The 72,089-nt window shown below is 36.2% G+C and overlaps 2 protein-coding genes across 2 annotated transcripts; both read left to right on the forward strand.

The window, feature by feature from the left end:
* Positions 1-18,265: 18,265 nt before the first annotated feature.
* Positions 18,266-20,873, forward strand: LOC139852822 (large ribosomal subunit protein bL19cy-like). Its single transcript, XM_071842160.1, has 5 exons — positions 18,266-18,388; positions 18,486-18,803; positions 19,232-19,318; positions 19,401-19,534; positions 20,524-20,873. Exons 1-5 carry the CDS (start codon positions 18,365-18,367, stop codon positions 20,630-20,632), a joined length of 672 nt encoding a protein of 223 aa, XP_071698261.1. The 5' UTR covers positions 18,266-18,364; the 3' UTR covers positions 20,633-20,873.
* A 1,639-nt stretch (positions 20,874-22,512) lies between these two features.
* On the forward strand, positions 22,513-24,896 carry LOC139853109 (bax inhibitor 1-like). The gene is made up of 6 exons (XM_071842482.1): positions 22,513-22,683; positions 22,766-22,906; positions 22,998-23,098; positions 24,104-24,287; positions 24,364-24,519; positions 24,603-24,896. Exons 1-6 carry the CDS (start codon positions 22,555-22,557, stop codon positions 24,657-24,659), a joined length of 768 nt encoding a protein of 255 aa, XP_071698583.1. The 5' UTR covers positions 22,513-22,554; the 3' UTR covers positions 24,660-24,896.
* Positions 24,897-72,089: the final 47,193 nt, after the last annotated feature.

Here is a 72,089-nt window from a genome sequence, read left to right on the forward strand (position 1 = left end):
ACCGATATACGTATCCGTTCACCGCATAATAACCCTTTTCATTCAATTTCATATTTGGATTTTGACTTATCAAAATCTAACAAGTGGCATAATGAAGGAAACATTGGACAAAATAAAATTTGTTAGAAACAAACGAATTAACTAATTGAAATTTTGTTAAGAATCCACGCTAACTGTTCCAGCTAACTGTTCCTAGCTAACTGATTACATTTTATTTATCGCAATTTAATTATCTCAATTTTATTTATCGTCATTTAAATTCTGTTATTTACTTTACGCATTTAAGTTATCGTTATTTAATTTATGTTATTTACTTTACGCACTTTATTTATCGTTATTTAATTTCTGTTATTTATTTATACACTTTAAATAACGGGACACGTATACAAGGTTTCGACATATCATATTGACCCATCTATATATCTATCTTGGAACAACCATAGACACTCTATATGCAAATGACGGAGTTAGCTATACAGGGTTGAGGTTGATTCCAAAATATATATATAGTTTGAGTTGTGATCAATACTGAGACCGGTACACGGGTCACGATGCGTATTAATTAATTCGAATATTATATATTAAACTATATATATGAACTATTGGACTATTGGACTATTGGACTACTAACTTTGGACAATTAAAATGAATTAAAATATCGATTATAACATATGCAACTAAACAATTCTTCAAGTTTGCCACTTGATTTCATCTTAAACCTCGTTTGTATCTTGACGATTACAATCTGCGTTCAAACCTTTCAAAATTCTTGAAAACACCTCGATCGAGAGGATGAACCAGCCGCACTTTATCTACGAAAGAAAAGATTGATGCATATAGTTATGCATCTGAAAAACTTTCGGAAACTGAGTAAACGTTTAACACGTAGATGTGCTAATTCCTTTAGTGTTATTATTACCCAAAATAATTCGGTAATCCCTTTCAAAGTAGCAAATTTTGTCACAGCTCCAGCAAGTCAACTCCGACTTTTCATACGAAATAACCTTATTATAACCTTGATATATATGCGTACTCTTTATTGTTACTGGAGAATCTTTTATATTCCACCATATTACCATCAGCGTTTAATCATCTAAAAATACAATTCTCCTGAAACCACCTCAGTTTGATAACCGATGACCCAGATCCGTTAACTTTGAAAATGCTGATGAAGTAGCATGTTGTAGATGGTCTTAATGGCCAATAGTTGATGATAAAGAAGGAAGTGTTAGGAACGCTCGATAGAAAATTTGGTACTGAAAATCGGATTGAGCACACCGTGAAGGAAACAAAGAACGAATACAAGGACCAAACCCTATATTCAAAGAATCCAGGTAATTCTGGATCCGATGAAATCTTTAGAGAATATCATGCTCCGAAGTCACGTTAAAATCTTGCGAAATTTTTTTTTTCTTCATCAACCTTTGAACTTAGAAATTCCAAAATATCATCATAAATATCTTCGATATTTCTGAAGACATTTTTATAAATATTCTCATCCGAAATTATATACCTTTTTTTATGCTATCTGTATTCCATTATATTGGAAGCTTCTGTAAAATTTAAGTATAAATTATGAATGAATTGTGGACAAGTGTTGGGAACTGATGTATGAGTTAGTATAATATAATGCGCTTGGCCAACGTGATTATATTACAGTAAGTCATGCTGAGTTTCTAATGAAACGCGATGATTCTCAGTACCATCATCATGTGTCATGTTACATAACTCTTTCATTCTACATAACCTCCGAACATATCAAGAAGAATATATTCTTGATAGTTCTATCCTCAATAATTTTGATAAATTTGAAAATCAAAACATGCTATCACATTCCTTCCTACTTAGAACATTATAATCATTCGAAATTCTATATCTACGAATTCTGGACCATTATTCGCTTGACTTGAAGTCGGGAAGAGAAAACAGAAGCATAGAGCTTCAAAATATAAGGGAGAATATAAAGCCCGATAACAACACATAAATTACAAACCATGTATATCAATACGTATCATAATGTAAAGACATGGGAGAATTAAAAACATTAAAACCCCAAAGGCGAAGTAGAAGAAAGTAGATTCCTCTGGTGGAAGTTGGAAAAGGAGAATGAATGTTGCGATAGTAAGGATGAGGACAAGAATTAGAACTGGATTAAGCATTTTCACAATCGTTTGAAAGTATGGATCGAGAAAGAAAGAATTGGAGTGGTGAAAATAATGGAACGAAAGAAGTTCATTTATAGAGAAGATACCAGACAAAGCAATCAAGACAGATAATCGCAATAAATTAAAGAGATCCTAATCTTCCATGAATCCCGAAGAATCAAATCCTATAGATTTCAAGATTTTCTTTTAAATCCCTTAAATTCCGGAAATTCACTGTGACTACGTCAAAAGTTAAATCTCTATCTCCATCTCTTGTGATAGCTTCACTCGTACGCTTCACATAATCGAACTGTTTTACCACTATTACTAAATGGTGATAAAACTCTAGTTATCAATTCATATTCGTCATAAAAACATTTTATTGTTAGTCATGACGATCTCGATCAAATTTCGGGGACGCAATTTCTTTAACGAGTGGGTACTGTAACGACCCGGAAATTCCCGACCAAATTTAAACTTTAATCTTTATATGTTTCCGACACAATAAGCAAAATTTGTAATATTGAGTCTCGAAAGTTTTAAAATCTATATTCATGTGATTAATTACCCTTTGACCATGCCTGACGATTTACGAACTATTATGTACATTAGATATATAATACTTTATATGGATGTATTTTATTTTAATTAACGAGATTAAATGATAATATAATCAGATATTTTGATTACGAGTCATTATTATGAGGTCCACTTTGAATTAGGAAACCCTTACTTTTAACGATATCCGGAATATTTGGTAAAGTGATTCTGTGTAAGAACAAAAGTGTTATTATTGAGGATTAGACAGAGGTTAGCGGAGAGTCTCGTTTAAATTTCAAAAGCGTACCTTGCAATGATTGACTTGTGTCACTTGATAGGCTAATTATTTAGTTTTCTTAATATTGAAAAGATTTTACGATGTATATGAAACCTTTTAAAGAATGATTTTGAATATAACTAATCCTGGAAAACTAAATTATATTTATTCAATTTAGTACGAACACATTTTTCGATATAATAGAATTTGATTATAAAATATTTTTATGGATTTTCAATGATATAAAAATAAAAATAAAGATAAAATAAAGATTTCTAATAAGCACCAAAAGACTACAACATTTCATCACAAGATTGTAAGTTAAAATGTTGGAAATCATTAAACCTGCGCACTTGCACGAGAAAAATCATAACTAATTCATACTGACTCGAAAAAGGGTGATTCTGGTGTCCGAACGACCGTAACTCAAAAATCTACAACTTTCGTGAAGACACCTTACGCGGATCGCGTACCTATCTATGCGAAACGCGTAATGTTTTGCCGATATAAAAAAGGTGATGGCAACTTGGACGACAAAATTTCTTTAAATATCGAATTCTGGTTCCATTTTTTTTATTCTTTCACTCATATTACTCCGTAACATATTATTAATTATAATTATTATTATTATTATTATTAAAATTATTATTATTTAGATTAATATTATTATTAATCTTAGGATTAGGAGTATTATTAGTACTAAATATACATAAAATACTATGACGAGGTTCTGCCCAAATGTTTTCAAAACAAGTTTCATGAGTGAGATAGAATTATTGAGATTATGGGTTATAGCTATGAAGGTTATGGGTAATGTTCGGGGGTTTTGCTCGTGAGATAAACTAGTGTTTATCATCTCCGTTGCGCCTATGTACTTTCCTGCAATATTGAATCTCAATATTGATACGTGAGCACTTATAACTTAACTTTTATTTATTAATAATGTATCACTGACTAGTGCTCGAGAATTTAGGATTATACATGCTGGTATGTTTAATTTTGTCAAAATATATTTTAGGATAGAATCTGAATTAGTTACTCATGCGGTTGAGATAAGATATATGATATGCATGTTTTTGGAAAGGTGGCGAAAAACTATAAACTTTTCATTTAGATATCGAATGGATTCGACGGACGGATTAAAAGTTATAGTCAATTGAATTTTTGTATTAATTATTAAAAATGATTAATTTTATTATTACGTCGTCGTTAAAATCATCGTTATAATATTTGATTATTATCAGTAATATTAAAATTATCATTTTTATTAAAAGTATTATTTTTAATGGAAATATTATTATTATAAAATATTAACTTATCATTTTAGTATATTTTTATATAAAGTTTTATTTATTAATAAATGAATTATATTATTATTTACTCTAATAAATTTTGTAAAAATATTTGAAAATATAAAATGACGATATTTAATCATGTGTAAATTTTGGAAATCATTTTGAGTCAAATTCATTTTTGTTAACTGTCGCATATTAGTCTCGAGCATTAGGATTGTGGTACACTACGACTTGACCTTAATTGTTAAACAGATATTAACCAATATATAAATATATATAATTAATTTAGGTTCGTGAATCCGAGACCAACCCCACATTTGTTCAATGACGTCTTGAGTATTTTTACTACAAAATACAGTATGGTGAGTTTCATTTGCTCCCTTTTTAATTGCTTTTGCAATATATATTTTTGGGCTGAGAATACATGCGCTGCTTTTATAAATGTTTACAAAATAGACACAAGTACTTAAAAATATATTCTACGTTGAGTTGTACCACTGGCATATTTCCCTGTAGCTTGGTAACTATTATTTACATGGGTATTGTAAACGCGAATCCTGTTGATAGATCTATCGGGCCTGACAACCCCAACCGGACTGGACGACCAGTATTCAACGGTTGCACAGTACTTCGTTTCGGTGACTACACTTGGTACGGTGTAGTGAGATTTCATAATAAAGGGAATATGCGACGTGATTAAATGTTAAGTATAGTTACCAGGTGCTCAACCACTTAGAATGCTTTACATACACTTGCGAGTGTATTATATTTATGATTATGAAATCTTGTGGTCTATTAAAAATATTGAAATGATTGTTATGATAAACCTATGAACTCACCAACCTTTTGGTTGACACTTTAAAGCATGTTTATTCTCAGGTACGAATTAAGTCTTCCGCTGTGCATTTGCTCAATTTAAGGACATTACTTGGAGTCGATCATCGCAATGGGACCAAATGTTGATGACTTCGTCCAGGTGGACAAGGACGGGTCGTCACAATTCAGGTTGTGTATCGACTACCGAGAGTTGAACAAACTTACCATCAAGAACCGCTACCCACTACCGAGAATCGACGACTTATTTGATCAACTACAAGGCTCGTCTGTTTATTCAAAGATTGACTTACGTTCCGGGTATCATCAAATGCGGGTGAAAGAAGATGATATTCCAAAGACTGCTTTCAGAACACGTTACGGTCATTTCGAGTTTATGGTCATGCCGTTTGGTTTAACTAATGCACCAGCTGTGTTCATGGACCTTATGAACCGAGTGTGTGGACCATACCTTGACAAGTTTGTCATTGTTTTCATTGATGACATACTTATTTACTCAAAGAATGACCAAGAACACGGTGAACATTTGAGAAAGGTGTTAGAAGTATTGAGGAAGGAAGAATTGTACGCTAAGTTTTCAAGGTGTGCATTTTGGTTGGAAGAAGTTCAATTCCTCGGTCACATAGTAAACAAAGAAGGTATTAAGGTGGATTCGGCAAAGATAGAAACTGTTGAAAAGTGGGAAACCCCGAAAACTCCGAAACACATACACCAGTTTTTAGGACTAGCCGGTTACTACAGAAGGTTCATCCATGACTTTTCCAGAATAGCAAAACCCTTGACTGCATTAACGCATAAAGGGAAGAAATTTGAATGGAATGATGAACAAGAGAAAGCGTTTCAGTTATTGAAGAAAAAGCTAACTACGGCACCTATATTGTCATTGCCTGAAGGGAATGATGATTTTGTGATTTATTGTGACGCATCAAAGCAAGGTCTCGGTTGTGTATTAATGCAACGAACTAAGGTGATTGCTTATGCGTCTAGACAATTGAAGATTCACGAACAAAATTATACGACGCATGATTTGGAATTAGGCGCGGTTGTTTTTGCATTAAAGACTTGGAGGCACTACTTATATGGGGTCAAAAGTATTATATATACCGACCACAAAAGTCTTCAACACATATTTAATCAGAAACAACTGAATATGAGGCAGCGTAGGTGGATTGAATTATTGAATGATTACGACTTTGAGATTCGTTACCACCCGGGGAAGGCAAATGTGGTAGCCGATGCCTTGAGCAGGAAGGACAGAGAACCCATTCGAGTAAACTCTATGAATATAATGATTCATAATAACCTTACTACTCAAATAAAGGAGGCGCAACAAGGAGTTTTAAAAGAGGGAAATTTAAAGGATGAAATACCCAAAGGATCGGAGAAGCATCTTAATATTCAGGAAGACGGAACCCGGTATAGGGCTGAAAGGATTTGGGTACCAAAATTTGGAGATATGAGAGAAATGGTACTTAGAGAAGCTCATAAAACCAGATACTCAATACATCCTGGAACGGGGAAGATGTACAAGGATCTCAAGAAACATTTTTGGTGGCCGGGTATGAAAGCCGATGTTGCTAAATACGTAGGAGAATGTTTGACATGTTCTAAGGTCAAAGCTGAGCATCAGAAACCATCAGGTCTACTTCAACAACCCGAAATCCCGGAATGGAAATGGGAAAACATTACCATGGATTTCATCACTAAATTGCCAAGGACTGCAAGTGGTTTTGATACTATTTGGGTAATAGTTGATCGTCTCACCAAATCAGCACACTTCCTGCCAATAAGAGAAGATGACAAGATGGAGAAGTTAGCACGACTGTATTTGAAGGAAGTCGTCTCCAGACATGGAATACCAATCTCTATTATCTCTGATAGGGATGGCAGATTTATTTCAAGATTCTGGCAGACATTACAGCAAGCATTAGGAACTTGTCTAGACATGAGTACTGCCTATCATCCACAAACTGATGGGCAGAGCGAAAGGACGATGCAAACGCTTGAAGACATGCTACGAGCATGTGTTATTGATTTCGGAAACAGTTGGGATCGACATCTACCGTTAGCAAAATTTTCCTACAACAACAGCTACCATTCAAGCATTGAGATGGCGCCGTTTGAAGCACTTTATGGTAGAAAGTGCAGGTCTCCGATTTGTTGGAGTGAAGTGGGGGATAGACAGATTACGGGTCCAGAGATTATACAAGAAACTACCGAGAAGATCATCCAAATTCAACAACGGTTGAAAACCGCCCAAAGTCGACAAAAGAGCTACGCTGACATTAAAAGAAAAGATATAGAATTTGAAATTGGAGAGATGGTCATGCTTAAAGTGGCACCTTGGAAAGGCGTTGTTCGATTTGGTAAACGAGGGAAATTAAATGCAAGGTATATTGGACCATTCAAGATTATTGATCGTGTCGGACCAGTAGCTTACCGACTTGAGTTACCTCAACAACTCGTGGCTGTACATAACACTTTCCACGTCTCGAATTTGAAGAAATGTTTTGCTAAAGAAGATCTCACTATTCCGTTAGATGAAATCCAAATCAACGAAAAACTCCAATTCATCGAAGAACCCGTCGAAATAATGGATCGTGAGGTTAAAAGACTTAAGCAAAACAAGATACCAATTGTTAAGGTTCGATGGAATGCTCGTAGAGGACCCGAGTTCACCTGGGAGCATGAAGATCAGATGAAGAAGAAATACCCGCATCTATTTCCAGAAGATTCGTCAACACCTTCAACAGCTTAAAATTTCGGGACGAAATTTATTTAACGGGTAGGTACTGTAGTGACCCGAACTTTTCCATGTTTATATATATTAATTGAGATTGATATTTACATGATTAAATGTTTCCAACATGTTAAGCAATCAAACTTTTTAAGACTTGATTAATTAAAATATGTTTCATATAGACAATTGACCACCCAAGTTGACCGGTGATTCACGAACGTTAAAACTTGTAAAAACTATATGATGACATATATATGGATATATATATAGTTAACATGATACTATGATAAGTAAACATATCATTAAGTATATTAACAATGAACTACATATGTAAAAACAAGACTACTAACTTAATGATTTTTAAACGAGACATATATGTAACGATTATCGTTGTAAAGACATTTAATGTATATATATATATCATATTGATGTGTGAAATCTAGTATATAAATTATCTCTGGAAATATGCCTGGTTAAAGATTACTACACACTTACGGGCAGTGTACCCGATCGTGTAATAGTATAAAAATGGTAATTCCAAGTATCGTTCCAAGGACAGTATTAACGTGAGAATTAAGTTTGAAACTAATAAAAGTAAACTAAGTTAAACTATGAAAATTGAAATTACGAGATAGTTTGTTTTGCGGCTATTTAACGATTAGCCAAATCAAGGAAGCTTTGAAAATAAAAGACAATATTTTTGGTTTTTAAGTTTAAATAAAATAAATGCAGACTCGACAGAAAAATAAAGATATTTGAATTCAATGGATAAAAGAATGTTCGCCTAGATATCCTATTCGCAGTGTTGGATGATTTGTTATTAAGCACTAGTTCTATTAATCAATGCACGCAATTACAGAGTCGGTTTACCCAGAGTTCTCTTTTAGCAAACACATCAAACTAGGACTTATTGGCTTAGGGGTCCCTTTCACCAAAAACTATCTTTCGTTTGTGACTTAGTAACTAACTAATTACAAGATTAAGATTCAATTGGTTACGCGTTCGCTCCACACAATTCACCCCTGTTTTATTTAATTACCATACCCGGTTTACCCCCTTGGTCCAGTAAGCACCCAATCGGTTAAGACAAATCAATTGGAAATTAGATCACTAAATTGAAACAGGGTTCCCTTTGTTCAAACAAGATTCACTAATCAACCTAGTATCAATAATTAACACCCACAAGAATGGCTCTTAATCAAAACTCATAATTATCATGCATCAATTAATAAAACCTCAAAGTAACATCCAAACACTTGCAAATATTCAATCTAGACAAACATTAAGAGTTTAGCCTACAATCATGGCTGAAATCAAAATAACAATCAAAGACATAGAATAATTCATTGTTGATAACAAAAGAATAAAACTAATTAAAGATTGAAATCTGAAAGATACACGAATCGAGACTTGTTCCCGGAATGATTAATACCTTAGAATGACCTTGAAGATCTCCAAAAATCACCTAAGTTCGTCAAAAAGTGGCTGGAATTCGTCAGGATACGATTATGATAAGTTAGGGTATAATTCGGGCTTTTATAGGAGGGAATTCTGAACCCGGGCACAACCCCGCGCGGCGCGCCAATATACCGCGCGGCGCGCCGATTGTCTGTGAGCTGACATTTTGTTTTCTGATATGCTCGAACTGTTTTTGTAGTTAAATGGCGCGGCGCGCGCCCTTTTGGAGCGGCGCTCCATGTAACAAATGCTGAATCGAAGCTGAAAACTCAATATTAACACCCAAACTCGAACCGAATCAAACCTTTTCACTTGTAAACAACGAAACACGTCCAAAACCATCAAATAACATCAAATTTAACCTTCTTGGTCTTGGAACTCAAACTTTCACAACTTTAACCGAAATAACTCCAAATCGTATCCATAAGGACCAAAATGTAACCGATATCGCTAAGGAAAATGCATATGAAATATGCGATATCAAACAACCCCACACTAGAGTTTTGCTTGTCCTCAAGCAATGAACTCGATAATAATCTTCTATAATAAAATAACGTCTTCAAGCAAATATGTAGAATCAAACGAACAAGAACCAAACAAGCAACTAGCGTGGGCACGATTTGGAGTAAATAACAACTATGGTTCCCACTTGCATCCCCCCGATGTAACTTCCCAAACCGCAATCAAAATGAATCATTATAATAACCAAAAGTAATCTCGATAACGTACCATAATGATGAAGTAGAGAATCTCGAATATAATCTTCAATGGAACCGGGAATCAAGTGGGAACCTAGCACCAAGGAATAAGCAATCGAACATATGTGCTAAGAGAACACACGGGCTACCCCGCAATTGGTCAAGCCAAGCCTCCCACAGTACCTAACATCGCGAGATGTCGGTAGAAAATAATGTGCTTAGGAGGATACACATTACGTCCAGATATCATCGATAGTCATGAGGTAACCATCTAATCTGTTAAATCAATCATGAAGATTGAGGTTCATCAGGCTTAAAAGCTGATATCTTACCTTTCCGGAGGTTATCCACTGGGAATCTGATCAATCACTGACATTTTGTGTATCATGGTGCGCTTCCCATTAAGCTAGCAAATCTCCCTCATTGAGATAAGCTTCGACTACCAGTTTCCCTGTTTGATGTTGAGGCCTGGTAGATTTCCAGTCGATTTTAGCAATGACTTTTCAAGGTTTTTCGTCACCCTACGACTGGTCTGGACTACAACTTCTGAAATAAATCAGCAAGTGTGTCGTTCGGGAGACTTGACTCCCTTTAGGATGGAGTGGATACATCCTGTATGGTCATAAAAGGTGGTCGAGCGCATACATTGTCCTTGTTAGGAGAAACAATGAAGACCGCCCTATAAAGTTTTCGATCTAGCGTGTGGCCCGGCTTCGACCACACGATCCAATCACCGTTCATACGGTTGACACCCGTTTTTGTACAAGTGACCTACGTATGAACTGAATGTTCATGTAGGATTTCACATTCAAAATAATGAACGTGTTTTGAAAGTTCAAGACTTTCTCCTCTAACAGTACCTCATCGTGAAATGATGGGTAATGAAATGGCACGCTTAAGAGGTATACGAACCAAGTAGGACGATCGGAAGACTTTACTTCCTTATGAGTGGATCTGAATCACTCGGAAGTGCCAATCTGTTTCAATTGACACCGGTTTTGAAAAATCCCGAAAACCTTCGGGTTCCATAGCTTTTGGCTATGGGTTGTGTTGTCTAAGCAAACACAAGCACGTAGCTATTGCTCCTGAAAAGGACAGCACTGGTGAAGCTCAAGGCTCCTCTTCCCACAGTATCACATCATTAAATGATGCAATAATAAAATGATATAGTTTCGGAAGTATGCTATACCAAGTAACCAAAAGTTTTTGATCTGGCACGTGATTCGGTCACAATCACGCTATGCAATCACCGCTCTCTCACGGTTTACACCCGTTTTGGTACAGGTGACCTACTATTGAGTTCTTCGAACTCGTAGGATTTCATGTTCAATGGTAATGAACATGTAAAACAACTTTGGCTTCTTTAAACATCATGAAATATAAATTCCAAGCCATACTTAAACAAAGGTTTTGGTCGAATTTTTAACTACTTTTATATATATTTTTTTTTCTTTTTAACTAACTAATTTTTTTATTTTTTTTTATTTTCCCCTAAATTTTTCAATTTTTTTTTTTACGACCAAAACCCCGTGAAACGTCATTTAAATATCAAAACCAAAATAATGATGATTCTATTAATAACCAACCCGAGAGATTTTACATCCCCCACCCCACACTTGAGATCAAGTAATGTCCCCATCACTTGAGATCAAAAATGGATTAAAATCAAAAGGGTAAGAAAAATAAAAACTTATCGAGCTTAACCACAGATCGTGGAATGACAGTGACAGATGGCGCTGAACTGACTGCCAGCATAAGAACATCGTCCATTCCCGATCCTCACACCAATACCATCATTAAAGTAGTTTTGCTGAACTTAATGCCAGACTTGAAAAACCGTTTCACCAACACACCTAACAAAAAAAAAAAAAAAAACACACCAAATACATAAATGGGCAAGGTGGTACCACCCGGTACCGAAACGCCTTGCCCCAAATAGGTCTCAAAGTACATCATACGAAAAATAAAAATAATCCCCGGCAGCGGCGCCAAAAACTTGATGTGTGAAATCTAGTATATAAATTATCTCTGGAAATATGCCTGGTTAAAGATTACTACACACTTACGGGCAGTGTACCCGATCGTGTAATAGTATAAAAATGGTAATTCCAAGTATCGTTCCAAGGACAGTATTAACGTGAGAATTAAGTTTGAAACTAATAAAAGTAAACTAAGTTAAACTATGAAAATTGAAATTACGAGATAGTTTGTTTTGCGGCTATTTAACGATTAGCCAAATCAAGGAAGCTTTGAAAATAAAAGACAATATTTTTGGTTTTTAAGTTTAAATAAAATAAATGCAGACTCGACAGAAAAATAAAGATATTTGAATTCAATGGATAAAAGAATGTTCGCCTAGATATCCTATTCGCAGTGTTGGATGATTTGTTATTAAGCACTAGTTCTATTAATCAATGCACGCAATTACAGAGTCGGTTTACCCAGAGTTCTCTTTTAGCAAACACATCAAACTAGGACTTATTGGCTTAGGGGTCCCTTTCACCAAAAACTATCTTTCGTTTGTGACTTAGTAACTAACTAATTACAAGATTAAGATTCAATTGGTTACGCGTTCACTCCACACAATTCACCCCTGTTTTATTTAATTACCATACCCGGTTTACCCCCTTGGTCCAGTAAGCACCCAATCGGTTAAGACAAATCAATTGGAAATTAGATCACTAAATTGAAACAGGGTTCCCTTTGTTCAAACAAGATTCACTAATCAACCTAGTATCAATAATTAACACCCACAAGAATGGCTCTTAATCAAAACTCATAATTATCATGCATCAATTAATAAAACCTCAAAGTAACATCCAAACACTTGCAAATATTCAATCTAGACAAACATTAAGAGTTTAGCCTACAATCATGGCTGAAATCAAAATAACAATCAAAGACATAGAATAATTCATTGTTGATAACAAAAGAATAAAACTAATTAAAGATTGAAATCTGAAAGATACACGAATCGAGACTTGTTCCCGGAATGATTAATACCTTAGAATGACCTTGAAGATCTCCAAAAATCACCTAAGTTCGTCAAAAAGTGGCTGGAATTCGTCAGGATACGATTATGATAAGTTAGGGTATAATTCGGGCTTTTATAGGAGGGAATTCTGAACCCGGGCACAACCCCGCGCGGCGCGCCAATATACCGCGCGGCGCGCCGATTGTCTGTGAGCTGACATTTTGTTTTCTGATATGCTCGAACTGTTTTTGTAGTTAAATGGCACGGCGCGCGCCCTTTTGGAGCGGCGCTCCATGTAACAAATGCTGAAACGAAGCTGAAAACTCAATATTAACACCCAAACTCGAACCGAATCAAACCTTTTCACTTGTAAACAACGAAACACGTCCAAAACCATCAAATAACATCAAATTTAACCTTCTTGGTCTTGGAACTCAAACTTTCACAACTTTAACCGAAATAACTCCAAATCGTATCCATAAGGACCAAAATGTAACCGATATCGCTAAGGAAAATGCATATGAAATATGCGATATCACATATAAAGAGATATTCATACATGATAATATCATGATAATATAATAATTTAAAATCTCATTTGATATTATAAACATTGGGTTAACAACATTTAACAAGATCGTTAACCTAAAGGTTTCAAAACAACACTTACATGTAACGACTAACGATGACTTAACGACTCAGTTAAAATGTATATACATGTAGTGTTTTAATATGTATTTATACACTTTTGAAAGACTTAAATACACTTATCAAAATACTTCTACTTAACAAAAATGCTTACAATTACATCCTCGTTCAGTTTCATCAACAATTCTACCCGTATGCACCCGTATTCGTACTCGTACAATACACAGCTTTTAGATGTATGTACTATTGGTATATAAACTCCAATGATCAGCTCTTAGCAGCCCATGTGAGTCACCTAACACATGTGGGAACCATCATTTGGCAACTAGCATGAAATATCTCATAAAATTACAAAAATATGAGTAATCATTCATGACTTATTTACATGAAAACAAAATTACATATCCTTTATATCTAATCCATACACCAACGACCAAAAACACCTACAAACACTTTCATTCTTCAATTTTATTCATCTAATTTATCTATCTCAAGTTCTATCTTCAAGTTCTAAGTGTTCTTCATAAATTCTACAAGTTCTAGTTACATAAAATCAAGAATACTTTCAAGTTTGCTAGCTCACTTCCAATCTTGTAAGGTGATCATCCAACCTCAAGAAATCTTTGTTTCTTACAGTAAGTTATCATTCTAATACAAGGTAATAATCATATTCAAACTTTGGTTCAATTTCTATAACTATAACAATCTTATTTCAAGTGATGATCTTACTTGAACTTGTTTTCGTGTCATGATTCTGCTTCAAGAACTTCGAGCCATCCAAGGATCCGTTGAAGCTAGATCCATTTTTTATCTTTTCTAGTAGGTTTATCCAAGGAACTTAAGGTAGTAATGATGTTCATAATATCATTCGATTCATACATATAAAGCTATCTTATTCGAAGGTTTAAACTTGTAATCACTAGAACATAGTTTAGTTAATTCTAAACTTGTTCGCAAACAAAAGTTAATCCTTCTAACTTGACTTTTAAAATCAACTAAACACATGTTCTATATCTATATGATATGCTAACTTAATGATTTAAAACCTGGAAACACGAAAAACACCGTAAAACCGGATTTACGCCGTCGTAGTAACACCGCGGGCTGTTTTGGGTTAGTTAATTAAAAACTATGATAAACTTTGATTTAAAAGTTGTTATTCTGAGAAAATGAGTTTTATTATGAACATGAAACTATATCCAAAAATTATGATTAAACTCAAAGTGAAAGTATGTTTTCTAAAATGGTCATCTAGACGTCGTTCTTTCGACTGAAATGACTACCTTTACAAAAACGACTTGTAACTTATTTTTACGACTATAAACCTATACTTTTTCTGTTTAGATTCATAAAATAGAGTTCAATATGAAACCATAGCAATTTGATTCACTCAAAACGGATTTAAAATGAAGAAGTTATGGGTAAAACAAGATTGGATAATTTTTCTCATTTTAGCTACGTGAAAATTGGTAACAAATCTATTCCAACCATAACTTAATCAACTTGTATTGTATATTATGTAATCTTGAGATACCATAGACACGTATACAATGTTTCGACCTATCATGTTGACACATCTATATATATTTTGGAACAACCATAGACACTCTATATGTGAATGTTGGAGTTAGCTATACAGGGTTGAGGTTGATTCCAAAATATATATAGTTTGAGTTGTGATCAATACTGAGATACGTATACACTGGGTCGTGGATTGATTCAAGATAATATTTATCGATTTATTTCTGTACATCTAACTGTGGACAACTAGCTGTAGGTTACTAACGAGGACAGCTAACTTAATAAACTTAAAACATCAAAATATATTAAAAGTGTTGTAAATATATTTTGAACATACTTTGATATATATGTATATATTTTTATAGGTTCGTGAATCAATCAGTGGCCAAGTCTTACTTCCCGACGAAGTAAAAATCTGTGAAAGTGAGTTATAGTCCCACTTTTAAAATCTAATATTTTTGGGATGAGAATACATGCAAGTTTTATAAATGATTTACAAAATAGACACAAGTACGTGAAACTACATTCTATGGTTGAATTATCGAAATCGAATATGCCCCTTTTTATTAAGTCTGGTAATCTAAGAATTAGGGAACAGACACTCTAATTGACGCGAATCCTAAAGATAGATCTATTGGGCCTAACAAACCCCATCCAAAGTACCGGATGCTTTAGTACTTCGAAATTTATATCATATCCGAAGGGTGTCCCGGAATGATGGGGATATTCTTATATATGCATCTTGTTAATGTCGGTTACCAGGTGTTCACCATATGAATGATTTTTATCTCTATGTATGGGATGTGTATTGAAATATGAAATCTTGTGGTCTATTATTATGATTTGATATATATAGGTTAAACCTATAACTCACCAACATTTTTGTTGACGTTTTAAGCATGTTTATTCTCAGGTGATTATTAAGAGCTTCCGCTGTCGCATACTTAAATAAGGACGAGATTTGGAGTCCATGCTTGTATGATATTGTGTAAAAACTGCATTCAAGAAACTTATTTTGTTGTAACATATTTGTATTGTAAACTATTATGTAATGGTCGTGTGTAAACAGGATATTTTAGATTATCATTATTTGATAATCTACGTAGAGCTTTTTAAACCTTTATTGATGAAATAAAGGTTATGGTTTGTTTTAAAATGAATGCAGTCTTTGAAAAATGTCTCATATAGAGGTCAAAACCTCGCAACGAAATCAATTAATATGGAACGTTTTTAATCAATAAAAACGGGACATTTCAGTAAAGGCGTATTGTACTAATGAGATGATGAAGTCGTGGGCGTTTAAAGATGCTTGGAAATTTTTAAAGGACAAACCAAAGTGAATTGCGCCTGCTCCGGTTGGTGGAGCAGTTTATGGAGGTTTGCGTGATCAGGATGACGAGGAGGTCGCGGTCCACACGATTGATATCGCGGATGATCGTCCTAATAACGTGCTTTTATGTGATGATCCGATTGAAAGGCCCATGGGAAGGAATCAAGCAAAGAAGGCGGCTAGGACTTCTGCATCTTCCGACGCGACGCAAAGCTCTCGGTCAAAAAACGGCTCAAAGTTTGAAGAGTTATGTGAACAACTTAACTAGTACAAGTCCGAAGTTGCACAGAAAAAGCTTCAACAAATGGATGCAATCACCAAAGCGAAATGTATGAAAGCCGCACTCGAAGCCACAAAATTTCTGTCGAACTTGGACATTAATAACATCGCGAACTCGAAAGAGAGAAAGCGTTTCATGAAGATGAAGAAGAACTTGCTCCAAGAGTACGACGACTTAATTCAGTTGTCGGATGAAGACGACGAGTAGTAGTTTAAATTTTTAGGACTTTTTAAAAAAAATAAAGTAAGTTTAGTTCGTCTTTTTATTTATTGTAATTTTCTATTTTTAGGAATTTTTTAATGTAATCGTATTTTTATTATTAATTTTAGTGTGTTTTATTAAATTAATTTGTTATTATAATTTCAAAATAATAATATAACTAATTAAACAAATTAAAATAAATACATGAAAAATGAAAAAGAAATAAAAAAATATCCCACTCCTACTCAGCAACACGCCACTCAGCACGCTGTCTAACAGCAAGCACTCTACCCCCACAGGCCAACACGCCCCACAGAGTTAAATATGGTCTTAAAGTCGGAAAAAAACCGGTGTTAGGTTTCCCGGTGTTTGACTTAGGAAGGCTGCTGCTGGTGGCAGCCGGTCGATAGGTGGAGGTTGGTTATGGCCCCTTTGTCTGTGTGCGGTTGTCGGGAGCGAATTTTTGAAGCTTAGCAGGTTGTGTTTCAGAAATTTCGGCTAAGTCGGTTTTTCTCTATTTTGCAAAAATGGCGATTTTTACCTTTCCGGATTGACTGGTTATTGTTGACTGGGCCGTTCTCCTTTGTTGAGTGTTTGGTCTGTTTCGCTCGTCTTTCCTCGTCACCGGTTTCGGTTCGGAGCGTTCCGGTGTTGTTGCCGCCTTGGCGGCTTTAGGGTCGTGAGAGGTGTTCTCTAGAGTCGTTGAGTGCCAAAAGGGTGGTTTTTCGGGTTGTTTTCTCGGTTGGTGTCCCTTCCTCCGTTTGGCCTGGGCTTTGACTGGTTAGGGTTTCTGGGCTGGCTGCTTCAGGGGTCTGCTTGGAGGTGTTGATCATCGAGGATTTAATCCGGGTTTCTGGTCGATGCGGCCTCGAGGGAGGTTTTCTTGGGTTTCTAGGCGGGTGTTTGGATTCGGATATTCGTACGGAGGTTGATGCGGTTGGTGTGTGACGTGTGGGCTCTGGCTCGCGGTTGCAGGCTTAAATTCAGGTGAGGAACTTTATTTTGGGTCAGGCTTTCTTGTTGGTGGTTACGTCAAGATGCAGCGGGCACAGTTTTAGTTTGTTTGTTAGTTTGGTTCTTGGGGATTGTTTTTCCCGGTTTGTGCCGTTGCCTTCAATTTTGTAGTTTGTTTGTAAGATCGCCTCTCTTTTGGCGAGTTCAATAGTTGTCAAACAGATTGTATAATCTGTCAATTGTAACACCAGAAGATCGTCTGATCTTCTCTTTATTTATTTATATAATATGTTTTTTCGGAAAAAAAAAAAAAAAAAAAAAAACTAGTCAAGCTACAAAAGATTTAAGAAAACTTTCGGATCTAACCCGACCCGAATATCACCCGTATAAACTCCCAAATAAGAATACTATCCAGTAATTCAGATAAGACTCTGCAACCCCTTGCTCAGTTGAGTTCCTAACTTTCGACCATGGCTTCTATTGTTCTTCCTCAGGTAAACCCTTTTCCCCATTTCATCTTGTTTCATACATTCAATTCTTAATATAATCGTTAATCTTTTAATTTTTATGGTTAAAATTTGAAACTTGCAGGCACTATATATGAAACCAACAACAAATGCAGCAAACTTTCATCTAAAAAAACTTGGGGTTTCATCTTTTTTACCCCCATTCAACTCAGCTACAATATCCACTGTTTCTTCAAGGTTTCAACAAAAGAATCGTAATTGGATTTCATCATTTGTTGTAAGAGCAGAGGCAGAGAGTGAGGCTGATAATGTTGCAGCTGAATCTACAGATGATGTTAAAGAAGAAGAAGTTAAAGAAGAAGAAGAAGAAGGAGAAGTGGTGGTGGCAGTTGCAGAAAAAGTACCTAAGAAACCTATTATTAAGCTTGGAGATATAATGGGGGTAAAATTGTTACATTTTATTTTATTAAGTTTTTATTTATTGATATGTGAATATTAGGGTTTTCTGATTTCGTATAAATTTTTGTCATTTAGGGTTTAATAATTTCATTCATTTCAAGTTTTGTCTTTAATGACAATTGGGGTGATAGTTGAACATTCAGGGTCTTTGGGTAAGTTTAGTTTTTATGGTTAATTAGGCCGTAAGTTTATGGGGTTACCAACTTGAGTTAGTTGGCTTAATCAGGCCGTAAGTTGAATCTTATAAGGTCGTAACTTTAAAAAGTTCTGATTTTGTCCAGTTTTCAATAAGCCCGTACGCAGCTTTTGTTGTTGTTGTTAATGGTAGTTTAATCGAATTAATACGAAGTTATTCATAGGGTTGATTCTTAAGAATGCTTGTCTAATTTTGCTATTTAAATTTTATTTTAGATTTTGAACAAGCAAGCAGTTGAAGCTTCAGAAACTTTAAGACCACTACCAGACCTTCGAACGGGAGATATTATTGAAATCAAATTGGTTAGTTTGTTGTCAAATGTTTTAGATGTTTAAGAATTTAAATTGATGGTATTTTTACGACGTGAATAATTTAAATTTTCAGGAAGTGCCGGAGAACAGGCGTAGGTTGTCTATCTACAAGGGAATTATAATCTCGAGGCAAAATGCTGGCATTCACACCACGATTCGTATCCGAAGAATCATTGCTGGAGTCGGTGTTGAAATCGTGTTTCCTATGTAAGTCCCCTTCTCTAAACTTCTTGATGTTATGTGAACACGATACTTGCTCTGATACATAATCATGCTTTAATTAAATGTTATTGTAAAATTTGTGCATCAAAATGGATCCAAGGTTTCTTGGAATGATGATTATGGGAGCATACTGTACTTTCATGTCTTAGAATCCACTGTGCACCCCGGCACTCCCTAAATAGAAAGTGTTGTGTTTAAGGTAGGACTCGGTTACATCTTGCCAAGTTGGCGGAACTTGACCGTAGGTGTTAGGGGGGCCGAAAATTTATACGCCATATGTATGCATTTTATACATTTTTGATGACAATATTGATCCTTATTGTAGATCATCTAAATTAATTTCTTGAACTTATCAACACTTATTTAGTTTAAAGTGAGCGTAGATGAAAAATGTTTGAGATATACGAAAAAGATAAGTAACTTGCTAATAAATGCATATTGTGTGAGCCTTCACCATTTTGGTCATATCTCTTTCATACAGACTCCGATTTAGTTGATTCAGAAACCTAGACGTTCTTAACTCAAAGGGCTATAAAATCCATTACTTAGTTGAAATTTCGTGGGGGCGGTCGGCCCTCCATGCTTGATAAAATCTGCCCCTGCTGCCAAGGTTGAAAAAACGCTGCTCGAGAAGTACTCGGTTGGGAATTATTAGGGAGTACTCGGCAACTCGGGGAGTACTCAGATATTTACCAAGTTTGATTATGACTGATTTTGACCGAAATATGACCGGGTTTTGACCAATTTACCGAGTAATCCCGAGTTTTGACCGTTTTTCCGAGTAATCCCTAGCGTTGGCCGAGTTTGAACGAGTGTCCGTCAAGTTGCAAAAACCGAGTACTCACTGAGAATCTTCGAGTTCTGCAACACTGCATACTGCATTCATAATAGATTAAGATAAGGAGGTTTGAGTTACAGTTAAATTTCATGAATACGTGTTAATAGTTATTAATAGTTAGTGCATTCATGTTCAGATACTCTCCCAACATAAAGGAAATAAAAGTGGTGAAGCACCGAAAAGTTAGAAGAGCGAGGTTGTATTACTTGAGAGACAAGCTTCCTAGGCTATCTACTTTCAAATGAGAACTGCAATGGCTCCATTTCCTATTTTCTTCAGTCATTATTAACATGTTTTGGACCTGTTTGTATTACGCGAATATAGTACGATACATGTTTAAATTCTTTTGATATGTAATTTTTTTGAGACCTTGTAATTGCTTCTTGTTCTGTTGATTAGGCAGTGTTATGCAGTCTGTACAATTGTGGTTCTCACCCATATTTCTAAGTTCTTTATAGACTGCCGTTTCTGGATTCTTGGATTGAATTGTTGTCACATTGAATATCAGTAAAACACACTTTTTAATTCATCATTATTCTTAGTTCTTAATCTTATTTGATCAGAAAATTTAATCTTCCTACAATTTGATGAGGGTAAGTAGTCATTATGAATTGAGTTCTTCACTAATCTCTAACAAATATGAAGGTTGACATAGCACCTTGTTTAACACTTTGAAGATTATAAAGTCTTGTTTAGGAATTTGCAGATTTTGGTCATTTAAAATCTTTGTTATAGTATTTGTAAAAATTGAACTAAAAGTATTGTGAAAATACCCTATATATGTACATGTGTTCTGAATTTTTGTTTACTTAACATCATGTGTTCCTATTTTCTGATATATACCACATTAACATATACTATAAACCTTTCTAATACCAAATTTCAAACAATATTCACTGACAAAAACTCCTAAAATAACCTAACAAACAACTTGTTATTTTTTATTTTTATTTTTATTATTGTTTTTACATCAGTTTGGGATCACCCAGGGGGACTTAATCACCCGCGCGTTTATCTCCCGTAGTTGCATAACCCGCCTCTAACTACTGCCCTGGAGGAAACCTGGACCAATCCGAGGGCATGACCGGTAAAACCCCCCTCCCCGCTGCCCCCGCACTAACCGAAAGGCGACATGAGTGGATACTTGTTAATTGGTCTGCCCTATACTTTTTTCATTCTAGTTTTTGGTTTTCTTCTAAGAAAATTACAATAAGGGCATAACACAAAAGTAAACAATACTGATTCCAGTCCTAGTTGTATTTGTTTTTTACTGATGTTAGCTACAATGAATCTTCCTATATTTGGTTGACATTATATTATAAGATAATTATGCTATGCTATGGTCAAATATTCCAAAGTCGTTGGTACCATGCCAATAATCCACCAATTTGTCAAAATACCTAATTCTACTTATCATCTACTTTTGACTTTGTTTTGTATTAGACTTCTTCCATCACATTTCCCCCCTTTTTTGTGTAAATAAGGTCAAGGTGACGCAATGGGTGTCATGAAAGATGGTACAACTAGATTTTAAAAGCTTATTTTGATGTTTAGGTATGTTTTGTTGTTTGTTGCATCTGTTTGACTGTTTGTAGGTAAGATTGTTGTATTGGCTTTGGTATCTCTCGGCCTTTTGATACTTTGTATTATTGGTTTAATTTGTCAATATAATTTGCTTTCTATAAAGATGACACGACTGGTAAATGTGAATAAACTGAGTAACATGTCACATCAACATGACTTAGCCAGGACTGACTCAACCTTGTCGTTACGACATTCATATACATTATGTAACAAATAAGTAACTTTTATAAAGAATTGGCATGTTTCATATACTCCACACTACTTAATTAATCATGGTGGTGTTTCTCATCTTGTATGAAATAGCAAGTTGTATTTTTAAATGAAAACTTTTCAGCTTATTACGGAGGGAATGAAATAGCTAGTTGACAAAATAGTTTATTCAGATTCTAAAACTGGAGTTGAAACTTTCATTAGCATCAATTTTATAATATCAACCAATAACAATTATTTATTTCTAACAATAAAATTCCGTTTACAAATTATCAAAGACTTGGAACGCCTATAAATTCTGCGCTACTACTATCAGCAACTCCATTTAGGGAAAAAAATAAAACAAAAAATCTGCTCATTTTCTTCGTTGACAATGGATTCCTTCGATTCGCAACCACAAAAAACTTACCATTTCGTTCCGAGTTACGATTATGATCCTAATCCTTCGGAGGCTTATGATTACAACATTATTTCCCCTGTCGTTCAAAGTCATCTGAAAAAGGTATTCATAAATTCATATGTAACTGAATATGGAGGTTTATCTGTCACCTGATAATAATACTGACCAATTTTTTTAATCGTAGGTCTACGCAACGTTATGTTTTGCTGTACTAGTATCTGCACTTGGTGCTTATCTTCACATCATTTGGAACATTGGTGGTGTGATTACAACTTTAACTACCTTATTTTTCATTAATACGATATCTTCTGTTACTCTGGGAGAGGTAAATCAAGTTGATAAATCTCACCTCCTACTAATATGCTTTTTGGATCATTAATTAATGGTGCTAATTGCTTTAATTTTGTTATGATCAGGATGCAGACGGTGCGAAGGTTGTTTTGTTGATGATAGCAGCCCTGTTCCAAGGAGCTTCCATTGGCCCTGCAATTAAATTGGCCATTAATATTAACCCGAGGTATCCAGAACCGTCCTGTACTTATTTTTCTATTTTCATAAGTTGAATTTGAAATTGTATTTCAAGGTTACAATCCGAAGTGACAAGTTTAATCGAGATGTTTTCGTAGGTTCAATTTTATCAACCTGTTTTGACCCTCATACCTAATTTGAATCCACTAGTTGTTGGAGCTAATGTGGATCTTAGACCAAACGTAAACTCGATCTAGAGGCGGAAATCAATAGACCAAGCTTTAATCAAATAAATACTAACTATCGGGATCGAGTTTAGAACTGTTAGAGGATATATTTATTATATATATATATATATTAGCCCATTTGTGATGTTAGATTAGGGCTTGGCCCAAGTTTGTATCTCTATATATTTGTGTAATGTTCCATTGGAATATGAATGAAAACCATATCAGATTCCATGGTATCAGACGATTAACCTAAAAACCCTAATACCCTTATTTGGCCAATTGATACCCTAATACCCTTATTCATATTCCAATGGAACATTACACAAATATATAGAGATACAAACTTGGGCCAAGCCCTAATCTAACATCACAAATGGGCTAATATATATATAATAAATATATCCTCTAACAAGAACGACACATAGAGTTGTTATTCGTGTTGGGTATGTTTAGGATCGATTACAGACGATTAAACACGGCTAGGGTTTGTTTGGGGTGTGTAACATGACAATGTAATCTGTAACATATATTTATAGAATCTGCAAAGACAGTTGGTCGACTGTCTCTCTCAGTCGACAGATAGTAGACTTACTCTACTCAATAATACACGCTCTTTGTCGATTGACTGAATATGTCTGTCGGTCGATAATGATCCGGTTTAACTATTGATTAAACATTAATGAATCACAATCAAATATCCAATAGTCAAAGTACGATTACAATAAAGTTTGTCAACTAATGACTGATTTAACGTACATAACGATTAGAACCAGAGATTTCCAATAATGCACCAACACTAGTTCTAATGTAAGTTTGTTGGACAGCATTCTCGTGAGTGCGTTTGTGGGAACTGCGATTGCATTTGCTTGTTTCTCGGTTTCTGCCATGTTAGCTAGGCGTAGGCAGCACCTATACCTAGGAGGACTTCTCTCTTCCGGTGTCTCTATTCTTTTGTGGGTGTATTTTGCTTCATCTATCATTGGTGAATCTTTATCCTTCAAGATTCAGGTAAAACTTTCGTTATCTCAAAATTTCTTGATTTGATTAATTCATCTGTACTAAACGTATATGAATTATTTTTCAGTTGTATTTCGGACTTCTAGTTTTTGTCGGTTATGTGGTGTTTGATACCCAATTTATCATTGAGATGGCTCACCTTGGAGATTTGGATTTTGCTGGACATGCACTCAGGCTTTACACAGACTTCATTGCTGTCTTTATCCGCATCCTTGTCATCATGGTTAGTTATACTTTTGATCAGTAATGTAAAGTTTGTTGTCAAATAACGATGAATATGATTTGATCATATGATTTTGTTTGCAGCTGAAGAATGAAGATGACAGAGAAGCTGAGCGGAGAAGGAGAAGAAGACGAGAATAAATTATTGTACGGCAGAGTAAAGATGCCTACTTGTTTGTTCTGAAACAAAAAAGTTCAATCATGTTGTGTGTTCCATGTCTGATAAATGTGTATTATGTCATTCAATATGTTCCCTTCTAAAGTATGTAATTTACTCACTATTAAAGTTGTTTGTTTTGGCATGTTGCATATGTATAATAACTATCATTGTGTTATGAAGAGCAGTTGATGATTTTTAAAATCTATCAGTTGCTAGATTGAAACTATCCTTGTTATTTATTGGTTGTGGTTATTTGATGATAAAAAGTTTGAATGTTTAGAGCAATAACCTAATTGTTTGCATATAGACATGTAGTGATTTATAATATTCTTGGCAGGATGAATACAATTTCCACCCGTTGAATCGTTCACTTCTTAGCAAAAATTATTAGCTTACCCCTTTGACTCGTTAGAACAAAAATATGACCCAAAACCTTGTTAAAATATTAGTGCACAACTCAAACTCAAGTGGCTCAACTTGCTCAACTTGATTTTGAAATTTATTGATCAAGTAGCTCAACTTGTCCAAATGGATTTAGGTCATTATTGACCAAATTAATGGTTAAGGTGTTTAGTAGAAAACTTGACATTATCTTTTTTGACATACTTGCATAATCAAGTTGCCTTTTATCTTGTTTTATTAGGTCTAGTTGTTAGTGTGTTCACATGTATACTAGTTGTCATATTGGTATGTTCACATGTATGCTAGTTGTCATCTAGCTTTACTAGTGGGTCTAGTTGTTGGTATGTTATGATTATGTTTTGCTTTAATCCTCTATATAAGGATGTGATTGTAACCATTTGAAATCAATCCAACATATTTAGTTTTTCATATTCTTGTTCATATTATTTCCTTAACCTTTTATTCATAGCAAATAACTTGTTATTTTATGGTATCTAGAGCTTGGTTCCAAGTTAAATTTTTGTGTGCAAATACTCAAAGTCTACTCAAAAGTTCCAAACTAGTTATCTTGCTATCAAAAATGGAAGGCACAAATGGAAACAATGGTGGTATGGTCAATGGAATGGAGAAACTTATAGGTAACAACTACAAGTATTGGAAAATGTGTATGGAGGCTTTTCTTCAAGGTCATGATCTATGGGAACTTGTGACCGGAGGTGATGCCATAATTCCCGTAGAAACTGTGACGACCCGAAAATTTTCGACCAAATTAAAACTTGATCTTTATAAGTTTCTGACACGATAAGCAAAGCATGTAAAGTTGAGTCTCAAAAATTTTGAACTATTATCATATATTAAATTACCCGGTGTCTATTTCCGACGATTCACGAACCTATAATCATAAATAGAAATGTATACATAAATAATTATACATGTAAATAATTATATATTATGAATTAAATATATTAAAGAACTATTAGGTAATTATGACATAAACTTAAAGTTGTTATTTAAACTGTTTATTTAAATATAGAAAGTAGATTGAATATACATAATTTATCAATGTTAACAAAGTTAATAATGAGTAATTACATATTAACAATGGTAAATTAATATATGTAATATATGAGTATTATAATATGAATAATTTATAAGTAATATATGTAGAAGTTTATAATATGTATTTATATGATTACAAGTTAAAATATAATTATTTAACACTAATATTATTATTACTACCTTCATTAATATTAATATCAATATTAGTATTATTAATATTATTATGGATATAGTTATAAATACTATTATAAGAATAATTAAAATTATAATGTAGTTGTGATTTAAATATTATTATTATTATTATTATTATTATTATTATTATTATTATTATTATTATTATTATTATTATTATTATTATTATCACTATTAATAAAACTATTATTGCTAATATGATTATTAAAAATTATTATTAATTATTGTTATTATTATTAAGATACAACTTATATCAATTAGCAAGTGTCGAATTATCCAAAATATATAGTTATAAAATCGCAAGAATTTATGTAAGGTGGCTGGTTCTTTACGGAATAATATTTAATTCAAACAAGTCGATGTTGCATTCTCTTATTATTGCATTCTTACACATATCCTAATCCACTATCTCCTTTATATTCATTTTATTATATACAATTTTGTTTTGTTTCTCCTCGTGACCCTTATCTCTTTCCGCAATCATCGCTACAAAACAACATGATAAATTATTGTTTGTTGCTTCAATCATGCGTACATTTCTATTTCCTTTTACTTCTGTCAAATACAACTTTTGCTGCTCGTATGTGTTTGTTGCTGCCATCATACTAACAACCGAAAACTGCTACAACTATGTGCTAATCAATTACAATCAAACCCAAAACCATAAACCAATTGAAACCACCATCACTTCCACCATTTAAAGGCTGCTAATTTAATGTTTTGTTCATTCTATTCCCACTTAAACTGTTGCAGTACTTTATTCTATTTCTGTTTTGGACGAACAACAATCGCCACCATTGTTGTATCTGCTTTCTGTAACATCCCGCATTTTTCCGTTAAATTATTTTTTTAACGCCGTATTTTTCTTTTTAGATAATATTCCTCGTATCTAGATTCGTAACCTCCGTTAGCTAACATTCTAAATATTCTCGTTATCGGATTTTAATACGCGTTTTAAAATATTCCGTTTAGGTATTTTCCGCACCCGACTACAAACTCGAGGGACTAAAATTGACACGGGGCAAACTAGTTGACTAGGTCACCTAGTCCACCCCAATCACCACCATTCAACCATCTCTCTCTCTCTCTCTCTCTCTTTCTCTCTAGCAAGAACACACCCAATTTCCAAATTCATTCAATCATCATCTAAATTCGATCTAGGAGGCTTACAACAAAATAAATTACATATTCGTGATCCTCTCTTCATCCTCTTCATTTTGGTACCAACTTCATCTCGTTTGGGTAACATTTCTAAAACACTAGTTTTTCTTTAAATTTGTGTTCTTGACTTAAAAGTATGTTAATTAGTGTCCATGGCTCATTGTGATGTCGTGTATGTAATTTGTATGCTCGATTTGTTGTTTTTGGTGTAACTAGTTCATTATGAAAATTACTTGCTAAATCCTTGATTTTGGATGATCAAATGTTATTAGATTGTTAATGTGCATGTTTTAAAAGTGTTACTAGTATCATTAGCTTCATTTTGATGTATAGATTGATTAAAGAAACTTCATAAACGCGATTATTGATTTTGTGAACTTTTGGTTAGGGTTGACAACTCTTAAAACGAACTTTTGATGCGTTGAATGCTTATTAATGTTATTGATAAGTGTTTAGTTGTATTACATGTTTCATTACCTTCAAAATGGCATATCATATGTATAAATTGGATTCCCGAAACTTAAATTGCAATTGATAAACTTGAAACTTGAAAATAAACCTCTATTGATCACTTGGCGGGATTTCGGTTATAGTATATGATGTTTTTGCTTGATGAAAAGTGCTTAGTTGCGTTCCTTGTCAAAATACCTTCCCGGTGATATAAAATACTTGTTCTAATTGTTTGCGGATCATAGATTGTGATTGTTTGGTTTTTGGTTCGTGCACTTGTGTTTCAGCAAAACAGTTCCTGGAAAGCCTTCTGGACGCCGTCTAAAACCCTGGGACGCCGTCCAGGTCTTTAAAGTGGGACGCCGTCTACAACCTGGGACGCCGTCCAGCCTTTCACACTGGGACGCCGTCCAGGCATTTGGGACGCCGTCCCATTTGCCTGCCAGGGGCTGTTTTGGTTGGTCGTTTCACGAAAAATGTTTGGGAGGTTCTAGACCTCCAATTCACTTTCAACTTGTTTTAACATGCTTATATATGAATAACTAGCATAGAAAATTTGTCCGAGACCCGACCCGAACATGTTGACTTTTCCGTTGACTTTGACCCGACCAAGTTTGACTTTTTGTCAAACTTAACCAAATACTTATGCAACCTTTCTAACATGATTATTTACTTGTATCTTGCATGAAACTTGACTAGTTGATTCACATGTTAATATAATCGAGTCGTAACGAGCCATAGGACTAATTGAACATCTTTGACCGTTTGCGTTTACCGTTATTGATATAACCTATATGTTTAGGTCAAGACTAGCTTTGTCTTTGCACGCGTTTACTTGTCGAAGTACTTTATTAACTCTTGCACTCAAGGTGAGATCATAGTCCCACTTTTTCAATCACTTTTATTCTTTACATCGTGGGCTGAGAAACACATACATTTCATACTTATTTACTTTTCATGCTTTTACATTGTGAACAAATACGAATACAAAGATGCATACGAGTTTGAACAAAAGTCCTCAATCCAATTATCATTAGTTCCACTTGCAGGGTGTAAGTGTAAGCGTGTAATTATGTTGTGTGGCCATACGGGTTTAACAAACCCTCATTCAGACGGTTCGCTACCGTTAGTGAATGAAATATAATTTCAACAATGTATAGTGTAAGTTCTAACACTAAATTCAAAATTCAGAGGGAAGATTCGGTTAAGCCTTGATAATTGGGTGCTCGTGATACAAATACTATTTTGGAATGTGAACGACTTTGGTTAAGCAATTCATAAAGAACCTTGTGGTTCAATACAATTTACTTACTAAACCTATGATTTCACCAACGTTTTCGTTGACAGATTTCTATGTTTTTCTCAGGTCTTGCACGATATGTGATACATGCTTCCGCTCATTATTTGATACTTGCATTGGATGTCGAGTATACATGCATTCCATGGAGCGTCTTATGACTTTACTTTAAACCGTGTCGCCTAGATTTCATTTGTACTTATAACCTTGTAACTTAACTTTTGGTTGAACAATTCTTTTAAACTTTGGAAACAATCTTTAGGTTGAAATGAAGGCGACATATTTTGGTCAAACGTTGTCTTAAAGACTTATGACCATGTAATGGGACCTACGTAGTCGACGCCGTCACTTGACGATTTGTCGGGGTCGCTACAAGTGGTATCAGAGCCTAGGTTGTAGGGATTTAGAGTTCATTTGTGTCCACCCCGAGTCATAGGGTACATAGGTGAATCTAGACTACAACCGGCATATAGACTGAAGTAGGAATTACTTGACTATTTGTGCATTTATACTCGAACTCTTCTATCATATCTAACTCGTATTCGATCTTGATCTTACGTTAATAAATTTTGTTGGCGCGCCACCTTGACTTTGTGAAGTAATGTTAAATGCACATGAGAATCAGGGTAATATAATTTCCGGGATTATATTACGGTGATTCACATGGACGTTCCGACATTATGACATAAAGAATTTAAGGCGAGTCAAGGATAATTTTCTCTTTATCTTTATTCCATATCGCGGTTAGTATTATTTAGAATACTAACCAACGATATTCTTGTGTCATGAAGGAACAATGGCTCGTCAACGCGCTCCTCCCGAAACTCCCGAACAAGCCCTCCAACGTATGATAGCCACTGCCGTGGATGCGGCCATGGCCGGTCACTCCTCCAACAACAACAATAACAACAATCATCACAACAACAACAATGGAGCCAGAAATTCCAACGAAGGATGCTCCTATAAGAATTTCATGGGGTGCAAACCTCACACTTTCGATGGAACCGGGGGACCGGTTGTGCTCACCCGATGGTTTGAGCAAACGGAAGCCGTCTTTAGCATAAGCGGTTGTCGAGACCAAGACAAGGTTAGATATTCCACTCACACCTTCGCCGGTATCGCTCTCACATGGTGGAATTCGTATGTACAATCGGTGGGTATCCACGAAGCCCACGCTTTCTCTTGGGCCGACTTAAGAGGAAAGATGATCACCGAATATTTTCCTCGCGAAGAAACCCGAAGGCTCGAACAAGAACTAAGAGCTCTGAAAGCGGTCGGGAACGACCTTAAGGCCTATAATCAACGATTCTCCGAACTTGCTTTGATGTGCCCAAATCTTGTGAACCCCGAATCTTTAAGGGTTGAACTTTACATGGATGGTCTCCCCAAGAGCATCAAACAAGGAGTAATGTCATCCAAACCCGCTAACCACCAAGAGGCTTTGAATATGGCCCGTCAATTGATTGAAACAGTGGACGAGATTGAAGTGCCGGCACCTAAAGCCGAGGATAAGTCGGGTGACAACAAAAGAAAATGGGAAGCCCCCCAATCAAGCAATTACAACAACCTCGCCAAGAAGCCCTTCATCCCCAACGGCAAGAAAGGTTATACCGGACACCTACCGTATTGTAACGAGTGCTACAAACATCATTTAGGCGAATGTGGCAAACCATTTTGCTTGAAGTGTCAAAGAAGTGGCCATGTAGCCCACGATTGTAGGAATACCGCTCCCGTCGCTCAAAAGGAGCACAATGCACCCAAGACGGGTGTTTGTTTTGAATGTGGCCAACCGGGTCATTTTAGGAGTGCGTGCCCAAACAAGAAAATCAACCCCAACGCACGCCGTTGAACTTTCAACATCGACACCTAGGATGCCCGAGACGACGATGGACTAGTCACGGGTACGTTTCTTCACAACAAACAGTATATTTCATACTTATTCGATTCGATTACCGCTAGATGTTTATTAACCAAGTCTTTGACTCGTGCTCTTTACATTCCACTTTTTCCCCTAGATATTACTTAAACGATTTAAGTGACCAACGGAAAATATTGTGTGCCTATAAATTTTATTGGAGGATATACGTTAAGACTTTTGACTTGACACCTATAGAACTAGGGAGCTCGAAACCTATTCGTTAAAAAAAAAAAAAAAAAAAAAAAATTGTTTCCCCATCATCTTGTATAGATTGTTGTGAACTGAGTAATTTTCGGTTGGAAACCGATACCCTCTCCCTCGTATCCATTACCTCATGATTATTTGCACGAATCCCGTAGGTTCCAAATCGACCTCCGTTCCGGTTATCATCAATTGGGGGTTAAGTGAGACGATGTCTCCTAAGCCATTTCCGAACTCGCAACGTTAGTTGTAAATCTCTCTTAGTACCGTTTGATTTATTTAGGACTCCGTCCGTATTCATGAACCTCCTAAATCACGTATGCAACTTATCTAGACAAATCTGTTATCGTATTTATAGATGACATCTTAACTTATTTAAGTAAAGAAGGAAAACGAACAACATCACCATCTTACGCTCGAACTTTTGAGAAAAGAGCAACTTTATACCAAATTCTCCGAGTGAGAATTTCTGTTGAACGAAGTCCAATTTTCTAGACCATGATGTTAATGGTCGAGGCATTACAATCAATCTCCAAATCAAGCCACATGTAATCAGGAAACTCTCATGACTCAGACTTACCGCAGATTCATTTTCGACTTTTTCTCGTGATGCTCGTTCTTTACCCTCGATAACTCATTAAGGTAGAAATCTAAACCTCTACGTGCCCGAATCTTGAACGTGATTATTCACACCAACCTTGCTAGCTTAATTCGTATAGCACCAGGTGGAACTCAAATATGGAAATATTTCTACTTGAACGCCGAAAGGCATACTCTCTCGACTCAAAATCAACGTAACTAAAATTCGTTATTTTGCACGAAGGATTCAAATACTAAATTGTGGATCCGATCAATATTCTCGTCATCACGTACCACACTACATACCTATGTTATTCCACCGTTACCGTATGATATTACTGGAATATAAGATAACACACAATCCAACGATACTTCACTCGTCTTTGACTTAACGCCCTTGCGTTGCTGATAATCGTCCAACCATTATTCAACCCCGAACTATACAATTACGTGTACTATCTCGTTTCTCTTTCAGGCTTCATTTTTTTTTTTTAACAACTAGAGGCACGTTATGGCAACCTCGAGATGTAAGCTCATCCTATTCAAAGTCCTCATTTCACTCCTATCCTCATCGCTCGCATTTCCGTTAAGGAAACTCCTTGTAACATTTCTCCATGGATAGAGAAACTCCTCATATTACATTAGTATTCGCCACGAGGGTGAATAGTCCTAACGAACATTTTTCGAACCCTAACTGACTTGTTCAAACATATCTTAAGAAATTCTATTCCAACACGGTGTATCTTCGTCATTTATCCTGTATTGAAATACTCGTTTCACCTCTAGCGTTGCAAGAGACCTTGGGAACCCGCTTAGACATATGTACCGCGTATCTCCCACAACCGACGAACCGAGCAAACGTACGATTCAATCTTGGAAAGACATGTTACAGACTGGTATTGTCACCTTTAATAGTTCCCCTTACTACGACAGCTATCACTCGTATATTAACGCAGCACTTCCGAAACCCTATATGACCGCAAATGTCATACCCCTGTTCATTTAACCAAAGCATGCGGCAAGCAAATCGCCAAATCTGAACTCCATCAAGAAACAACAATTGAGATCGTTCAAGTCCGAGGCGGGCTAGAGACAACCCATGATCGCCAGAAGAGTTATACCAAACTTAGATGAAAACCTCACAAATCCCAGTGTGTAATCGCGTAATATTGAGAACCCGCACCTTGGAAAGGTGTAATCCATTTTGGGAAATCGAGGAAGGTTATAACCGCAATATTGAACCTTTTGAAACCTTGGGCGTATTGGAACCGCTTCCTACCGTTTAGAACTTCCGACTCAATTAAGTTTCCGTTTATCCTACATTTCGTGTAACAAACTTAGAAACTTGTCATGCGGAACAGGAATGTGCAATCCTTTTAGATGCACCAACTATTGATGACAAACTCCTCTTCATGGGAAAACTGGTTGAAATCATGGATCGAGAAATCGAACCTCAATACAACGTAACACCCCGACTATCCGGATTCGTGGAATGTCCAAGAAAGTACCTTCACTCATTCGTAGAGTTACTACTCTAAGTCTCGAGTAAGAGATATCGACTACTACTTCCAACTAAATTTCGGGACGAAATTTCTTTTGAGGCGTGGATAATGTAACATCCCGCATTTTTCCGTTAAATTATTTTTTTAACGCCGTCTTTTTCTTTTTAGATAATATTCCTCGTATCTAGATTCGTAACCTCCGTTAGCTAACATTCTAAATATTCTCGTTATCGGATTTTAATACGCGTTTTAAAATATTCCGTTTAGGTATTTTCCGCACCCGACTACAAACTCGAGGGACTAAAATTGACACGGGGCAAACTAGTTGACTAGGTCACCTAGTCCACCCCAATCACCACCATTCAACCATCTCTCTCTCTCTCTCTCTCTCTTTCTCTCTAGCAAGAACACACCCAATTTCCAAATTCATTCAATCATCATCTAAATTCGATCTAGGAGGCTTACAACAAAATAAATTACATATTCGTGATCCTCTCTTCATCCTCTTCATTTTGGTACCAACTTCATCTCGTTTGGGTAACATTTCTAAAACACTAGTTTTTCTTTAAATTTGTGTTCTTGACTTAAAAGTATGTTAATTAGTGTCCATGGCTCATTGTGATGTCGTGTATGTAATTTGTATGCTCGATTTGTTGTTTTTGGTGTAACTAGTTCATTATGAAAATTACTTGCTAAATCCTTGATTTTGGATGATCAAATGTTATTAGATTGTTAATGTGCATGTTTTAAAAGTGTTACTAGTATCATTAGCTTCATTTTGATGTATAGATTGATTAAAGAAACTTCATAAACGCGATTATTGATTTTGTGAACTTTTGGTTAGGGTTGACAACTCTTAAAACGAACTTTTGATGCGTTGAATGCTTATTAATGTTATTGATAAGTGTTTAGTTGTATTACATGTTTCATTACCTTCAAAATGGCATATCATATGTATAAATTGGATTCCCGAAACTTAAATTGCAATTGATAAACTTGAAACTTGAAAATAAACCTCTATTGATCACTTGGTGGGATTTCGGTTATAGTATATGATGTTTTTGCTTGATGAAAAGTGCTTAGTTGCGTTCCTTGTCAAAATACCTTCCCGGTGATATAAAATACTTGTTCTAATTGTTTGCGGATCATAGATTGTGATTGTTTGGTTTTTGGTTCGTGCACTTGTGTTTCAGCAAAACAGTTCCTGGAAAGCCTTCTGGACGCCGTCTAAAACCCTGGGATGCCGTCCAGGTCTTTAAAGTGGGACGCCGTCTACACCCTGGGACGCCGTCCAGCCTTTCACACTGGGACGCCGTCCAGGCATTTGGGACGCCGTCCCATTTGCCTGCCAGGGGCTGTTTTGGTTGGTCGTTTCACGAAAAATGTTTGGGAGGTTCTAGACCTCCAATTCACTTTCAACTTGTTTTAACATGCTTATATATGAATAACTAGCATAGAAAATTTGTCCGAGACCCGACCCGAACATGTTGACTTTTCCGTTGACTTTGAACCGACCAAGTTTGACTTTTTGTCAAACTTAACCAAATACTTATGCAACCTTTCTAACATGATTATTTACTTGTATCTTGCATGAAACTTGACTAGTTGATTCACATGTTAATATAATCGAGTCGTAACGAGCCATAGGACTAATTGAACATCTTTGACCGTTTGCGTTTACCGTTATTGATATAACCTATATGTTTAGGTCAAGACTAGCTTTGTCTTTGCACGCGTTTACTTGTCGAAGTACTTTATTAACTCTTGCACTCAAGGTGAGATCATAGTCTCACTTTTTCAATCACTTTTATTCTTTACATCGTGGGCTGAGAAACACATACATTTCATACTTATTTACTTTTCATGCTTTTACATTGTGAACAAATACGAATACAAAGATGCATACGAGTTTGAACAAAAGTCCTCAATCCAATTATCATTAGTTCTACTTGCAGGGTGTAAGTGTAAGCGTGTAATTATGTTGTGTGGCCATACGGGTTTAACAAACCCTCATTCAGACGGTTCGCTACCGTTAGTGAATGAAATATAATTTCAACAATGTATAGTGTAAGTTCTAACACTAAATTCAAAATTCAGAGGGAAGATTCGGTTAAGCCTTGATAATTGGGTGCTCGTGATACAAATACTATTTTGGAATGTGAACGACTTTGGTTAAGCAATTCATAAAGAACCTTGTGGTTCAATACAATTTACTTACTAAACCTATGATTTCACCAACGTTTTCGTTGACAGATTTCTATGTTTTTCTCAGGTCTTGCACGATATGTGATACATGCTTCCGCTCATTATTTGATACTTGCATTGGATGTCGAGTATACATGCATTCCATGGAGCGTCTTATGACTTTACTTTAAACCGTGTCGCCTAGATTTCATTTGTACTTATAACCTTGTAACTTAACTTTTGGTTGAACAATTCTTTTAAACTTTGGAAACAATCTTTAGGTTGAAATGAAGGCGACATATTTTGGTCAAACGTTGTCTTAAAGACTTATGACCATGTAATGGGACCTACGTAGTCGACGCCGTCACTTGAAGATTTGTCGGGGTCGCTACACTTTCTGTTGCGATAGAAACCTAACCGCCGCCAACACTTATAGATGGTTGCTGCTACTCGTAAAGGTTTAAGTTTCTCCTTCATAATAAGCGAAAATGATGATGTTTGATAACCATAATGATGATATTTCACATTTCTTTTCTTTTTCTTTTTGGGTGGTCGACAAGCTTGAAATAAAGATACTCCACTTACATGTCACTTGCCCCACCAACTTGACCAAACACACTACCAAATTCTAAACTAATACGGAGTATATAATTTTGATACTTTCCTTATGGACCGATGGGGTATGTAATAAGTTCCAGCCGTAATCTAGTGTCTTCTAGATGCCGTTAGATGTCTCCATTCTAGCCGCAATCTAGAAGATACTAGATATTCAAAGTTTCCAATTTTGACTATGGACATGGAAGAAGCAAAGTTGGAAACAATTACGGCTAGCCACTTGTTTGGCAACTCATATTGAAGTATTCAAATTGGAAACGATTACGGCTAGCCACCCTTTTCTGCGTTCACACCATCTAGCGTTCACACTTTTCCACCTCCTCAAATTTTTCCTATAAATAGAGGTGGAAACCTTCATTGTAATGCATTCAGAAAAGTGTAATCACACCTAGTTAGTGTGTGTGAGTTAAAGTGTAATCATAACCAAGAGTGAATACACCCTAGAGAGTGGTGAGAATTCCTAGTGTGTTAGTTTGAGAGTTTTTTTGTTTTTGAGTTTTGTAATACTCTGTAATCTATTCTTGTGAGTAATAGAGTTATTTTTCTCTCAAATTTGTGTGTACCAACGTCCAGTCGATCCCCTCTTAATCACAACAAGTGGTATCAGAGCTAGGTTAGAGGCGTTGGTAGAGTGTTTGAGTTTTCTGAAGTTTTCAACCCCGTTTGTGTTGAAAAATTATTTGTAAGGTGATAATGTCCACAGAAGAGTCAACATCATCTTTCGGAGCTATGATTATGCTCACAGCCACAAACTACACGCTGTGGAAACCTCGGATGGAAGATCTCCTCAGCTGTAAGGATTTGTTCGATCCTATTGAATTGAAGGGTATAAACCCTGATTCGGCCAAAGAGAAAGAGTGGAAGAAATCAAACCGAAAAACTATTGGTCAGATTCGTCAATGGATTGATCATAGTGTCTTCCACCATGTTACACAAGAGACAGACGCATATGTCCTCTGGAAAAAGTTGGAGGACATGTACCAGGCCAAGACTGCTCGGAATAAAGCCCTGCTGATGAGGCGTTTAGTCAACATGAAGCTCAAAAGTGGAACTTCAGTTGCCGAGCATACCAGTGAGTTCCAGAGCTTGGTCAACCAGTTATCGTCTGTAGAGATACTGCTTGGCGATGAAGTTCAGGTGCTACTGCTACTTAGTTCCCTTCCCGATAGTTGAGAAACGCTGGTAGTAACACTCAGCAACTCAGCCCCGAATAGCAAACTTACCATATCAATGGTTAAGGATGCCCTATTCAGTGAAGAGGCAAGGAGAAAGGACATGGGCACCGATCAGACTCATGTCTTTGTCACCGAGAATCGGGGGAGACAATGATTGAGTAGCAAAAACAAATGGAGAGGCAGAAGCAAGAGCAGGGGCAGGTCTGCTGATGGCAGAAAACCAATATATAAATGCCATCATTGTGGATTAGAAGGACATATGAAGAAGAACTGCTATAGATTGAAAGAGGAACAAGATCAGAGCAGTTCACAGTAGAAGAATAAAGGTGGAGAAACATTAGTTACTATCACAGGTGATGTAGCTTATTGTTTAACCCATGATGAGACATGCCTTCATGTCTTACGAGAAGACACGGAATGGGTGGTAGATACCGCAGCTTCCTACCACGTGACTCCATACAAGGAATATTTCACAACATACAAAGCTGGTGACTTTGGAGCTGTGAAGATGGGAAATTCCAGTTCCGCTGAGATTTTCGGAATTGGTGATGTCAAGATAAAGACAAGTTCCGGGAGCACAATCACTTTGAAGGATGTCCGCCATGTGCCAGATCTTCGGCTGAATCTACTTTCTGGAGTAGCTCTAGACAAACAGGGCTATGATAGTCATTTCAGTAGAGGCACATGGAAATTGTCAAGAGGCGCTATGATAGTCGCTCGAGGACACATTTGTGGCACACTATACAAAACTCATGTGAAGATCTGTACAGACACAGACGGCCTTAATGTTGTAGAAAAAGAGGCGTCACAAAATTTATGGCACCAGAGGCTCGGTCACATGAGTGATAAAGGGTTGTCTACCCTAATAAAGAAGGAGCTTATCAATGTAGACAAGGACGCTGCACTAAATCCTTGCAATCATTATCTGTTTGGTAAGCAGCATAGAGTCTCGTTTAATTCCTCTTCAACGAGAAGATCAGAGTTACTTAGTCTGGTACACTCTGATGTTTGCGGTCCCTTGGAGGTTGAATCAATTAGCGGCAACCGATACTTTCTAACGTTTATCGATGATGCTTCTCGAAAGGTGTGGGTATATTTCTTGCGGACGAAGGACCAGGTTTTCAATTACTTCAAACAGTTTCATGTCATGGTAGAACGTGAGACAGAAAAGAAGTTAAAGTGTCTTCGATCCGACAATGGCGGTGAATACTCTTCCAGGCAGTTCGATGCCTATTGCAGATCATATGGCATCCGACATGAGAAGACAGTTCCACGTACCCCTCAACACAATGGTATAGCAGAAAGAATGAACCGAACAATCATGGAACGTGTTCGGAGCATGCTCAGTATGGCTAAACTGCCAAAGCCATTCTGGGGAGAAGCCGTCAGCGTCGCATGTTACTTGATCAACCGATCTCCATCAGTAGCACTGAATTTTGAAGCTCCGGAGAAACTTTGGTCTGGAAAGGACCCATCATACTCTCACTTAAGAGTATTTGGATGTTTGGTGTACGCACATGTATCCAAAGAGCTCAGACAGAAGCTGGATGCAAGGACCACTCCATGCATATTCATAGGCTATGGAGATGAAGAATTTGGATACAGATTATGGGATCCAAAGGAGAAAAAGGTGATCAGAAGTAGGGACGTAGTGTTCCATGAAAGCCAGACAATAGAAGATATTGAAAAGCCCACAATATCTCAGAAATCAAATGTTGCTGCTCAGGTGCCAGAGGCAACAACGGAATCATTCATGAGAAATGAATATACAGTGCAAGATGAAATACCGGAAGTAGAAAATAATGAGGAAAATGACGGTGCTGAGCAGGGGGAGCCACAACCCCATCTGCCAGACGTTCCAGGACCATCACAAGGAGAAGATGATGGTGGATCTCCTCAGTATATTCTAGAAGTTCGTAGATCTGAACGAGGTCAGATTCCATCGAGTAGATATCCGAAATTCGAGTACGTTCTACTTACTGAAGATGGAGAACCAGAGAGTTTTCATGAAGCAGTATCTCATAATGACAAAGAAAAATGGTTGCTCGCAATGCAGGATGAGATGGATTCTCTGTAGAAAAATCAGACTTATGAGATCGTAGAACTTCCACAAGGGAAGAAAGCACTGAAAAATAAATGGGTGTTCAAGCTGAAAAAGGATGGCAGTGGAAAAGTGGTGAAATACAAAGCACGACTTGTAGTCAAAGGATTCCAACAGAAGAAAGGGATTGATTTTGACGAGATATTTTCACCAGTAGTCAAGATGACTTCAATTAGAGTCATACTTGGTTTGGTCACAAGTATGAACTTGGAGCTTGAACAGATGGATGTAAAGACGGCTTTTCTTCATGGAGATTTACATGAATAAATTTACATGGAGCAGCCAGAAGGTTTTGAGGTTTCAGGAGATAATCTCGTATGCAAGCTGAAGAAAAGTTTGTAAGGTTTAAAGCAGGCACCTAGGCAGTGGTACAAGAAGTTTGACTCGTGCATGGTGAGTCAAGGGTACAAGAAAACTGCAGCGGATGAGTGTGTCTATATTCAGAAGTTTTCTGAAGGAAATTTCGTTGCTCTTCTACTATATGTAGACGATATTTTGATCGTAGGGAAAGATGCAACGAAGATCAACCAGCTGAAGAAGGAACTCTCTAAGTCTTTTGACATGAAAGACTTAGGACAGGCTCAACAAATTTTGGAAATGCAGATTACCCGAGATAGGAAGAATAGAAGGTTATGGCTATCTCAGGAGAAGTATATTGAACGAGTCCTTTCATGATTCAATATGAACAATGCCAAACCTGTTAGCATTCCATTAGCCAACCATTTCAAGTTAAACAAGAGTTCTTGTCCCTCATCCAAGGAAGAGATCGGGGAGATGTCGTCAGTACCATATTCTTCAGCGGTTGGAATTTTGATGTATGCAATGGTGTGTACGAGACCCGATATTGCTCACACAATGGGAACAGTGAGTCATTTTCTCTCTAACCCCGGGAAAGAGCACTGGAATGCGGTAAAATGGATTCTCAGATATCTTAAAGGTACAACGAAGATATGTTTTTGTTACGGGGGAGCTGATCCAATCTTGGAAGGCTATACAGATGCAGATATGGCTGGAGATCCTGATAGTAGAAAATCTACTTCAGGATTCATTTACACTTTTGCAGGGGGAGCTGTTTCATGGCAGTCAAGACTATAGAAGTGTGTTGCATTATCCACAACTGAAGCAGAGTATATTGCTGTCGCAGAAGCTGGAAAAGAAATGTTGTGGTTAAAGCGTTATCTCCAAGAATTTGGAATCAAGCAAAAGGAGTACAAGGTATATTGTGACAGTCAGAGTGCTCTAGATTTGAGCAAGAACTCCATGTACCATTCCCGTACAAAACATATTGATATTCGCTATCATTGGATACGCGAGGTAATTGATTGACAACTACTGAGACTAGTGAAGATCCATACAAAGAAGAATCCTGCGGATATGTTGACAAAGGTGGTGACTAGAGAGAAGCTAATGTTATGCAGAGACATAACCGGGATGTGGTTTCCCTGTATACGGCTGGAGGGGGAGAATTAATAAGTTCTAGCCATAATCTAGTGTCTTCTAGATGCCATTAGATGTCTCCATTCTAGCCGCAATCTAGAAGATACTAGATATTCAAAGTTTCCAATTTTGACTATGGACATGGAAGAAGCAAAGTTGGAAACAATTACGGCTAGCCACTTGTTTGACAACTCATATTGAAGTATTCAAATTGAAAATGATTACGGCTAGCCACCCTTTTCTGCGTTCACACCATCTAGGGTTCACACTTTTCCACCTCCTCAAAATTTTCCTATAAATAGAGGTGGAAACCTTCATTGTAATGCATTCAGAAAAGTGTAATCACACCTAGTTAGTGTGTGTGTAAGTAAAAGTGTAATCATAACCAAGAGTGAATACACCCTAGAGATTGGTGAGAATTCCTAGTGTGTTAGTTTGAGAGTTTTTTTGTTTTTGAGTTTTGTAATACTCTGTAATCTATTCTTGTGAGTAATAGAGTTATTTTTCTCTCAAATTTGTGTGTACCAACGTCCAGTATCCCCTCTTAATCACAACAGTATGCAAGGAAATGCATGGGTCCAGTTTATTTTTTTTCGATCAAATCATAAAGTATTAAAGGAAATTGGATCCTTTATTTGTTTAGCAACTTGGGCCGTAAATCACTAAGAGATGATTCATTTTTTTTATGTGATATTTCTTTTCTTTTTCTTGATAAATCACGATGGCAAAAGTAATGATAGATGTGAAGTTTGATAATGATAGTATAATAAGTAATGATAATGAGTTAATAAGTATGATATAATATAGATGATGATATTAGATTAAGATGATGTTAATTAGGTGAGATTATGATAATGACGCGAGATGATGATGATGCAAGATGATGACTGCGAGGGTAACGAAGTTGATGTAGGTAATGATTCCATAGGGGACGATGATGATGGGTAATGGAGATGATAATAATGACCAAATTATGATATCGTGATTATGTTGTTATGATGATGTAATATGAAAAGATACTGGTAATCTAAGAAGGAAGATGATCATGATAATCGAAATCGTTAGATGATAATTATGATGATATACGTTAAATAAAGAAGAAGAAGAAATAGTACGGGTTATATCGTTATTAGATAGGTTTAATTCCAGAAAAAACAGAAATGGTACAATGGTTTAGGGGTGTTCATGATTACCGAGAGGTCCTATGTTCGATTCCCATTTGATGCAGACATTATTTTTTTTCTTCCAGCAAGCACTAGCCATTCAAGACAGGCCAATGGGCTTGATTAATTTATCTTGGGCCATTAATTACTTACAAAACATGTAAAGATGTTGGGTCGTGGATTGATTTCTTTTATTGGGCCGAGGGCCCGTTTAGTTCTCCTATTGGGCCAGATGATAATGATAATCACACGAGTAGGATAAGACGTGATGCAAGAGAAGGGAAAAACAGATGGATAATGGGTTAACTAAATATAGGTATAATTATAAATCATGGAAAAAGACATGGCTTGATGGTTAAGGGTGTTTGCAAGTGGGCGGGAGGTCGCGGGTTCGAGCCCCGTCTATGGCATCCTTTTTAGAAAACTTGTTCTTCAAAGGTTGTACACTATTTTCATTTTTATTATTATTATTATTATTTGTATTATTATTATTATTATTATTATTATTATTATTATTATTATTATTATTATTATTATTATTATTATTATTAGTATTATTATTTGTAGTATGATTAAAACTAATATTATTATGATAATTATCATTATTATTTTAAATTTTATTATTTCTTAAACTATCATTATTAACATTATTAAGAAAAGTATCATTTTAAGTAAAAGTATTATTTTTATTAAAATTATTATTATCAATATTATTAAAAAATAACATTTTAATTAAATTATCATTATTAGGATTATTATTAATATCATTATTATTATTAATGTTATTTTTAAAGACATTATTAATATTTTATCACTATTATTATTATTATTATTATTATTACTATAATTAATGTTTTTATCAGTATTATTATTATTACTACTATTATCATTATAATCGAATGCAACCTTTGTTACTATTATTGATATAAAAATATACTTATAGTAATATTACATATAAGTATGTACTAATCATATTAACATTTTTAACAAATAAGGTATTATTAATATATACATGTACATATACATATATTGATATAACTATATAAATATTAATCATTTTAAGTATATATATATATATATATATATATATATATATATATATATATATATATATATATATATATATATATATATATATATATATCTATTCGATTATGATTATATGTGTTAATATATATATAAATGATATAGGTTCGTGAATCCGAGGTCAACCCTGCATTGTTCAATATCGTCATATGTATTTTTACTACAAAATACAGTATTGTGAGTTCATTTGATTCCCTTTTACTCTTTACATTTTTGGGACTGATAATACATGCGCTGTTTTTACAACTGCTTTATTAAATGCTTTTGAAATATATTTTGAACTGCGAATACATGAAATGCTTTTATAAATGTTTGACGAGATAGACACAAGCAAAACATTCCTCGAATGAATTATTATGCAGACAGAAGTTCTGTGGATTATTATTGAATTATGTGGACATGATAATTGCCATCAATTGATGAATATATTTTTTCCCTGATTATTATTGCCTGGTAACCTAAGAATTAGAATCGGGTATGGCCCTAATTCATGCGAATCCTAAAGGTAGCTATCGGGTTTAACACCCCCACCCAGAATGTTCACTAGACGGAAGGGCTAGTGGACGTGGTGTTTAGTACTTCGAAGTTATATGATTATTATACAGACGAGATGTTCTGTTTTGGGGATATTATTATGCGCATTATATGTTAAGGTCGGTTATCAAGCCAAGCAATGAAAGTAAAGTGAATGTTATGTATCGAGAGAATGATTTTATATACAGGTTATGTGTATGTTATTTTTGTGCACAAGATATGTGTACGGTTACTAAGATTTATGAAAGATGATTTCGTACACGAGAAAGGTGTACTGTATTTAAAAGATATCGCATGTACATTACAGGTGGGTATAGGATTCGGGCTCATTTGTATCATGCAGGATTTAAATCTTGTGGTCTATCAAAATGATGAATTTTATTGTTTACGATAAACCTATGAACTCACCAACCTTTTGGTTGACACTTGAAAGCATGTTTATTCTCAGGTATGAAAGAAATCTTCTGCTGTGCATTTGCTCATTTTAGAGATATTACTTGGAGTCATTCATGGCATATTTCAAAAGACGTTGTATTCGAGCCGTTGAGTTCATCAAGATTATTATTAAGTCTATTATAGTTGGATGTATTATGAAATGGTATGCATGCCGTAAACTTTCGACGTGATGAAAGTTTGTCTTTTAAAAACGAATGCAATGTTTGTAAAATGTATCATTTAGAGGTCAAATACCTCGCAATGAAATAAATTGATATGAATCGTTTATAATCGGTATGAACGGGTCCTTTCAGTTGGTATCAGAGCGGTTGTCTTAGCTAACCAGGTCTTGCATTAGTGTGTCTAACTGATAGTTGTTTAGATGCATTAGTGATTCTGGACTTCGACCGTGTCTGCACGTCAAAAGTTTTGCTTATCATTTCGTGTCGAATAGTACCTGCTTATCATCCTTAGAAAATTACCTGCTCATTATTCTTAGTCTAGACACATCTTACTGCATTGACTGCATGATTAGTGTATAGACAAAACTCATATCTTAGCGCTCTGTATTCCTTCAACGGCGGTGTTTTAGTTATGATCGTCGGCGGATCATCTTCCTTTTTCTCTTCGTCAGGCGAATTTTCTAACCCGGGCTCTTCCTCCTTTTGCTCCTCATTAATAGGTACCTACAAAACATTAGAAGAAACAATAGGAGAAGACTTCGGAGTCTCCTTGTTAATAACCAAACCACTTCGAGTGGTTATAGCATTCACGTGTTCATTCCTAGCCGGCATCTTGTTGTTGGGATTAGATTGCGTATTAGCTGGGAGAGCACCCGGTGGTCTCTCCGATAAAGATTGAGCAATACGCCCCACATCCCGTTCCAAGTTCTGAATCGAAGCCTGCTGATTTCTAACTTGCTGTTTTGTAGATTCCCCATCTTGCCTCAAAGCAGTGATACTTTCGTCCGTTTTCATAATAAAACCCCGTAGCAACTCCTCCAAAGGAGGCATCTTATTCTCTGGCTGCTGAACTGGTGGCACAGGCTGCTGGAAATTCCTAGGTGGCACTTGCTGATTTCTGCTATTAAAACCAGGTGGCCTGTACGGATATACCTTCTGATTGCCCTGATAAACTGGATTACCACTCTGATAATTGTTACCGCCCATGTTATTCGCTTGATTGAAAAACTGTCTTCCACCCGGAAATTCACTAAGGGCAAAATCACCCTTCTTAACATAACCCAGATAATTAGCCTGTTCCTCCATTGATGCTTGATCACAATCTTTGGTAAGATGCGGTCCTTGGCATAATTCACAACCCACTTTCATAGCGTGCATCTCTTTAGTCATTGACTCCATCTGTCTCTTAAAAGTCGCAAGTTGAGCCTTAACTGCAGCAAGCTCGTCACTAGTTTCGGTACTAGCAACATAAGAAGAGCGAGAAAGATCTAATTCTTGATGCCAATCATACGAATACGTGGCAGTATCTGAGATGATTTCATAAGCATCATCCGGAGTCTTTTTCATCAAAGAACCACCTGCAGCGATATCAAGTTCTTTCCTCGTCGGCACATTGACCCCTTTGTAGAAAATTTGGACCTTATTGAAGTTGTTCAACCCGTGTTGAGGACAATTACGTAACATTTTTCCGAATCGTGTCCAAGCATCATAAAGTGTCTCATGTGGCTTCTGAACAAAGTGATTAATTTCGCTCTGCAGTTGAGCGGCCTTTGCAGCTGGAAAGAAACGTTGCAAAAACTTATCTTCCATTGTAGCCCAACTGTCAATTTCACCTTCAGGCAATGAGTCTAACCAATCCTTGGCGTCATCTTTCAAAGACCAAGGAAAAACCCTCAAATAGATAACTGTCTCCCCGATATTTACAATCTTGAACAAGTTGCAAATGCTTTTGAAGGAACGAAGATGCTCGAATGCATCCTCCTTCGCTGTACCTCTGAATTGGCATTGGTGAGTTATCATATTAAGAATCTGTCCTTTGACCTCAAAATCTGTGGTGACTGGTGGTTACCTGATAGCATGTCCGTTACCAGCCCTTGTGGCTTTCATCAATGCTTCCATAGTCTGTCCTGCTGCTCCTTCAGCCATGTTAACTTCTTCCTTAATATACTCAAAATCTGAAATATAAAAAGGTAACTCAGCGAAATCCTCGGCGATTTCCTGTTCTTCTTTAGCCTTGCTGCGTGTGTAGTAAACTCTAGACGGTTCCAGAGTTATTTGTACCTAACCTGTGATCACACCACAACAAAACCGCGCGTAAATCTAAACAAAAATAATAAAACAGAAAAAATAACTTTTGCAAGAATTGCTTCTCACAAAAGGATCGAATAATCAAAAGCTTAACCAAATTTCCAATAATTACACCGCTCCCCGGCAGCGGCGCCAAAAGTTGATGTGTAATTTCGTACTCTAAATTATTAGCTAAATACCTATCGATTATCACACAATACAGGCAACTATAACCAGTTCGTGTAGCAATTAAACAAGTATTTGACCAATTCGTTCCACAGAGAGCAGGTAATTGAAAACGAAAACTTGAACTATTAATTATTCTAAGATTTAAAAGGGGGTTTTGTTGTAAACTGATTAAACGCGAAAGTAAATTAAACTTAACTCAATAAGAAACAAAGGTATCCACTTAGCTACAATTCCCTAGGCTAGGATTGCTCGTTTAAACCTGTTAATTAAACAATTACAATGATGTGACACTGTATTTATCTGTCGATTCCTATAGTTTAAGACTAGCAACCTAAGTATAACTGTCGTTAACCTAGAGTTACTAACCAATTCACAATGGTATTACTCAAGATTATAATCTAACTTAGGTTGGTTTGGTGTCCCTTACAACCTCACAATTATTGCAACTAATTTCAAGCTCAACCACTATACGATTAATTTTATTATCGGTGTCTCGCATAAAATCTCACGTATTCCTAAATTATTCACGTTCAATAATCTAGTAAAAGCTATTAATCAATTTAACTGTCGTTAATTAATCAATAACTTCCGTGATCTAACACTCAATAAGCTTTAATAACGGTGGATCTTAGCTAGACATAAACTTGTGTAATTTTAATTAATTGTTATTAACCAAAAGATCGCAATCCATCACCTAGGTTCATGCATCTAAGCGAATACTAAATATTTAGCTACTCATGTTAAAGCAAAGAACAAATAAATAAGAAGAACAATTAAACATAATCATTGAATTGAATGAAGAACAAATTAATAAAAGTAATTAAACTAACCAAGAATGATATTGTAGCTTAAACCCTTGTAAAATAATGAAGAAAGACAAAGAAATTCGTAACTAAAGTTGCTGTAGGCTAAAGTTCAGAATAAAAACTGCATACCCTAAATTGGGGTAAAATTCGTCTATTTATAGAAGCAGGGAAAACAACTGAAACCGACTCTGGTCGCGATCCGCGACATACCATCGCGATCCGCGACAACCTCATCGCGATACGAGATAAACAGGACGCGACAAAGCTGCTTAATACGCGACAGAATGGTCGAAACAACCCCTTTTCCATGTCGCGTTCTGATGCACTTCATCACGTATCACGATGACCAAAACGCGATAAACCTCATCCTGAAGCGATGGAAACTGACTTTTTCACCCGGGGCACGTTTATCTTCAACTCTAACTTCGTTTTGGCTATATCTTCAATAAAATCAACAATAATGAGCCAACGAACCATATCTTGACACTTTCTTCATTTTAAACTCAAATAACTCGATAACTCCACCAAAGTCTTCAAAATACTAGCAAATGGAACAAGATAACGCCCAAAACATATATATGAAAATGGCGTTATCAAAATCCCCCACACTTGAACCTTGCTTGTCCTCAAGCAAGTCAATCCTCCACAAGCTCTCGTACTCTTCATCTTTTCACGAATAAGCTTATTTCCTCACAAAACAATTCCTCACATTCCTGTCACTTACAAAACAACATACAAACCATCAAACGCACCCCCCTTCTTCGCCCCATTTTCATTCAAACACATTTCAAAAACAATATCCTAAGTCGCCATTATCGCAACAAATTTTCAATAAACATTTTTTTTTCTAGGTCATGAATTGAGATGTAAAGACAATTTGGGTTGAGAACTCAAACTTCAAAAATTTCCATAACTTTACTTCTTAACAAAAACCTTTCATCTCAAAGCCTAAACTCTTTTCGCTTAACTTCCCCTAAAAATCACATTACTAGGCTTTCAATATCCTTCTTTTCTTTGCATCAATCAACCCTTAAGACCTAACTTTCCAACCTCAATAACTAATCACCAATAAACATTCAAATACAATTGGTGTAAAATGATTACAAATGATAAAAACAATCTTACGTTATAAGGTTTAGTATTTGTAATCATGACCCTTATTCGCATCAAGATAGCCTACTAACAATATTTAAGGCGCTATTGCAAATACCAATACTTCACAATTTAATCAAAGATCCAGTTATAAATAGATTCATACCTGTGTTTATGTAGGGAAATCCGTTTAACTTTTTAACTCTCTTGATTCCATTTCATGCTGATAATTTCTAAATATGCAAGCTATCCACATACTGGTTACATCTCTCTTATCCAAAGTACCCCGCAAAGGTAACTCTTCCCAAGGTCTAGTCTTACTAGGTATTTCCCACATCATGAGCCAAAGATGATCACTGCTGCATAAGTATGAGACGAGTACCTAAAGATGATCACCTTGCCTTGAGATAGTAACGTCCTTGACCCGTGTAACAAACCTTCAACCAACCGATCCCAAACCGGAAAAAGGTCTTAGGTGGTTAGGTGATCTAGCACCCCAAAGGATCTATCAGCTCGAGTCTTAGAAACTACTACTTAAGCTCGGATCTCATAAGCATTCTTTTTTTTTTTTTTTTTTTTTAAGAAGCATAATACTCTCTTTGAATGTCTTCCTCGTCTTCAATTTGTGACTTTGTAGAACCCGCAATGTATGATGTAGCGGATGGATAATAATGTGACCGATGATGATGAATGATTTGTTGTAGGAAATCTTTAACTCATGACATAAAGCAATACCATTCACACCATAGTCAGCAACAGCCACCCCTTAAAGGGTCCATTGGAGTCAGAGATTTGTGATTTTCCTCTTCAAGCTTACATACCTAGCACTTATGAGTATAACACTTCTTTAAGAGAGTCAAAAAGCCATAAACACAAAATACGAAGCCATTTATATCCTAATCTCTAATTTAACCATTTTTCTCGCATTTTACCCTAAAGCCCTAAATACCGTTATTCTTCATTTCTTGACACAAATAAGTTGCATTGTCATCTTTGAAACAAATACTAAACTAGATAAAATAAGATTGAATTTTCAACATTTTTAACCAAATTTATCCAACATTTATCCCTTTTTACTTTCACCTTTCATCAATTATCTTTCCTCAAGCACTTATACACTCAAAATTTCTAAGTCATGGTCAAAAAGGTCCATTCATAATTAACAAACCACTAACAATTTGCTTAAAACTAATAAACCTCACCGGCCAAAACCAAAAATTCCAAGTCAATCCCTAATCACTACGGGTGCTCTCATGGTTAAACATCTCAATCATAACCTTAAAAAGTTTAAAAATTCCAAAAAATTTTGACCACTAGGCAATTAAATCATGCAAAAATTTTAAAAATCCGCGAGAATTTATCTCCCCCCCCACACTTAAGATCATGTAATGCCCTCATTTACATGAAATCAGAAAATCAAAAATAAAGTCGAGAGGACAAAATAGTGAAAAAGGGAAAAGAAAAAACCCGGATTTTTAGATCCGTAGATCGCGGAAAGACGGTGCACGATGGCGCTGAACTTACTGCCAGCATAAGAACATCGGCATCCACTCGATCACCAAAACATCATAATCAAGTAAGGTGCTGAACTTAATGCCAGACTTTGAAAAATTAAAGCATAACCACCGTGGAACCTGAAACGAAAACATACATACCATAACTAATGGGGTAGTACCACCATGGTACCGAAACACCCCATTTAAAAATCCAAAGTATTAAGTTTAATGACTAACAACTACCATCATCCTAATTAAGATTACAGTCATCCAAAATAAAAACTAATAAACGAAATTAAAAAGTTATTGTTTTGCTTGTCACCACACGATCACCACCGCATCCAATCACCAAGGGTTATACCCTCCATAAGAGCCATCATACTGCCCACTATAAGGACCTCCACCACCTGACTGACCTCCCTGGTTACCTTCATCATACTGAGAACTAGAACCTGCTCCTCTTCATCGGACCATATCCTCCCAAACTTCCTGAGCTGCTGTGCGATCATATACCCGATAAGGACCTGTCGACTCTGGAGTCCATGGAACACGAGTGCCATAAGGAGTAAAGATGGTATTAGGAGAAACAAGCTCCATGTTGTGTCGATGCCAATCGTGATGATACGTAACCTCACTAATGCCATATGCAATCTGACTTTCCGAGCGTGCTCGGGTTTCCTCATTATAAAGCTGCATATTACGCACCTGTTCCATTAAATCCTGGTTTGTAAAACGTTAACCCCCGACACCTTGACCCGCATCTTGACCACCCTCGGCCATCTCTTCATCTTCCTCATGTGCCCCCTGTGCATCTCGGGGACGACAACGACGAACTCTATATGGAATAACCTGACCATGCTCAATAGATATTACTCTTGCTCCTCGAAAAACCGCCTCAGTAATAATTCGCTCCATATCCGATCTATCAATCTCAAAAACCGACGCAATCCTCGTGATAAAATGACCACCTCGAATCAGACTTCCCGCAGAACGAAGTCCACTACCCTGATGTTTAAGAAAATAAGCCACTCCATAAGCAACCGAAGTAGGTGTCTTGGTTCAGAATTGGTTCACATACCAAAGGTCCGGTAAAGAGACCTTCTCTTTCCCACTTCTTCTATGTGTAATAGTATGCGAAACCATTCGTTGAATTACACGAAGAGCGAGATCCATGATATGAGCACAAGGACAGTTACTCGGGCTCCATTCAGAATCAGAAGCAATATCCCCCCAAACTCTAGCTGCATCAAATTCACGAGGATCAATCATATCAATTACCCTTTCAGCACCCCAAAGATAATCTTGAAAACTAACTCGTGTGCGTTCTTCATCGGTATAAATTCCCAAACAAGTAGCCAACTGAAATAATGACATAGAGCGGTTAACCCCACCCAAACGAAAAGTCATAAACGTTGGATCATCAACATTTTCAGGGTGAAGGTTCATCACATATGTAGCGTAAAATTCAATAACCAACTCCCGGTAAACTACTTCATGAATCCCAAAGAAAGCAACCCAATTATTATACACAGAACTACGCCATTCCAACTGCAAATACTCCATAACCGTAGCATGTAAACCACCTCGTTGCAAAACATTCCAATCAACCACCCGATGTGGTTCAAATTCTTTACGAATCAACTCTTGAACATCTGCCTTTCTTTGCTTAATAACCTCCGATCGACCATTAAACCGTAAATTCACATGTAATTCTGTTTGAGGAATTGGAGGTTGCGGTTGAACCTCCTCAGCTGCACCGGCTGCAGTACCGGAACTTGAAGCACCCCTAACATTACCACGTCCTCCTGTCTGAAAAACACATACAATGACAAACAAAAAGATATATCCCAAAGGACATGTTAGCGTTAGCGATACCCTGCATTCTTTCAAACATATACCTAAGGCACACAATGTCAATGGTCACTTATAACAAATTCCCAAGTATCATCCTTAATCATCATGAAAATCCTCACAGTTATAAATAATTCAAAGCACGCATGTCAAATCAACACAAATCAATCTACTAACGTCATCCTCTCAGTAACATATGCAACTTTAACTAAGTAAACCAACAATCCAAACACGTAATCAAAGCATACATATCATCGGCACATGCTAAACACAATCCAAAAGTCAAACTGAGTCAAACCCAGTCAACCAAGTCAAATCCCTAATTACACATGAACCCTAGAATTCAAAATCAAAATATAGACAATTTAAACATGAATTCATGGTATTTATACTCAACTAACAATCATACAACATTCAAAATATATCAATTTAACTCACAAATTCAAAACCCCCAATTAATCATACCTAAGAACCCTAGAAATCAAAGAACGAAATTATAGAACAATAGGCATGAAAATCGAAGTAATAACATGTTAGCCATACATAATCTTCAACAAAAATCGAACAATAACACATAAACACACCCCCACACTTGTTTTTCACTTAAACCCAAATGAAATTCGAAAGTAATCATGAGAAAAAGATGAAAACAAGTAAGAAGAGATTAAATCATACCCTAGCCATGATGTTAGTGTTGATTAGATAAAGATTCGTGAGTAAATTACTAGTTTAATGGATGGGTTATGGCCAATTGAGAGCAGAAAAATCGAGAGAGATAAAGAGAATTAAGTGGTGATGATGAAAAGAGCTGTAAACAGCTAATATACCCCGACCTGCTGTAACCATCGCGTTTCGCGACAAGGTGTCGCGTTTCGTGACACTCTGGATTCAAACGCGATAACTTAGCCCCAAACGCGACAACCTATGGGGTCCGGACTGATCAATCTGTCGCGTTTTGGTGGCTTTTTTTTCCAGATTTTATATTGTTTTTGGAGTTTTCACGGTTTACCAAGTACACAAAAATTACCTAATAAAGAAAACAAAATAAAAATACAAAACTCTACACGAATTAATTTTTTAACGAGTCGTTTTCTCGACTCATGGCCACGTTCATGTGTCTTTCGGGTAGAGGGTGAGGTCCTCCCTCTCGGTGTTATCGAATGTCTCGTGATACAATTTTAACCTATGACCATTCACCTTAAAGCTTCTACCCTCGTTATCTAACAATTCCACGTGCCCGGCCGGAAAAGCTTTCTTCACCACGAATGGACCGGACCATCGTGACCTAAGCTTTCCGGCGGAGAATTTAAACTTAGATTGAAATAACAAAACTTTATCACCCGGTTCAAATTCTTTCCTCATCTTCAAAAGCGCATCATGCCATAACTTCATTTTCTCCTTATAAATGCGTGAATTCTCATAAGCATGGTTTCGCAATTCCTCAAGTTCATGAATTTGCAAAAACCGATGTTCTCCCACTTCATTAAGGTCCGTATTACACTGTTTAAGTGCCCAATATGCCTTATGCTCTACTTCTACCGGCAAATGACATGCTTTTCCATAAATGAGACGGAATGGGGTAGTACCAATGGGCGTTTTATACGCAGTTTGAAATGCCCATAGCGCGTCATTCAACTTTCGGTTCCAAATCTTAGGATTGTTTTTCACCATTCTTTCAAGAATGCGTTTTAGTGCGCGGTTAGTATTCTCAACTTGGCCACTCGTTTGAGGGTGGTTAGCCGTGGAGAAACGGTGGGTTACTCCATAACTCTTAAGCACCTTCTCGAGTAGTTGATTTGCAAAGTGCGTACCGCGATCACTAATCAAGGCCTTTGGAAGCCCGAAACGCGAAAAGAGGTTTTTAAGGAAGTCAACGACGACTCTTGCATCATTAGTAGGCAAAGCTTTAGCCTCGGCCCACTTTTACACGTAGTCAACCGCCACAAGGATGTATTTGCATTTGTTGAATGCGGGAAAAGGTCCCATGAAATCTATCCCCCAAATGTCAAATATCTCACAAACTTGAATACTCGTTTGAGGCATCTCATCTCTTTTGGAGATGTTTCCCGCCCTTTGGAAAGCATCACAAGTTTTGATAAAGGCACTAGCATCTTTGAAAATGGTAGGCCAATAGAATCCAGAATCGAAGATTTTCTTAGCCGTATAATTAGCTCCAATATGCCCACCTGTGGGTCCTTGGTGACAATGCTCTAGAATTTGTCGAGCCTCCTTCCCATAAACACAACGACGAATCACTTGATCCGCCCCAATTCGAAAAAGATGTGGGGCATCCCAAAAGTAGAACTTAATATCCGCAAAGAATTTCTTCTTTTGTTGGTAAGTTAAACCTTTGGAAAGAATGCCCGCGGCTAAATAATTAGCAATATCGGCGAACCAAGGAGTTTCGGATTCAATTTCGATACCCATAAGGGACTCATCGGGGAATGTATCATGAATGTCCGATTCATTGAGTTCCTCTAGGTTTGGATTTTCAAGACGAGATAAATGATCCGCGGCTAAATTTTCGGCACCCTTTTTATCCTTGATCTCAATGTCAAATTCTTGGAGAAGAAGAATCCAACGAATGAGTCTAGGCTTAGCATCTTGTTTAGAGAACAAGTACTTAAGGGCTGAATGATCGGTGTAAACGACCGTTTTAGACAACACCAAATATGACCTAAATTTATCAAACGCAAAGACGACCGCAAGGAGCTCCTTTTCCGTGGTGGTATAATTTAATTGAGCCCCCGTAAGTGTCTTACTCGCGTAATAAATAGGTTTAAAGTGTTTAACGTGGCATTGACCTAAAACCGCGCCTAGCGCAAAATCACTAACATCACACATAAGCTCGAAAGGTTGAGACCAATCGGGAGATACCATGATAGGAGCGTGTGTGAGCTTCTCTTTTAAGAAGTTGAAAGCGTTCTCGCATTCGATATTAAAGTCGAAAGGAACGTCCTTCTCAAGGAGTTTAGTCATTGGTCGGGCAATCTTAGAGAAGTCTTTAATGAACCGTCTATAGAATCCCGCATGACCAAGAAAACTACGAATGGCTTTAATGTTTGTAGGTTTGGGAAGGCCTGAAATAACATCAATTTTGGCCTTATCAACCTCAATACCTGCACGAGAGATTTTGTGCCCTAAGACAATGCCTTCCTTCACCATGAAGTGGCATTTTTCCCAGTTAAGAACAAGGTTTGATTCCTCGCACCTTTTGAGCACTTTTTCAAGATTAACAAGACATGAATAGAAAGAGTCTCCAAAGACAGAAAAATCGTCCATGAAAACTTCCATGAAGTCTTCGATCATGTCATGAAAGATGGCGACCATACACCTTTGGAAGGTGCTCGGGGCATTGCATAGCCCAAATGGCATTCGCCGATAAGCAAAGGTACCGAAAGGACAAGTAAATGTGGTTTTATCTTGGTCCTTCGGATCAATGGGGATTTGGAAGTAGCCTGAAAATCCATCTAGGAAACAATAGAACTCCCTTCCCGCTAAACGCTCAAGCATTTGATCGATAAATGGAAGCGGGAAGTGGTCCTTCCTAGTGGCGTCGTTCAAACGACGATAATCGATACAAACTCTCCATCCTGTGACGGTACGAGTAGGGACAAGTTCGTCCTTCTTGTTGAGAACAACAGTCGTGCCTCACTTTTTGGGCACAACTTGAACAGGGCTTACCCACGGGCTGTCCGAGATGGGATAAATTAACCCGGCATCGAGCAATTTAACCACCTCTTTTTTAACGACCTCTTTCATATTCGGGTTTAAACGACGTTGCCGTTGTACCACGGGTTTAAAATCATCTTCCATTAGGATTCGATGAGTACAAAAGGCCGGATTGATGCCCGGTATGTCCGAGGTTTTCCAAGCTATTGCCCTTTTGTGGGATTTAAGAACGGAAACCAACCGACCCTTTTGGTCGCCGGTAAGTGTCGAAGAAATAATAACCGGCAATTGGGACGTACCTTGAAGATAAGCATATTCCATGTGAGGTGGAAGCTCTTTAAGCTCCAAGGTGGGCGGTTCTTCTAGAGATGTTTTGATGCGGAATTCATTTTTCAACCGGATAGTTTCAAATGATTCCGATTCTTTAAGCTCATCCTCTTTTAGCAACTCCTCCAACTCAACTTCCGGGTCGAAGTCACCGTTGACTTCACCCATCATGATTACATCCGACGTGTCTACTCTTAACAATTCCTGCAAATCATGCTCAACACAATCATCAATAACATCAATAGCAAAACATTCATCATCGGTTGAAATAGGGTGTCTCATGGCTTTATTAATGTGACAAATCACCCTCTCATTCCCAACACCTAAGCTAAGTTATTCTTTTTGAACGTGGATGATAGCATCCGCGGTGTTAAGGAATGGTCGGCCTAGAATAATGGGCACCTTAGTGTCCTCTCTCATCTCTAAGATCACGAAATCAACTGGGAATACAAGCGACTCAACCTTCACCAATATGTCCTCGGCTATTCCAATGGGGGTATCAAAAGAGTGGTTCGCTAAGCGAATCCCCATTCTTGTAGGTTTCAAGTCTCCTAGGCCGAGTTTAAGATACAACGAATATGGCATAAGGTTAACACTAGCACCTAAATCGGCAAGTTCATCGTACACATCCGAATTACCCATAGCGCAAGGAATAAGAAAACTACCCAGGTCGCCCAATTTTGGAGGCATCTTACTCTTTTTCAAGATGGCCGAACATTCCTTATGAAGGAATGCGGCGGATACCTCATGGTACTTACCTTTCTTGGAGATTAGATCTTTGAGAAACTTCCCATAGTTAGGTATCCCTTGGAGCACTTTCGCGAGTGGCATGTTCACGCTAATCTGTTTAATCATGTTTTCAAATTTCTGATATTGACTAGCGAGCTTATCCTTGGTCAACGCTTTTGGGTAAGGAATTGGCGCTTTGTATTCCTTCAACGGCGGTGATTTAGTTATGATCGTCGGCGGATCATCTTCCTTTTTCTCTTCGTCAGGAGACTTTTCTAACCCGGGCTCTTCCTCCTTTTGCTCCTCATTAATAGGTACCTGCAAAACATTAGAAGAAACAATAGGAGAAGACTTCGGATTCTCCTTGTTAATAACCAAACCACTTCGAGTGGTTATAGCATTCACGTGTTCATTCCTAGCCGATATCTTGTTGTTGGGATTAGATTGCGTATTAGCTGGGAGAGCACCCGGTGGTCTCTCCGATAAAGATTGAGCAATACGCCCCACATCCCGTTCCAAGTTCTGAATCGAAGCCTGCTGATTTCTAACTTGCTGTTTTGTAGATTCCCCATCTTGCCTCAAAGCAGTGATACTTTCGTCCGTTTTCATAATAAAACCCCGTAGCAACTCCTCCAAAGGAGGCATCTTATTCTCTGGCTGCTGAACTGGTGGCACAGGCTGCTGGAAATTCCTAGTTGGCACTTGCTGATTTCTGCTATTAAAACCAGGTGGCCTGTACGGATATACCTTCTGATTGCCCTGATTAACCGGATTACCACTCTGATAATTGTTACCGCCCATGTTATTCGCTTGATTGAAAAACTGTCTTCCACCCGGAAATTCACTAAGGGCAAAATCACCCTTCTTAACATAACCCAGATAATTAGCCTGTTCCTCCATTGATGCTTGATCACAATCTTTGGTAAGATGCGGTCCTTGGCATAATTCACAACCCACTTTCATAGCGTGCATCTCTTTAGTCATTGACTCCATCTGTCTCTTAAAAGTCGCAAGTTGAGCCTTAACTGCAGCAAGCTCGTCACTAGTTTCGGTACTAGCAACATAAGAAGAGCGAGAAAGATCTAATTCTTGATGCCAATTGTAGTGACCCGAACTTTTCCATGGTTATATATATTAATTGAGATTGATATTTACATGATTAAATATTTCCAACATGTTAAGCAATCAAACTTGTTAAGACTTGATTAATTGAAATATGTTTCATATAGACAATTGACCACCCAAGTTGACCGGTGATTCACGAACGTTAAAACTTGTAAAAACTATATGATGACATATATATGGATATATATATATATATATTTAACATGATACTATGATAAGTAAACATATCATTAAGTATATTAACAATGAACTACATATGTAAAAACAAGACTACTAACTTAATGATTTTTAAACGAGACATATATGTAACGATTATCGTTGTAAAGACATTTAATGTATATATATCATATTAAGAGATATTCATACATGATAATATCATGATAATATAATAATTTAAAATCTCATTTGATATTATAAACATTGGGTTAACAACGTTTAACAAGATCGTTAACCTAAAGGTTTCAAAACAACACTTACATGTAACGACTAACGATGACTTAACGACTCAGTTAAAATGTATATACATGTAGTGTTTTAATATGTATTTATACACTTTTGAAAGACTTCAATACACTTATCAAAATACTTCTACTTAACAAAAATGCTTACAATTACATCCTCGTTCAGTTTCATCAACAATTCTACTCGTATGCACCCGTATTCGTACTCGTACAATACACAGCTTTTAGATGTATGTACTATTGGTATATACACTCCAATGATCAGCTCTTAGCAGCCCATGTGAGTCACCTAACACATGTGGGAACCATCATTTGGCAACTAGCATGAAATATCTCATAAAATTACAAAAATATGAGTAATCATTCATGACTTATTTACATGAAAACAAAATTACATATCCTTTATATCTAATCCATACACCAACGACCAAAAACACCTACAAACACTTTCATTCTTCAATTTTCTTCATCTAATTGATCTATCTCAAGTTCTATCTTCAAGTTCTAAGTGTTCTTCATATATTCTACAAGTTCTAGTTACATAAAATCAAGAATACTTTCAAGTTTGCTAGCTCACTTCCAATCTTGTAAGGTGATCATCCAACCTCAACAAATCTTTGTTTCTTACAGTAGGTTATCATTCTAATACAAGGTAATAATCATATTCAAACTTTGGTTCAATTTCTATAACTATAACAATCTTATTTCAAGTGATGATCTTACTTGAACTTGTTTTCGTGTCATGATTCTGCTTCAAGAACTTCGAGCCATCCAAGGATCCGTTAAAGCTAGATCCATTTTTCTCTTTTCCAGTAGGTTTATCCAAGGAACTTAAGGTAGTAATGATGTTCATAACATCATTCGATTCATACATATAAAGCTATCTTATTTTCCAAGGTTTAAACTTGTAATCACTAGAACATAGTTTAGTTAATTCTAAACTTGCTCGCAAACAAAAGTTAATCCTTCTAACTTGACTTTTAAAATCAACTAAACACATGTTCTATATCTGTATGATATGCTAACTTAATGATTTAAAACCTGGAAACACGAAAAACACCGTAAAATCGGATTTACGCCGTCGTAGTAACACCGCGGGCTGTTTTGGGTTAGTTAATTAAAAACTATGATAAACTTTGATTTAAAAGTTGTTATTCTGAGAAAATGATTTTTATTATGAACATGAAACTATATCCAAAAATTATGGTTAAATTCAAAGTATGTTTTCTAAAATGGTCATCTAGACATCGTTCTTTCGACTGAAATGACTACCTTTACAAAAATGACTTGTAACTTATTTTTCCGACTATAAACCTATAGTTTTTCTGTTTAGATTCATAAAATAGATTTCAATATGAAACCATAGCAATTTGATTCACTCAAAACGGATTTAAAATGAAGAAGTTATGGGTAAAACAAGATTGGATAATTTTTTCTCATTTTAGCTACGTGAAAATTGGTAACAAATCTATTCCAACCATAACTTAATCAACTTGTATTGTATATTATGAAATCTTGAGATACCATAGACACGTATACAATGTTTCGACCTATCATGTCGACACATCTATATATATTTCGGAACAACCATAGACACTCTATATGTGAAAGTTGGAGTTAGCTATACAGGGTTGAGGTTGATTCCAAAATATATATAGTTTGAGTTGTGATCAATACTGAGATACGTATACACTGGGTCGTGGAATTGATTCAAGATAATATTTATCGATTTATTTCTGTACATCTAACTGTGGACAACTAGTTGTAGGTTACTAACGAGGACAGCTGACTTAATAAACTTAAAACATCAAAATATATTAAAAGTGTTGTAAATATATTTTGAACATACTTTGATATATATGTATATATTTTTATAGGTTCGTGAATCAACCAGTGGCCAAGTCTTACTTCCCGACGAAGTAAAAATCTGTGAAAGTGAGTTATAGTCCCACTTTTAAAATCTAATATTTTTGGGATGAGAATACATGCAGGTTTTATAAATGATTTACAAAATAGACACAAGTACGTGAAACTACATTCTATGGTTGAATTATCGAAATCGAATATGCCCCTTTTTATTAAGTCTGGTAATCTAAGAATTAGGGAACAGACACCCTAATTGACGCGAATCCTAAAGATAGATCTATTGGGCTTAACAAACCCCATCCAAAGTACCGGATGCTTTAGTACTTCGAAATTTATATCATATCCGAAGGGTGTCCCGGAATGATGGGGATATTCGTATATATGCATCTTGTTAATGTCGGTTACCAGGTGTTCACCATATGAATGATTTTTATCTCTATGTATGGGATGTGTATTGAAATATGAAATCTTGTGGTCTATTATTATGATTTGATATATATAGGTTAAACCTATAACTCACCAACATTTTTGTTGACGTTTTAAGCATGTTTATTCTCAGGTGATTATTAAGAGCTTCCGCTGTCGCATACTTAAATAAGGACGAGATTTGGAGTCCATGCTTGTATGATATTGTGTAAAAACTGCATTCAAGAAACTTATTTTGTTGTAACATATTTGTATTGTAAACCATTATGTAATGGTCGTGTGTAAACAGGATATTTTAGATTATCATTATTTGATAATCTACATAAAGCTTTTTAAACCTTTATTGATGAAATAAAGGTTATGGTTTGTTTTAAAATGAATGCAGTCTTTGAAAAACGTCTCATATAGAGGTCAAAACCTCGCAACGAAATCAATTAATATGGAACGTTTTTAATCAATAAAAACGGGACATTTCAGTTGGTATTAGAGCGTTGGTCTTAGAGAACCAGAATTTTGCATTAGTGTGTCTTATCGAGTTTGTTAGGATGCATTAGTGAGTCTGGACTTCGACCGTGTTTACTTGAAAAATGATTGCTTAACAAATTTTGTTGGAAACTATATATTTTTAACATGTGAATATTATGTGATATATTAATCTCTTAACGCGTTTGATATTATGTGATAGATGTCTACCTCTAGAACAAGTCCCATTGACTCACCTAATAATAATGAAGAGTCAAATGTTATTGAAATTACCCCAACTGAATTTAAAAAGGCAAAAGAAAATAATAAGGGAAAGGGCATAAAAATAGAGAAATCTAATTCCAACCAAGATGAACTTTATATGTATCGTCAACCCCCGAAGTCCTTAAGTTGTAACAATGACCCGGGAACCTCTAAACCACCAGGTTTTTCTAAACCAATGTGGAAAACGACGGCTCGTATTAGGGGAACATCATATATCCCTAGAAACTTGGCAAAACGAACCAAAACCAAAGAAGAAGAAACAAGCGAGTCGGAATAAGATAGTTGTATTCGTGTGGTGTAATATATGTAATATAGTGTGCTTATGCTTTATGATATATGTAAAAATTGCTTGTATTAATAAGTATTTTTTTTATGAATCTAACTTTTGTCTATTTTACAGTATAAAAACACAAAATGGATAGACAACCCAATATTTTAAGAGACCTACCCGGAGACATGATTGATGAAATCTTGTCTAGAGTCGGTCAGAATTCTTCGGCACAACTATTTAAGGCGAGATCAGTTTGTAAGACATTCGAAGAACGTTCCAAGAATGCCTTGGTTTATAAAAGGCTTTCGTTCGAAAGATGGGGGATATCACATTGGGAAATCCATAAGTTACGATGTGTTTACTTTGACGCATATATTGCGGGGAACCCAAATGCTATTTTACGCAATGGGTTAAGAAATTATTTTGACTCAATATATCCGAATATTGGACTTCGTGATTTAGAAAAAGCGGCTAACATGCAACATAAAGAAGCATGTTATGCTTACGGATTAGTAATGTTCGCTTCTCACCAAAGTGAGAACAAGAACATCGGGCTACAACTATTAAACAAAACGTTCCCACAAGTGACGGAGTCGGTAATTGGGGTAAGAAATGAGGTTTTTAGATTGTTACAGGACTGTTGGACATTACGTAACCCTCGTCCCTTTGACGACGTTACAACACGCTGTCTTATCAACGGCCATAACGGTTATGTTCCACAAGACCAAGGATGGGAAGTAATCCTAGTAAAACCAGAATGCATGACTTGTTTCTGGAAGTATGAATTATGTGTCTTTATTGCCTTTGCTGAACGACTTGTGTACTAGCTAGAATTATCTTCACAACCATCTTGTATCAAATTTATTGTGTGCTATATTTCATGCTATATGTAAAATAAGCGGTATTGTAAGTTTGTAAAATATTGTGTAAAAGTTTGAACGCGAAATATTATTATAATCAGTTTTTCATATAGAATTGTAGTAGTTGAATTGTATATTAGCTACTAAGTATGAACTTAACGGGAAATGGCACCGACTACTCGACACACCGTGAATATGAATGAAGAGGAATTCCGTACTTTTCTAGCTTCAAACATAGCCGCAGTACAGGCTGCGCTACATACCAACAATAACCTTGGATCTAGCAGTACAGGAAATCGTGTAGGATGCACCTACAAAGAATTCACTGCCTGCAAACCTTTGGAATTTGATGGAACCGAAGGACCGATCGGATTGAAACGGTGGACCGAGAAGGTCGAATCGGTGTTTGCCATAAGTAAGTGTACTGAAGAGGACAAAGTGAAGTACGCTACGCATACCTTCACAGGTTCTGCGTTAACATGGTGGAATACCTATCTAGAGCAAGTGGGACAAGATGATGCGTACGCACTACCGTGGTCAGCATTCAAGCACTTGATGAACGAGAAGTACCGTCCCAGAACCGAGGTCAATAAGCTCAAGACAGAACTTAGAGGGTTACGAACCCAAGGATTTGATATTACCACGTACGAAAGACGATTCACAGAATTGTGCCTATTGTGTCCGGGAGCATTCGAAGATGAGGAAGAGAAGATCGACACGTTTATGAAAGGATTACCGGAAAGAATCCAAGAAGATATAAGTTCACACGAGCCCGCCTCCATACAACAGGCATATAGAATGGCTCACAAACTAGTGAACCAGATTGAAGAAAGAATTAAAGAACAGACTGCTGAAGAGGCCAATGTGAAGCAAGTCAAAAGAAAGTAGGAGGAAAACGGTGATAAGAATCACCAATACAACAACAACAGCAATTACAACAATAATCGCAACAATTATCCCAACAATCGCAACATCAATCGCAACTACAACAAACGGCCCAACAACAACAACAACAACAACAACAACAGCAACTACAACAATCATCCCAACAACAATAATAACCGCAAAAACAACAACAATCAGAAGCAGCTATGCCAAAGGTGTGAAAAGTATCACTCGGGGTTCTGCACCAAATTTTGCAACAAGTGTAAAAGAAATGGTCATAGCGCGGCGAAGTGTGAGGTCTACGGACCAGGGGTTAATAGAACGAAAGGAACAAATGGTGTCGGAACGAGTAATGGCGGAGCAAGTAGTGTCGGAGCAAGTTATGCCAATGTAGTTTGTTATAAATGTGGAAAACCGGGCCACATTATTAGAAATTGCCCAAACCAGGAGAACACGAATGGACAAGGCCGCGGAAGAGTTTTCAATATTAATGCGGCAGAGGCACAGGAAGACCCGGAGCTTGTTACGGGTACGTTTCTTATTGACAATAAATCTGCTTACGTTTTATTTGATTCGGGTGCGGATAGAAGCTATATGAGTAGAGATTTTTGTGCTAAATTAAGTTGTCCATTGACGCCTTTGGATAGTAAATTTTTACTTGAATTAGCAAATGGTAAATTAATTTCAGCAGATAATATATGTCGGAATCAAGAAATTAAACTGGTTAGCGAAACATTTAAGATTGATTTGATACCAGTAGAGTTAGGGAGTTTTGATGTGATAATCGGTATGGACTGGTTGAAAGAAGTGAAAGCAGAGATCGTTTGTTACAAAAATGCAATTCGCATTATACGAGAAAAAGGAAAACCCTTAATGGTGTACGGAGAAAAGGGCAACACGAAGCTACATCTTATTAGTAATTTGAAGGCACAAAAACTAATAAGAAAAGGTTGCTATGCTGTTCTAGCACACGTCGAGAAAGTACAAACTGAAGAAAAGAGCATCAATGATGTTCCCATTGCAAAAGAATTTCCCGATGTATTTCCGAAAGAATTACCGGGATTACCCCCACATCGATCCGTTGAATTTCAAATAGATCTTGTACCAGGAGCTGCACCAATAGCTCGTGCTCCTTACAGACTCGCACCCAACGAGATGAAAGAACTGCAAAGTCAATTACAAGAACTTTTAGAGCGTGGTTTCATTCGACCAAGCACATCACCGTGGGGAGCTCCTGTTTTGTTTGTCAAGAAGAAAGATGGTACATTCAGGTTGTGTATCGACCACCGAGAGTTGAACAAACTTACCATCAAGAACCGCTACCCACTACCGAGAATCGACGACTTATTTGATCAACTACAAGGCTCGTCTGTTTATTCAAAGATTGACTTACGTTTCGGGTATCATCAAATGTGGGTGAAAGAAGATGATATTCCAAAGACTGCTTTCAGAACACGTTACGGTCATTACGAGTTTATGGTCATGCTGTTTGGTTTAACTAATGCACCAGCTATGTTCATGGACCTTATGAACTGAGTGTGTGGACCATACCTTGACAAGTTTGTCATTGTTTTCATTGGTGACATACTTATTTACTCAAAGAATGACCAAGAACACGGTGAACATTTGAGAAAGGTGTTAGAAGTATTGAGGAAGGAAGAATTGTACGCTAAGTTTTCAAAGTGTGCATTTTGGTTGGAAGAAGTTCAATTCCTCGGTCACATAGTGAACAAAGAAGGTATTAAGGTGGATTCGGCAAAGATAGAAACTGTTGAAAAGTGGGAAACCCCGAAAACTCCGAAACACATACGCCAGTTTTTAGGACTAGATGGTTACTACAGAAGGTTCATCCAAGACTTTTCCAGAATAGCAAAACCCTTGACTGCATTAACGCATAAAGGGAAGAAATTTGAATGGAATGATGAACAAGAGAAAGCGTTTCAGTTATTGAAGAAAAAGCTAACTACGACACCTATATTGTCATTGCCTGAAGAGAATGATGATTTTGTGATTTATTGTGACGCATCAAAGCAAGGTCTCGGTTGTGTATTAATGCAACGAACGAAGGTGATTGCTTATGCGTCTAGACAATTGAAGATTCATGAACAAAATTATACGACGCATGATTTGGAATTAGGCGCGGTTGTTTTTGCATTAAAGACTTGGAGGCACTACTTATATGGGGTCAAAAGTATTATATATACCGACCACAAAAGTCTTCAACACATATTTAATCAGAAACAACTGAATATGAGGCAGCGTAGGTGGATTGAATTATTGAATGATTACGACTTTGAGATTCGTTACCACCCGGGGAAGGCAAATGTGGTAGCCGATGCCTTGAGCAGGAAGGACAGAGAACCCATTCGAGTAAAATCTATGAATATAATGATTCATAATAACCTTACTACTCAAATAAAGGAGGCGCAACAAGGAGTTTTAAAAAAGGGAAATTTAAAGGATGAAATACCCAAAGGATCGGAGAAGCATCTTAATATTCGGGAAGACGGAACCCGGTATAGGGCTGAAAGGATTTGGGTACCAAAATTTGGAGATATGAGAGAAATGGTACTTAGAGAAGCTCATAAAACCAGATACTCAATACATCCTGGAACGGGGAAGATGTACAAGGATCTCAAGAAACATTTTTGGTGGCCGGATATGAAAGCCGATGTTGCTAAATACGTAGGAGAATGTTTGACGTGTTCTAAGGTCAAAGCTGAGCATCAGAAACCATCAGGTCTACTTCAACAACCCGAAATCCCGGAATGGAAATGGGAAAACATTACCATGGATTTCATCACTAAATTGTCAAGGACTGCAAGTGGTTTTGATACTATTTGGGTAATAGTTGATCGTCTCACCAAATCAGCACACTTCCTGCCAATAAGAGAAGATGACAAGATGGAGAAGTTAGCACGACTGTATTTGAAGGAAGTCATCTCCAGACATGGAATACCAATCTCTATTATCTCTGATAGGGATGGCAGATTTATTTCAAGATTCTGGCAGACATTACAGCAAGCATTAGGAACTCGTCTAGACATGAGTACTGCCTATCATCCACAAACTGATGGGCAGAGCGAAAGGACGATACAAACACTTGAAGACATGGTACGAGCATGTGTTATTGATTTCAGAAACAGTTGGGATCGACATCTACCGTTAGCAGAATTTTCCTACAACAACAGCTACCATTCAAGCATTGAGATGGCGCCGTTTGAAGCACTTTATGGTAGAAAGTGCAGGTCTCCGATTTGTTGGAGTGAAGTGGGGGATAGACAGATTACGGGTCCGGAGATTATACAAGAAACTACCGAGAAGATCATCCAAATTCAACAACGGTTGAAAACCGCCCAAAGTCGACAAAAGAGCTACGCTGACATTAAAAGAAAAGATATAGAATTTGAAATTGGAGAGATGGTCATGCTTAAAGTTGAACCTTGGAAAGGCGTTGTTCGATTTGGTAAACGAGGGAAATTAAATCCAAGGTATATTGGACCATTCAAGATTATTGATCGTGTCGGACCAGTAGCTTACCGACTTGAGTTACCTCAACAACTCGCGGCTGTACATAACACTATCCACGTCTCGAATTTGAAGAAATGTTTTGCTAAAGAAGATCTCACTATTCCGTTAGATGAAATCCAAATCAACGAAAAACTTCAATTCATCGAAGAACCCGTCGAAATAATGGATCGTGAGGTTAAAAGACTTAAGCAAAACAAGATACCAATTGTTAAGGTTTGATGGAATGCTCGTAGAGGACCCGAGTTCACCTGGGAGCATGAAGATCAGATGAAGAAGAAATACCCGCATCTATTTCCAGAAGATTCGTCAACACCTTCAACAGCTTAAAATTTCGGGACGAAATTTATTTAACGGGTAGGTACTGTAGTGACCCGAACTTTTCCATGGTTATATATATTAATTGAGATTGATATTTACATGATTAAATATTTCCAACATGTTAAGCAATCAAACTTGTTAAGACTTGATTAATTGAAATATGTTTCATATAGACAATTGACCACCCAAGTTGACCGGTGATTCACGAACGTTAAAACTTGTAAAAACTATATGATGACATATATATGGATATATATATATATATATATATATATATATATATATATATATATATATATATATATATATATATATATATATATATATATATATATATATATATATATATATAGTTAACAAGATACTATGATAAGTAAACATATCATTAAGTATATTAACAATGAACTACATATGTAAAACCAAGACTACTAACTTAATCATTTTTAAACGAGACATATATGTAACGATTATCGTTGTAAAGACATTTAATGTATATATATCATATTAAGAGATATTCATACATGATAATATCATGATAATATAATAATTTAAAATCTCATTTGATATTATAAACATTGGGTTAACAACAATTAACAAGATCGTTAACCTAAAGGTTTCAAAACAACACTTACATGTAACGACTAACGATGACTTAACGACTCAGTTAAAATGTATATACATGTAGTGTTTTAATATGTATTTATACACTTTTGAAAGACTTCAATACACTTATCAAAATACTTCTACTTAACAAAAATGCTTACAATTACATCCTCGTTCAGTTTCATCAACAATTCTACTCGTATGCACCCGTATTCGTACTCGTACAATACACAGCTTTTAGATGTATGTACTATTGGTATATACACTCCAATGATCAGCTCTTAGCAGCCCATGTGAGTCACCTAACACATGTGGGAACCATCATTTGGCAACTAGCATGAAATATCTCATAAAATTACAAAAATATGAGTAATCATTCATGACTTATTTACATGAAAACAAAATTACATATCCTTTATATGTAATCCATACACCAACGACCAAAAACACCTACAAACACTTTCATTCTTCAATTTTCTTCATCTAATTGATCTCTCTCAAGTTCTATCTTCAAGTTCTAAGTGTTCTTCATATATTCTACAAGTTCTAGTTACATAAAATCAAGAATACTTTCAAGTTTGCTAGCTCACTTCCAATCTTGTAAGGTGATCATCCAACATCAAGAAATCTTTGTTTCTTACAGTAGGTTATCATTCTAATACAAGGTAATAATCATATTCAAACTTTGGTTCAATTTCTATAACTATAACAATCTTATTTCAAGTGATGATCTTACTTGAACTTGTTTTCGTGTCATGATTCTGCTTCAAGAACTTCGAGCCATCCAAGGATCCGTTAAAGCTAGATCTATTTTTCACTTTTCCAGTAGGTTTATCCAAGGAACTTAAGGTAGTAATGATGTTCATAACATCATTCGATTCATACATATAAAGCTATCTTATTTTCCAAGGTTTAAACTTGTAATCACTAGAACATAGTTTAGTTAATTCTAAACTTGTTCGCAAACAAAAGTTAATCCTTCTAACTTGACTTTTAAAATCAACTAAACACATGTTCTATATCTGTATGATATGCTAACTTAATGATTTAAAACCTGGAAACACGAAAAACACCGTAAAACCGGATTTACGCCGTCGTAGTAACACCGCGGGCTGTTTTGGGTTAGTTAATTAAAAACTATGATAAACTTTGATTTAAAAGTTGTTATTCTGAGAAAATGATTTTTATTATGAACATGAAACTATATCCAAAAATTATGGTTAAACTCAAAGTATGTTTTCTAAAATGGTCATCTAGACATCGTTCTTTCGACTGAAATGACTACCTTTACAAAAACGACTTGTAACTTATTTTTCCAACTATAAACCTATACTTTTTCTGTTTAGATTCATAAAATAGAGTTCAATATGAAACCATAGCAATTTTATTCACTCAAAACGGATTTAAAATGAAGAAGTTATGGGTAAAACAAGATTGGATAATTTTTTCTCATTTTAGCTACGTGAAAATTGGTAATAAATCTATTCCAACCATAACTTAATCAACTTGTATTGTATATTATGTAATCTTGAGATACCATAGACACGTATACAATGTTTCGACCTATCATGTCGACACATCTATATATATTTCGGAACAACCATAGACACTCTATATGTGAATGTTGGAGTTAGCTATACAGGGTTGAGGTTGATTCCAAAATATATATAGTTTGAGTTGTGATCAATACTGAGATACGTATACACTGGGTCGTGGATTGATTCAAGATAATATTTATCGATTTATTTCTGTACATCTAACTGTGGACAACTAGTTGTAGGTTACTAACGAGGACAGCTGACTTAATAAACTTAAAACATCAAAATATATTAAAAGTGTTGTAAATATATTTTGAACATACTTTGATATATATGTATATATTGTTATAGGTTCGTGAATCAACCAGTGGCCAAGTCTTACTTCCCGACGAAGTAAAAATCTGTGAATGTGAGTTATAGTCCCACTTTTAAAATCTAATATTTTTGGGATGAGAATACATGCAGGTTTTATAAATGATTTACAAAATACACACAAGTACGTGAAACTACATTCTATGGTTGAATTATCGAAATCGAATATGCCCCTTTTTATTAAGTCTGGTAATCTAAGAATTAGGGAACAGACACCCTAATTGACGCGAATCCTAAAGATAGATCTATTGGGCTTAACAAACCCCATCCAAAGTACCGGATGCTTTAGTACTTCAAAATTTATATCATATCCGAAGGGTGTCCCGGAATGATGGGGATATTCGTATATATGCATCTTGTTAATGTCGGTTACCAGGTGTTCACCATATGAATGATTTTTATCTCTATGTATGGGATGTGTATTGAAATATGAAATCTTGTGGTCTATTATTATGATTTGATATATATAGGTTAAACCTATAACTCACCAACATTTTTGTTGACGTTTTAAGCATGTTTATTCTCAGGTGATTATTAAGAGCTTCCGCTGTCGCATACTTAAATAAGGACGAGATTTGGAGTCCATGCTTGTATGATATTGTGTAAAAACTGCATTCAAGAAACTTATTTTATTGTAACATATTTGTATTGTAAACCATTATGTAATGGTCGTGTGTAAACAGGATATTTTAGATTATCATTATTTGATAATCTACATAAAGCTTTTTAAACCTTTATTGATGAAATAAAGCTTATGGTTTGTTTTAAAATGAATGCAGTCTTTGAAAAACGTCTCATATAGAGGTCAAAACCTCGCAACGAAATCAATTAATATGGAACGTTTTTAATCAATAAGAACGGGGCATTTCACCAATCATACGAATGCGTGGCAGTATCTGAGATGATTTCATAAGCGTCATCCGGAGTCTTTTTCATCAAAGAACCACCTGCAGCGATATCAAGTTCTTTCCTCGTCGGCACATTAACCCCTTTGTAGAAAATTTGGACCTTATTGAAGTTGTTCAACCCGTGTTGAGGACAATTACGTAACATTTTTCCGAATCGTGTCCAAGCATCATAAAGTGTCTCATGTGGCTTCTGAACAAAGTGATTAATTTCGCTCTGCAGTTGAGCGGCCTTTGCAGCTGGAAAGAAATGTTGCAAAAACTTATCTTCCATTGTAGCCCAACTATCAATTTCACCTTCAGGCAATGAGTCTAACCAATCCTTGACGTCATCTTTCAAAGACCAAGGAAAAACCCTCAAATTGATAACTGTCTCCGCGATATTTGCAATCTTGAACAAGTTGCAAATGCTTTTGAAGGAACGAAGATGCTCGAATGCATCCTCCTTCAGTGTACCTCTGAATTGGCATTGGTGAGTTATCATATTAAGAATCTGTCCTTTGACCTCAAAATCTGTGGTGACTGGTGGTTGCCTGATAGCATGTCCATTACCAGCCCTTGTGGCTTTCATCAATGCTTCCATAGTCTGTCCTGCTGCTCCTTCAGCCATGTTAACTTCTTCCTTAATATACTCAAAATCCGAAATATAAAAAGGTAACTCAGCGAAATCCTCGGCGATTTCCTGTTCTTCTTTAGCCTTGCTAAGTGTGTAGTAAACTCTAGACGGTTCCAGAGTTATTTGTACCTAACCTGTGATCACACCACAACAAAACCGCGCGTAAATCTAAACAAAAATAATAAAACAGAAAAAATAACTTTTGCAAGAATTGCTTCTCACAAAAGGATCGAATAATCAAAAGCTTAACCAAATTTCCAATAATTACACCGCTCCCCTGCAGCGGCGCCAAAAAGTTGATGTGTAATTTAGTACTCTAAATTATTAGCTAAATACCTATCGATTATCACACAATACAGGCAACTATAACCAGTTCGTGTAGCAATTAAACAAGTATTTGACCAATTCGTTCCACAGAGAGCAGGTAATTGAAAACGAAAACTTGAACTATTAATCATTCTAAGATTTAAAAGGGGGTTTTGTTGTAAAACTGATTAAACGCGAAAGTAAATTAAACTTAACTCAATAAGAAACAAAGGTATCCACTTAGCTACAATTCCCTAGGCTAGGATTGCTCGTTTAAACCCGTTAATTAAACAATTACAATGATGTGACACTGTATTTATCTGTCGATTCCTACAGTTTAAGACTAGCAACCTAAGTATAACTATCGTTAACCTAGAGTTACTAACCAAATCACAATGGTATTACTCAAGATTATAATCTAACTTAGGTTAGTTTGGTGTCCCTTACAGCCTCACAATTATTGCAACTAATTTCAAGCTCAACCACTATACGATTAATTTTATTATCGGTGTCCCTCATAAAATCTCACGTATTCCTAAATTATTCACGTTCAATAATCTAGTAAAAGCTATTAATCAATTTAACTGTCGTTAATTAATCAATAACTTCCGTGATCTAACACTCAATAAGCTTTAATAACGGTGGATCTTAGCTAGACATAAACTTGTGTAATTTTAAT

This window comes from Rutidosis leptorrhynchoides, chromosome 6 (assembly GCF_046630445.1).
Source record: "Rutidosis leptorrhynchoides isolate AG116_Rl617_1_P2 chromosome 6, CSIRO_AGI_Rlap_v1, whole genome shotgun sequence".
In the NCBI taxonomy this organism is placed as follows: domain Eukaryota; kingdom Viridiplantae; phylum Streptophyta; class Magnoliopsida; order Asterales; family Asteraceae; genus Rutidosis; species Rutidosis leptorrhynchoides.

Coding starts and splice junctions, on each gene's coding strand:
- LOC139852822 (XM_071842160.1), top strand. CDS start 18,365: ATGGCTTCTATTGTTCTTCCTCAG. Junction 18,389..18,485: donor CTTCTATTGTTCTTCCTCAG/GTAAACCCTTTT, acceptor TGAAACTTGCAG/GCACTATATATGAAACCAAC. Junction 19,319..19,400: donor ATATTATTGAAATCAAATTG/GTTAGTTTGTTG, acceptor TTAAATTTTCAG/GAAGTGCCGGAGAACAGGCG.
- LOC139853109 (XM_071842482.1), top strand. CDS start 22,555: ATGGATTCCTTCGATTCGCAACCACAAAAAACTTACCATTTCGTTCCG. Junction 22,907..22,997: donor CTTCTGTTACTCTGGGAGAG/GTAAATCAAGTT, acceptor TGTTATGATCAG/GATGCAGACGGTGCGAAGGT. Junction 24,288..24,363: donor CTTTATCCTTCAAGATTCAG/GTAAAACTTTCG, acceptor ATTATTTTTCAG/TTGTATTTCGGACTTCTAGT.